Source organism: Juglans microcarpa x Juglans regia, chromosome 4S (genome assembly GCF_004785595.1).
Source record: "Juglans microcarpa x Juglans regia isolate MS1-56 chromosome 4S, Jm3101_v1.0, whole genome shotgun sequence".
NCBI lineage: Eukaryota > Viridiplantae > Streptophyta > Magnoliopsida > Fagales > Juglandaceae > Juglans > Juglans microcarpa x Juglans regia.
The window spans coordinates 15,018,040-15,090,128 of NC_054601.1; the positions used below are offsets into that span (position 1 = coordinate 15,018,040).

The following is a 72,089-nucleotide window of genomic DNA, read 5'->3' on the forward strand; positions in this document are numbered from 1 at the left end:
GGGGTGTTATATCCTCCCCCTTAAAACAAGATTTCGTCCTCGAAATCTGAGTCTTAATAAAACAAGACAGACAAGCATCAAACACAAAGTCAAACAAGACTCATCGACTGCAATAAGACGTGGGGCTGGATGGGGGTCTATAAGGATCCTCATCAGACACCTTATCCTGGGAATGATAACAGTTTTCGTCATCATCCAAATTATAAAAAGCATTGACATCCTCTTCATGAAATCTCCACTACCTAGCTTCATCACTCTCTACCAGGGCTCACCCTCCTCATGGAATCGTATACGATCCACCGAAGAGTCGGAAAGATCAGAAGAGTCATCAACTAGAGGCTCAGGGACAGGTGGCTCCTGTTTAGCCTGAAGCTTCTCAGTAGCACAACTCCACTCTGGCTGATCTAGCACAGCCGGAGGGGAAACTCTAAGATGTATCCTAAACTAGGCTATGGTCAACACATCAATATATCTAATGGGATCGAGGGGCTGATGCTCCTCGTGGGTTAGGGCTCTCCTAGTACGGATGTTGCCTCCCTCGTCATGATCAAGAACATGAGTTCTATGATACTCCAACCTTTCCTATGTCTTTCTCGTGTGCTCCGGTTGTTTATGTTGTCTTTCAGTCATAAACTTTTGGAGTCTACTGGGGTCATATAGGCCAATCGTGCGACTCTGTCTCGTCCAGCCATGGTTAAACTGTAAATGATGAGAGAAATTGTGGGTCAAAGGTTGAAAATAGTATGGATTTCATGCATGCATGAATGGATACGAATGATGATGCAAATGTAATTCACATGCCAAACAAGTAAGGGTATTTGTTTATTATGTCCTCCTCCTTTTCCCACGTAGCTTATTCGATATCGTGATTCCTCCAAAGAACCTTAACTAAAGAAATTTCCCTATTTCGAAGTTCCTTGTCCTTCCAATCGATGATCTAAGTAGGGATTTCTTCATAGGTCAGGTCGGGTTGTAGTGAAATCTCCGTCATATCCACAATTGCAATCGTCGGTTTCTCAAAACTCTTCTTAAGAGAAGATACGTTAAATACGTTATGAATCCTTGGAATTTTGCAGGACCTATAAGCTACAGCTCCTACCCTTTCTAATATTACGTAGGGACCTACATACCTAGGGCTCAGCTTCCATTTCTTACCAAACCGAATAACTCCTCTCATGGGCAATACTTTAAGATACACCTAATCGCTAACTTTGAACTCAAGGCTCCTACGTCTACACTCTGCATCGCTCTTTTGCCTATCCTGGGCAACTTTCATCCTCTCCTTTGTTACTCGCACCTGATCAATTTTAGTAGTTTGGATAGTGAGAATACTTGAAAAGTATTGAGAATGTTTGTGAATAGTAGTAAAAAGGTAATGAAAAAGTAATAATATAATATTGAATAGTAGTGAAAAGTAAGAAATAGTAGTAAAAAGTTGGTGAAAGGTAATAATAAAGTAATGAATAGTAGTAGAGAATGTTGAAAATACTTGAGTTATTGCGAGCCACTTTTGAAAGCTGGTCTATCAAGCATATTAGGAGAGACGTGAATAAAGCAGCACATGCTCGAGCAAAAAATGCATAGTGAAATATCTGACTTCATTGTTGATGTAGAGGATATTCCTCATTTTATTTTCTCTTGTCTAGTGAATCATGAATAAAGTATGTTTTTCCTTCAAAAACAAGTTAAGAATATTTAAATAAAAATTAGTATTTTAATTTATATTGTATGTAACTTATTATGGTTTTGTTCTAATAATAATTTTTTTCTAATTAGTATTTTAAGAATTGAAATTTTTAATCGATCCATGAGTATCTCGTTGAAAAAAATATTTAATTTCATAATCCTATTGTTAATTTTAGAAAATATGTTAATTTTAGAAAATAGAAGTATTTTTCTAAAATTAATATCCAATCGTTTTGGATTTCAAATAAGTAATATAATTCCTTAAAGGGAAAAAAAACAATATAGTAAAACACTAAGTTTATAATTTTTTTTCACAATATTTCAATAAAATGAAATATTAAATTTAGATTGTTTGTAAATTATTAGCAATTAATTCTTATTATTATCTTATTCTAATCAATGTTAGGATAATAGAGAAATTAAATTGAATTCCTAATTACATATATATAATATATTTAATTTAACCCATCAAAATAGAAGTTACTATGCATAATGAGATAGCCATTTATCTATGTAAAATAGATATATCATAGATAGCAAGAGAGAGGTCGTTTTACAACCAAAAATGGTGGCTCAATGGCCTTTGGATTATTCCTTGCTTTGACATATGTTAGATCTTAGATTTCAATTTGAATATTAATTCACCTTAGACTAATGGTATTAACCGTTTTAGAATTCATTAAATTTTTTAGCAAAATTTGGGTCTAAGGTATGACTTAAAACTAGATTACTCTATTCAATTCTTAGCTGTTAGGATGTTACTAAGGAATTAAAATATTTTTTTTTCTTATTTAGAAAAACAAAACAAAAATAAGAGGGAGTTTTGTTACTAAAAATGATATTTGTATTATAGAGTGTGCAAGAGCTGCGTGCTCTTTTTGAAAAAAATGAATAAATATGGAACTCCTGTAAAAAAAAAAAAAAAATTATTAATAGTAGACTATACTCATTTTTTTTTAATGGAAACAGAATTCATTTCATTCAATGAACTGAAATTACAACTGTGACTTATTAATACAGGAAAAATCTAGACTATAATCCAAACAACGTATCTGCTCTGGAGCATCTCCGCACACAAATTTCTTTGTGACGAACATTGTCTTAACTTTTAAAAAACTCTCTCTTAACGAAGAAAGCACTATGTAAAAATAGAACTAAATAGCCCCTCCGTACTCCCAGGGAGGAGTATGAGACACTTCTGCTATGGACACCAAGTCCAAGCCTATTTCTTTTTTATTAATTACTAAAACAAAAAACTGCAATAAAAACACATTAAAAAGTACAGAACCACGAGCATAGGCGTGAGCCCTGATGACACAGGCGTGGGACTATACTCTTTTTTAAAAAAGTGCACCACAATTCGATAACTCATAAGTGTATCTAATATTACTATATAGTGGGTAGTCGCACATGGACGCACCTTATACTTTGTTAACTTTGGATTTTCGAAAGAGTAATGTTACATATAGTCGTAAAATACGTAAGTACTGTGCAATTGTTTTGAAAAAAATGGAGTCTATTATTAAAAAATTATTTTTTTTAATCTTATATTTACTCACATTAAAAAAAAAAAAAAAAGCACCCCAATACTTCGCACTCTATAACTATATATATGATTTCTCTTTTCAAAAAGCGTCAACCGCTTTAACAGACTGGTTGTTTCTATGCGGATTGCACATTTTGTATGAGCAAATGAGTGCGGATCACCTAGCACCCTGCCACCCAAGCCTAACGTACAAGCCACTTTTAAATAACAACAAATAATAAACTATTTAAATCTATCCTTATTGACTATTCTCTTGAAATATTAATTTTAACATTTTTATTTATTTTAATTCTAATAGTAATTAGAATATTTATTTATTATTTAAAAGGTGCACATTAATTTTCTATTAATGTTCATATTATTTCAAGGAATATAACTTTTTAATGATATTTTTTGACAACGATCATATTCTTCTAACGAATATATTTTTCTAACCATCATATTTTTTCAACAATTACGTAGAATTTCTCACCAAAAGCATTAACCAGAAAATACTATATCGATAAAAACATCCACGTCATAGATTCTTAGTAAAAGGACAAAGTCTCACGTAGCAAAATATGAGAGAAACCCATAGAAAAATGGGTTTTCTATGGAGAGAATGCATACAGAGAGAAGGAGACGTTTTGTGTTTTCAGTTTTCACCAGCAGACGTTTTGTGGAGCAGGCTAATTCGCACGAGATGACTCGGGAGAATATCTTATGGCTAAAAAATAATTTGGCTAAGTTAATTCTACTACTAGTGCTCTTAGTAAATGCCATTGTGTGATTAACGTGACAATTTATGAGATCCGATCCGACTGCATGTAGTACTGAATGAAAGTTAATTTCTAGCGGGTTGATTCAAGTATTAAAGGCATTAATGTTGACTGTACCCTCTCTAAATATATAATATTGAATGACAATTTGTGGGATTGAACTGTACCGAATTAAAACTTTTAGTTTAAATAGTAAGTTAAGATAAGATGAATTGAAATAAAAGTTAAAAGTTAAATTAAATATAGTTAGAATATTATTTATTATTATTATTATTATTGTTTTGGAATTTAAAAATTTTGAATTGTTTATTATATTTTGTACGAGAATTTTGAAGAATTGTAATAATTAGATAAAGTAAGATGAAATGAGATAAAATGTTTTTTATATTCAAACCAAGCCTTAACAAGCGAGAACAAGCTATATTTCATGGGTGGAAAATGCAATTAACAGTCATATAAATTGATAAATATAACGTTGTAACTTCCTTTGCAGATCACGTGCAACAATGTATTTTATTTCATACTGTTATCACATTCTACTCTTATTTCATTACGATGAGGAAACATTAGAACAGTAATCGAGTTAGGTTTAACCAAAGTAGCGTTCAGTCAAACTCGACTCAATTACTAAAAATTCATGCTCGAGCTCGACTCAAACTCAAATCGAGCATTTTTTAATGTTTGAACTCGACTTGAATAAGATATTCTCATGCCTAAACTTAACTCAAGACTAGATTAGGCTGCGTTTGGATGTTGAACTAAATTGAGTTGAGAGTTAAAAATTAAATAAAATATTATTTTTTAATATTATTATTTTAAAATTTAAAAAAGTTGAATTGTTTATTATATTTTGTGTGAGAATTTGAGAAAGTTGTAATGATGAGCTGAGATGAGTTTGGGATCCAAACTCAAAAATCAAGCCGGGCACTCAGTTTGACTCTATTCATTTATAATTTTTTAATTTTTTCAAATTTTAAAAATAAAATAGCAGAATATTATTGCTCACAATATAAAATTAGATACAAATTTATTCTCTCTATCACAATTATTCATAATTATTTACAAATATAATTAAATGGCTACAAGACTATGGTTACTTGCCTTTTATCCAATCCTAATCAATTATGCTTCTATATGATATCGGTATATTTTACAATTATTCAAAAAAGTGAATTATATATTCACAAATATTCATCATAACTACTACATATACGGTATATATAGTGAAGTATATACATATATAAGATAATGTGTTTTTATATATTAACATAATTATGTCTATTAATATATGAGCTTATATAGCAACTAACAAGTCAAACAAGTTTTATACAAGTTTATATCATTTAATAGTCGAGTTTAACTTTTATTCACAAGCAACCTATTAAGTAATTGAATCAAGACGAATTCGAGTTTAATCAAGTCGAATTCATGTCACATATTGGAGAATATTGTTTATTTATAGTCCTAGGAAACATTATCTATCGGATCAAAGGGCTTGGTGCTTGCCATGCTAGGATTGGCGACCATGCTTGGAAATGGAGCACGCATGCTAGGATGCCGAGCTCCTGAGTGATTCAGCTCATGGCGACCAAACTCGACCTTTGCTCCTATTGTGAAATTTTAAATTTACTCGCAAGTGCACGAAACATACTAAAATATAGTTTTAGCAAGAGCATGGTCAAACTCACAGGAACTTGTAAAAACGTAGGAAACCAATCAAATATAAAGCAAACAAATTCTAATCTAGTTCAAAAATACAAGTTGTAAAATAAAATAAGAAATTAATAATTAATTTAAAGAACTAATCACAATAAAGAAAACTAAAATAAATTCTGAAGATGCAAACTAATCTAAACAACGAATAAACTATTAATGGAGATTGAACTAAGATTTTGGAATCCATCTCATTAATTCTAATATATTTATCAAAACTTGTTCTTCCCAAACATCTACATGATAATCTATAAATTAATTTTGTTATCATGGAAAATAGTATTGTTGAAACCTTTTTTATGAAAATATCAAAAGTATGTTCATTTTCGCTCAAAAATATAAAATCAAATTATCATTTGTATATGTTAAAATAAATCGCAAAAGGTATAAGATTCAATTTTTGACAAAATTATAAATCAGGCTCTCAATTGACTAATATTATTTTAGATCATGAAAAAAAATATGATTGAGCTCATATCAAGAACTCTATCTCTCTCAATTGATTTGAAGCAAGAACAATATATCGTTGAATACATACATAACTGAAAAAAACAATTAATCTCATAAATAATATTACCAATCTTCAATGAGGTCTCATCCTTAACCTTAGTTAAAAAATTAGCAAGACATGTTCATCAAAATAAATTATAAAATCTGAATGTAAGCAAACATCAATGATATATTGAAAAGAAATTAAAAGAAATAAAAATTATAGTGCTCTCATAACGTAAACATAATCGTAAAACCAGAGGTAGAACTCCAGATTTTTTTTTCTTCTTCTACGTGCTCTTGCGTCGCAGCCTTTTTCTTTTATCTTCTCTAGGGTTCCGTTCGGCGTGCAGAGTGAGTCCCCCTTATGTTGTTTCCTTTTAGAACATTGACAATAGACTAGCCAAATGCCAATGCAAGTCCAGACTTTAGTTATATGTGAGAAAAAACCTCCACATTGAACTATCTAATGGTTCAAAACTTAAGACTTGAGCTACAGTAAATCTTGAGTGCTCTCCAAACATGGCGAGTTACTGTTCACTATGGAAAGTAATATTTTATTATTTCATCTACCTCCCTCTCTCTTTCCCTCGTTCTTTTCTCTTTCTTCATCCTGAAGAGCCCCATTTCCCGAAAGCTCCCAGCACGTTGATCCTTTGACTTAGTCTTCTTCAACCCGTACGGATCCTTCTCTCCGTCGATCGTCCACATTGCCATTGTCTTCCATTTCTTTCTTTTTCTTTTCCTTCTCTCTCACGCCGAATCGCACCCTCTTGTTTATCTCTCCCATTTTCGTCTTCTCTCTGCACTATCACCGAATCGCACCCTCTCCTTTTTCCCTCCCATTTTCTTTTTCTCCCATTTTCGACTCCCTCAGCAAAACCTTTTTTTCCTTTCCGCTCTCGGAACTCATTTGCAGACCAACCCACACCTTTTTCATTCCCTCCCTCCAGATTTTCTTTCCTTTCCATTTGCAGAGAACCCATCGAAGGTATCAGCAACACAGAGTATCTAGACTTCTCTCTAGCCATGATTTTTGCCCTAGACTGTTGGGATCAATAACGCCATATTCCCTCGACGAACTCAGGTATTTCACAAGGGTATTTCATGGTTGCTAAAATGAACTGCTCATGGCTACAGTATCTGTATTCTTGGCGGGTTATTGCTTTCAATTTCTTGAATCTGTCTCTGATTTTACAGCTATCCCAGCTTGTCAAATCTAAATTTTGGGTATTTCTTGGGGAGTTTGTTTTGGATGCATCTGTGTTATTTTATCGGAAATAATTAAAGATACAGATTTATTTAAGAAAGTCGGTGGTCATCATCAAGTATTGTTATCGGGAGCTGTTTCATATGTGGTTATTGTCACCCAATTACCTCACTGGGTTCAATTGGCTGGAGATTGACTTGTCTATGAAGCCGTTAAGAGTCATATATTATCTATTGATCCTTAATTAATATGTTCATCTATACAAATCAAAAAGCAATTTATATGGTCATCTATATATCTCTCTGTACAGTGCTGTTCTTTTTTTTTTTTTTCCTTGTCAGCACTACAATTTCTGCTACTTACAGTGTAACGTCTGCTATGGTATTTTCCCTGTTCATTTCTGAAGAATTGCTAGATTGAAAATCATGATTTAGATAGTTTGTTCCATACGTGTTTTAAATGCTTGTGTTTACAGACACAACAATTTGTCAAAAGCACCTTGATTGGTAATTCTGAACTATGAAGTGTATTTTTATACCCATCTTGTTTTGTGAATAAATTGGCTGTTGGTTCATAATTTTGAGAACTCTGGTGTATGCTAGGAGGATGCTCTATATTTCTTCTTGAAGGTTTCCTTTGAAGCTTGGAATTTTGAAATTTTGTTATTTTGTCCACTGCGTGTGTTAGACTGACGTGTTAACTGATATGCAGGATAGTTGGTTGGCATCATGGCAAGGGTTTTGGTTCAGTCAGCTAATATTTATGGTTTAGGTGCTAGAGCAGATCTTGTTGGGTCTCATTGGTGAAGGAACAGGAATTGCTTCAAAGGTTCTTAAATCTGTGGGAATCAATCTTAAAGATGCATGAGTAGAAGTGGAAAAGATAGTTGGGAGGGGTAGTGGGTTTCTTGGTAAAACCATAGCACACGTTCATTTGCACTGTGTGTTCCTGCTGGACTTGACACGGGTTATCTGTAGGAAGTATGGTTCAAGTTGTTGTCTCATTAACATGAGTTATACCGAATAGATTGGTTGTTGTCTATCAATTTTGGGGTACTAATAGCTAGATTGGTTGTTGTCTATCAACTATGGATGTTCAGAATATTTTTAAAAACTGAAGAAATTTTGTGATTTACAACTATGGATGTTAGTGCTATTTGTAATTGCTATTTCTGGATGTTAGTGCTATGGTGACCATGTAATTGTTAGGTAGAAGAAATATTGGTATGTTTGGATATGTAATTGTTGGGTGAATGGTTGGACAAATATATTTATTGAATAATTAGGTTGAGGGAAAAAATAGTTGAAAAATAATAATTTTATTTTTTAATAAAGTTATTAATTAATTTATAAAGTGTATTTGTAAAATATTAAAAAAAATTATATATTATTAAAATATATAATATTTTATTCTTATTTAAACTTTAAGATAGCTAATTCAATATAGACTAATCTAGCTACAAGTCTATGTTATGACCAAAATATAACATTCTAGCTAAATTTTAGATTCTGGCATTGCCATTGCTCTTATATTCACTACTTTTTTGAAGGGCAAAACTCAAGGCTGATCAGGTGGATTATTTACTTTTACACCGGACAATACAAATTTGCCACATAGGAGGTGCAGGAAAGACACATGTAGACCCACACGCAGATCATTCTCCTTCCCCTCCCTCTCTCCCCCTATTTCTTCTTCCCCCTTCCGTCCTCCTTCAGATCTTCCCCCTCCCTTCCTTCCCCCTCCCTCTCACCAATGAATTTTTCAGCTAGTCCTGACTCCTCAAACTTCACCGGCGGCTTTTCCCTTCCCCACCCCCTCCCGTGCACGCAACACCGATTGCAACGAAGATCTTCTCCACTAGGAAAAATTTCTTCTTCCCCTTCCTTCATCCTTCAGTCTAAGGTAAAGAAACAAAGAAACAATAAATAAAAATAAAAATCTTTAACCTCTATGAATTATCTTATATATACCTAACTCTACTAGGAAAATTTGTTTGCATTAGGAAAGCCAAACTACTCAATAACCTCTTCAGGATATTGCAACAATAGACTTGACATTATTGCATCGCCAAACTTATACTCACTAATTTGTCATACTTGCTTGAGGTATTCTTCCCCAAAATGAAAACTTCAATGTTTATTCATTTTGCAAAGTGTAGAAAACTTTTTAATTGCAGAGAGAGAGAGAGAGAGAGAGAGAGACGGGAATAGGGTAGCATCGTAGCAGGGACGTGGGTGGAAGGGTGAGGGAGAAAGAACTTTCTATTACCTGTATGCAGGTGCAAATTGGATTTTCTTGTGACCCCTATGTGGCAGCTGTTGATTGGCTGGTGTAAAAGTAAATAATCCACTCGACCGGCTGGGAGTGCGACCCTTTTTTGAATCACATAATTTTCGTTCCTTTTTTTTTTTTTTTTTTTTTGCTTCCGCTGAGTTTCCTGTTGTTTTTCTTTTTGTTCTGTGGAGCTCGACATATAACTTGTGCCATCTCATCCTCTCCCAAGCACATTTTTTTTTTTTTTTTTTAAAGAGTGCGAGAGTCCAATTTTATTGATAACCCTCACTTATAATAGAAGAAAACTATGATTTCAGCAAGACACCTTGGAGATACATAATAATGAAGAAAAACTCCAAACCCAAACATCATAATGACTAACACATTCTGAATACAATACATAGTTTTAATAAATTACAATAGGCCAAAAACTATCTAATAAAAACCAACTCTAGCCAAAACAATAAAACCTGCCGATGATAACAAATGCGGAAAAAGGTTAGAGAAACAAATAAAGCAAAGAAAAAAACATAAGGTGTACCAGTAAATGAGAAAAAAAAAATTAAAACTAATAAAAATATAATTTTTAACACTATATAATTGTGGTAATGTTTTATTTAAAGTAATAAAATTATGCACAATTTTGCTATTATCACACTCTCCAACCAGCTTATTGCTATTCTCTAGTAATTAAAGCAACTAAAAACTAAAGATAAAATACTATATAATTACCTTTTTTCCATTTTCCTTTTTTTTTTTCTTAGCAAAGGGTTTAATGGAGAGTCAAAACAGTAAAAATACTAAAGAAATCTCACGTGTCTTCAATACTCATAGTGAGTGAAAGTTTTAGCCAACACAAAGCATACCCTTTGTTTAGGATAAACATGACTCGAATTTCTATCTAACAGTATGCTTCAACTCAAATCTCACTAGAGTGTACACTCAACAAATAAAATCACTCTGAAAGGGGTACAACACTCTTAATAATATAATATGAGCGAAATAATGTAAGCAAACCCAAATATCTCACAAATAAATGATGAGAAGAAACGATTGCATGAAAATAAATAAATAAATAGTCTTGTGAAAGGATGCCGAAAATAGAATTTCTACAATACTTTATTATATAGTCATGTCGATATATAAAATATGCAATCCTCAAGATCAAATAAGGACTTTATTGGCATGTAATGTAGGGCAAAAGAACTTAAACATATAATATGTAGGTAAAGGTAAAAATAAGAAGGTGTTTTCATGAATAATTGGACTTTCACCTCTATTTGACATTTTGATTTCATTCATTTTTTCAACTAATTTTCGATGAAGCGTACACTATGTTTTTTTTTTTCATGGTACACACTTCTTCAATTTGACCATCTTCCTTTCTTTTTTTTTTTATTTATTTATTTTTTTTTTTCATCTTTGTCTACTCTTTTCATCTTTTTTTTTTTCTTTTTTTTTTCTTTTTTTTTTTTTTCAATCCCTACACTTTCACCATACTGATGTAGATTGAACACGTCTATTCTGGAAACACTTTGAAAGAAGGGTTTACGAAAGAAAGGCTAATCAGTAGGCTCAACGGGGTGACTAGCGGCAATGTATCAAGAAAAGAAAGTGGAGGCTCAAAAGAAGCAAAAATGGTCTAATCTCATCTCTCAAAGACTAGCATAATTCTTCAATATCCATGACTTTCTGGGATTAAAATGTGGCATAAAAACTTGGTTTGCATATTCAGCCAAAAGAAGGAATAATGAGACTAAAGCAACAAGTTTTTTTTTTCAAAATGAAATTTAGAGTAGAAGAAAAATAACCCTCTAAAAAAAATGGATTGGCTCAAAACTCACAAGGTTCAACAGTCTCTACATTGTTATCTTCAAGATTTTCTAACCACATTTATCCATCAACTGGAGGCTATGTATGTGTACCTACGTGCTTGTGTAATAAAGTGAGCATGAAAACAGTGAAACTCTTTATATAGAAGTAGTATAATGCACTCCACATAAACTAATGCCAAGGAATTTTTTTATTTATTTTTAGACAAAAATAATGACAACACGAAACAAAGAAAATAAATATAACTAGAAATTGATACTGACTTTAAAATAGAACAACTCCTCCCCCAACCGAAACTGAACATTGTCCTCAATGTGGAAATTATATGCTCAAATAGATATCTTCAATATGTAAAACCAAAATATAGTATGAACATGAGAATTCAGAACGATAGAAGTGGGCGAGGAGATACCTGATCAAGCTGATTATTGAAAATCTATATCCTGCAAAATGTTAGCTACAAAGAAAAAGGAAAAAAGGAAAAAGAAAAGAAAACTAGGTGCTAAAGCAAAGATCAATTGAAAATGAAAAGAGACAAAAATGCAAACTCTTTTTTTTTTAATACACTAATCTATAACAAAACTATAGATTAATCCTGATAAGTAGGATCCTCTAGTGGCACTTCTTCAGCTTTTGGACTCTCAATTTTTAAAAATGTTTTCAAACATTGGCCATTCTTTAAATGTATCACCATTTATAGGATTTTCAATCTCAACTGCCCCATATGGATACACTGTGTGCACTTTGAACGGCCCAGTCCATCTAGATCGTAATTTTCCTGGAAAATGATGTAAACGAGAATTATAAAGAAGAAATTTTTGACACGGTACAAAAGATTTTCTCAATATGTTTCGTTTATGAACCATTTTCATCTGTTCCATGTATAATTTAGCACAATCATATGCATCATTACGAATCTCCAACTCATTCAATTGTAGTTTCCTATGGGCACTTGCCTTATCAAGGTCAAAATTCAACTGCTTAATAGCCCAATAAGGTCTATACTCTAGCTCCATAGGGAGATGACAAGCTTTATCAAAGATGATTCTGTAGGGGATATTCCAATGGGAGTCTAAAATGTTGTACAGTACGCCCATAATGCATCATTGAGTGTAAGTGACCAATCCTTTCGAGTGAGGTTTACCGTTTTCTCTAATATCCTCTTCATTTTCCTATTGGATATCTCTACTTGACTACATGTCTGTGGGTGATAAGGGGTGGCAACTTTATGGGTTATCCCATATTTCTTCATTAACTGCTCAAAAACTCTATTGCAAAAGTGTTTTCCTCCACTGCTAATGACTGCACGTGGTGTACCAAAGCATGAAAAAATATTGTTCCTTAAGAACTTGATAACAATTTTATGATCATTATTTCTGCAAGTAATGTTCTCTACCCACTTAAACGCATACTCCACTCCGACAAGGAGGTAAAGGTTTCCAAATGAATTAGGGAAAGGGTCCATGAAATCAATACCTCAAATATCGAATATTTCAACAATCAGAATAGGGTTCAAGGGCATCATATTTCTTCTTCCAATACTTCCTAACTTTTGACATCTCTCATAAGCTGAAGAATAGGCATAAGAATCACAAAAAGTAGAAGGCCAATAAAAACCACACTATAAAAATTTATCAATCGTCTTCCTTGAACTAAAATGACTTCCACATGCTTGGTCATGACAAAAAGAGATGATATTGTTTTGGACACTCTGGAATACATCTCCTTATTATCTGATTAGGATAGTACTTGAACAAGTATGGATCATCCTAAAAGAAATGCTTAGCCAAAAATTTGAATTTGTCTTGTTTGGTCCAATATGCATTTGATCAATAACAAGGTAGTTCACAATATCAGCATACCAAGGTGTATCGGAGACCTGCATCAATTGCTCATCAGGAAAGCTATTTGTAATGGGCAGGTTTTCCTCATTATATTATACTACCAACCTAGGTAGATGGTTAGCAACCACATTTCTAACCATTTCTTGTCCCGAATCTCAAGATCAAACTCTTGTAGCAATAAAATCCAACTAATCAAATGGGGCTTAGCATCCATTTTGGAGAACAAGTATCTCAATGCAGCTTGATCAGAATAAATCACTACCTTAGAACCTAACAAATATGATTGAAATTTTTCCAATGCAAACACAACAACTAACAATTCTTTCTCTGTCGTTGAACAATTTAGTTGAGCATCGTTGAGGGTACAACTAGCATAGTAAATCACATGGAAAATTTTGTTAATACGCTATCCCAAAACACCACCAATCTTATAGTCAGAGGCATCATACATAATCTCAAAAGGCACACTCCAATCAAGTGGTCGGATGACAGGTGCACATGTTAATTCAATTTTTAGTCTTTCAAAAGCATTCATTCATCATCAAACACAAACGGGGTATCTTTGGCAAGCAATTTGTAAAGAGGTCTAGAAATCTTACTAAAGTCCTTGATAAACCTTCGATAAAATCCTGCACGACCCAAAAATGATCTGATTCCTTTCACATTTCGTGGAGGTGGAAGATTAGAAATTGAATCAATTTTAGCCTTTGCAACCTCAATACCATTTTTGTGATATTATATACCCAAGAACAATTCCCTTATTTACCATGAAATGAAACTTCTCCCAATCAAGCACAAGATTTTTTTCTTTACATCTCACTAAAACCAAGGATAGGTGGTGCAAACACTCTTCAAACATGGACCCAAATATAGAAAAAAATCATCCATAAATACCTCCAAGAACCATCCTACCATGTAAGAAAAAATACTGATCATTCACCTCTAAAAAAATGGCAGGTGCATTGGATAGGCAAAAAGGCATGCGATGATAGGCAAAAGTCCGAAATGGGCACGTAAAAGTGGTCTTCCCTTGATCCTCTGGTGCAATAGAGATTTGGTTATAATCGGAGTACCCATCAAGAAAATAATAATATGCATGCCCAGCTAACCTCTCTAACATTTTATTTGTTAAGGGTAGAGGAAAATGATCTTTCCTCGTCATGGAATTCAACTTACAATAATCAATGCATACTCTCTATCTTGCTTGCACTCAAATAGGAACTAACTCATCAGCTTCATTCTTGACCACTATTATACCTGACTTCTTTGGCACAACTTGTATTGGACTCACCCATTTACTATCAGAAATTGGGTAAAGGAAAATGCTAGTATGCCCCATGAGTTTGCCCCCCTCATTTTGACCGCTTATTTATTTAAATGTCTTTTTACTTTTTTTTTTTTTTGTGCTTAATGGTTAAGGAAGTGACTTTTAATGTATTGATATATATTTTTAAAACTTTTAAAAATATAAAAAAATATAAAAATAAAATGTGAAATTTATACTAGTGAGCATGCCTAGAGGTCAAAGCTAGGCGGCACACTAGCACCTCTCATTGGGTAAATGATACCAACATCCAAAAGTTTTAACACTTCAACTCTCACCATCACTTTCATCACAAGGTTTAGACATCTTTGTGATTCACGAGAAGTTTTAGCATCCTTTTCCAAGTGAATTATATGCATAACATCGATGAATTAATACCCTTCATATCAGAAATTATCCAACCTATAGCTTCCTTATGTTCTTTGAGTAAACTTATCCACTGATGCTCCCTCCTCACAACCCGCTTGTAGAAAAGTGTCTTGGACAAGATTCTCAATCATATTAACCTCACAAATATCTTCATCATCTGGTATTTGCTTGCTTATGGGGAAGATATTAGCTCAACAGTCATATTCCCAAAAGATGTTTTCATCACACCACTTCGACAATTAATTAAAGCATTAGATGGAGCATCGGGACATGCAACACATGGTTATATTCCCTTGTTCATGGCAGTTAATATGCAATAATCACAGCAGAATTTAAGGGTGCTAAAAAAATATTCGGTGTTAGAATGAACTAAACATCCCAACCATAACTAAATACTTCCTCACTTAGGAGGTCCACATAAGTTCAACTTAACGAGATAGAATCTGCATTATACAAAACTACATAGTCAGATTAACTCTCGCATCCGCTCTATGGTATGTAGAGTCAAAGCTATTAATGTCAATATCAAGTCTAGCATCTTCTCTAGATCGGGCCCATCCTCAACCATATGAAGCCAACGGTTCATCCTGCTTGTAGTAAGCTGGTCCTGACACAACTTCTACCATGCCGGAGGGAAGTGAGATTATTTGAAATCTCAGTAAGTTAAACAACCAATTTACAGAGAGATAAGATATGCATGACTAATGATAAACATGAGATGCAATGCATGACTTGCAGAAAAATTTGTATTTGTCTCTCATCGAGATTTCTCAACATTTTTCAAACTTTAAAGCATATTTTCTTACAGAAAACATTTATCACTCCATCTTTTTTTAAAAATGTTACATTTCATCGTTATTAAATCAATCATTAACGATAACATATCGTATGGTATCTTCCTAGCTCCCCTATATGCATTGTGAGTACCTGTCGGTGACTATAATATAACTCATGTTGAAACTACGTTATCTACAAACTCGTTACCCAATGCATTGGTACCATATAATAACATTTCATCAAAACATATCATCACAATGTATGCACCCACCAGTATTAGGTGCTATAAATGATTTCGCTTCGGCATTCTTTAAAAAGAATCCATTATTTGTCAACTCCATTATTACACACTCTAGAGTGGATAGAGAAATTCTACTAGGATAACTCTCCATCCTAACCTCTGGAGTTGTGACTAGGGGTGTAAATTTACACTAGAAAACCAGAAAACCGGTCCGGACCGGACCGGACCGGTTTTTTCGGTTTTGAACCGGTCCGGTTCGGGATCGGGTCTTGTATTAGGGAAACCGGCCGGAATGGGTCCGGTTCCGGTTTTATGCTTTTCTGGACCAGACCGGACCGGTTGGAGAAATATATATATATAAATTAATATTTTATATATAAATTTTATACAAAATTAATATTATACAAAATACTTTTTATATATAATTTTTATATATAATATATAATTATATGTGAAAGTTGTATATATATTAATATAATTATATATAAGATAATGTTATATAATTTATAAAATAAAAGTTTAATCTTAAAGATGAAAATTTAATTGATCATGTGCTTTAAACATAAAAATATATATTAAATTATATTATATATAGTCTAATATATTATATAGTTATATTAATATATAAGTTTATAACTAATACTAATATATAACTATACTAATAGTTATAGTTATACTAAATCACTATAAGTTTATAACTAATACTAATATATAGCTATACTAATAGTCTAATATTAATATAATTATATAGTCTAATATATTATATAGTTATACTAATATATAACTAATACTACTAGTCTAATATTAATACAATTATATAGTCTAATATATTATATAGCCATACTAATATATAACTAATACTAATAGTCTAATATAGACTATAGTTATACTTATACTAATATAGTTATACTAAATCACTACAACTAATACTAATATCATTATAATATATTAGAGTTATAGCATAATATATGTATAATAGACTTATAGCATAATATATGTATAATAGACTAATAGTATTAAGTTCACTATAAGTCTACTATATATAATATGGATGTCAGTATTAATATTGTTATAGTCTATATTTATTTAGTATAAAGCAATTACAATTATTAATGCAATTAACTAAATGCAATCATATACAAAATGTGAAAACTAAAAAGCTTAATATATTGACAATTAACAGAGATTCTTAATATTAATACATTGATATATTCTAACTCTAAGTTAGTAACAAATTAGCAATTAACATCATAAATATAAATATAATTAATTACTTTTTTAATCACTTAATTAAATAATCCACATTGAATAGTTTATTTAATTTTAATTTTAGTAATTTAAATAATTTTTTTAATTAAATTATGTGCTAAAAAGATAAAAGAATAACACTATACCTCATTTGCCAAACACAAAACGGCGTCGTTTAGTATAAAACAGGACCTAAACGGCACCGTTTAAGTCCAGGCGGAGAGTTTTGAAACTGAGTTGCATGAAACGGTGTCGTTTCATGCAGCTCGGTTTTTTTTTTTTAAATAAACCGTCTGTTGAAACGGCACCGTTTGGGTCCAATTTCAATCCAAATGGCGCCGTTTCAACAAGTTTTCGTCACTTCACCCCCTCCCCCCTCAGTTTTCACTTTTCACTTTTCACTTTCACTTCCCCCACTCTCCCGAAAGGCGAAAACCCTAGCCCTCCCTCCCTCGCATCCCCTCTCCCCTCCAGCCCCTCCGACGCCTCCGTGACTTCATCGAAGTTCTCTCTACAGACGACGCCTGTCTCTCAGACTCTCTGTCTCACTCTCTCGTCTCTCTGCCTCACTCTCTCGTCTCTGTCTCTCTATCCCCTCACCGGCCGTTGCACATAACATAGCCGCAGAACCGCAGCCTACCATGCACAGACCCTAGGCCTCACCTCACCCTCTCTTCGATTCCTCACGGACCCACGGTAATTTATTTTTGTGTTTTTTAAATTACTTTAAAATATGCTAGAACCGTAGATGATATTTCTTTTATTAGGATTTTTGAATCTAAAATTTAGGATTTTTGTGTTTATGATTGTGTCTGTGTTATTGGGGTTTTGTGATTGAGTTTGTGTTATTAGGGTTTTATGATTGGGTTTATAACTTTAAGAAAATAGGATAATTGCATCTGGTTTATATATATATTGTCAATATGTAGTAAATTACAATTAAATGGCATCCAATTCACAAATATTTCAAACATGGTACCTGGTCACTTCCTGATTATTCAGCAGTGCCCAGGAAATTATTGTATTGATTGAACAACATTGTAACAATTTTCATCATAATCACTATCTATATAAACAAAATCATCTCTAAGTTTGAATAGGTAACGAGAACTGAAACATCTTTAAATGTGGCTCAAAACTACCAAAATCAATTAAGAATCATATAGTAATTTGCATGCACTGACAGATGACAAATTGTCAAATTTACATTTAAAAAAAACCGAAAAACTGGACCGGACCGGAAACCGGTAAAACCGGAAGTACCGGTTTAGGAGGGTAACCGGTGCGTAATCGGTTTTGGAAAATGCAAAACCGGTACATACCGGTTCGGTCCTAAGGTTTGTCCAAAACTGGACCGAACCAGACTGGTTACACCCCTAGTCGTGACAAATATTATTTTTATGCAATGCTTGAAAAATGTATTTCATGACATGTGCGTATATTGGCTTCATGAAAATGACATTTATAGATGCAATATGATATATAGTGAGAATTTCACATGTCATGTAATCAAATGTTCAATGATATATTATATGATGTTTCGTGCTAAAAACATGACATTTATAAAATGAATGTGGTGCTTATACAAGAATCATAAATAAATTATCTAGGTTAGAAGCTAACTTACAAATTTTCGGGTGCTAGGAAATTGGTGCGGCCGAAATAAGAGTTATTATAAGTTAGGAATTTCACAACTAAGGAAGATGTTCACAATCAAAAAGGTTCAAAATCAGTATTTACAAAACTGCCCTTTTCTAAAATTGCCACTTAAGTCCTAAATTTTCACTAGTTGCAATTTCACCCCAAATTTAACCAAAATTTATAAACCCCATATTTTTCATGTTCTAAAACTATATATGCCTTTAGAATTGTAAGGATCAATCCACAACTATGCCAGAATCCTTTAACCTATGGCATGCATCTTTATGGGCCTATTTGTGTTCTCAACTCTATAACCTCTACGGATGCATGTGTGCTCAAATTTCATCAATTGGCAACCATGAATATGATCTTAGGGACGTGCATATAACTTAGATTCAGATCACACGTGTTAATCCCAACACTTATGCATTGGATAATAACAAGATCAATACAAAATAATCAAACCGAGCATATGCATGATGTTTCTAGCTTTTTCTTGTCAAAGAGAGGTCTAAAACCTAAATGAATCTTGCATGTTTATTATTATTCCAATCACAAGGCTTTTCTAAGTTTTTAGGAAACTTAGCCAAGATTTCACAAAGTAAACTTTATCCAAGTGAAAGTCGAAACATGCTTGATGAGCAACACAAGACATCGATTTATAAAATTATCATGATATGATATTTTCCTCAAATTAAACCTTCAATAAATCTTTCAATACATTAGTAAAATATATAGGATCATATCAAGATAAGTCATGGCTAAAATTTTATCCCAAAACAATTTATTAAAGCCAAACTCCAAATTTAAACTGATATGCATTTTTTTAAGTTAGACCTCATATAACTCAATCAAATCTTCATCCCCAGGCCATAAATCAAAGCATAACATGACATTCTAATACTCATTAAAAGATAGGGTAGGATTACGCAACAAATTGTGGCTTTGATGCTCCAAGAACAAACTCTCAACCCACTCGGTTTCTCACCTTTCTCACACTAAGAGTGTATAGCTCTCAAGAACACCAAGAAAACACTTGAGGGAGTTGTATGAGGAAGTGAGGAGTGAAGGGGATATTTATAGGACTCAATGGAGGGTGAGAGGCAAGGAGGGGCGTTTGTTTTGGTTAAAGGGAAGTATTGTGAGTGGTGGAGGTGGGCGGTGGAGTGTTGAGTCCAAATTTTCCAGATTTTTCAAGCTTGGTCAGTTGAATAGTGGTCTAAAGCTTCATGATTTCATCATGTTTAGGTGCTAGAATGTGTCCATAGGTGCAAGGGGCTGCATTGGTTTAGAAATTTGAAACAAAACTCATAAGGTAAGCAAGCCATGATCGACGGTTTTGGGTTCCACTAAAACTGTCCAATTTTGATTCCCTTCTTGTCCCATTCTCTTGGTCTGGTTTGAGGGTATTATTACTACCATTAAGTGGCTTTATCAGGTGGGTAAAGAGACATAAGTGGTACTCAATTGATCAGGTTTGAGCAAAAAAGGCAGGAGTGTGGTTTGGATGCGTATGTGTTTCGGTCAAGGTGATGAGCTTCACCTATCCATTTGCCAATCGGTTTGAGCTCTATAAAAGTAGATTGGCCAAACATAAAAATAACATCTTTTGAATCATTTCTAAGGGTGAATTGGGCAAAGGTGGTGGCATTTGGAGGTAAGTGAAATAAGTGCAGAAAATCTTTGAAGAGCCAAGGGTATTCGGTTTGAATCTAACTTCACTTCCTAGTGAATAGTGGTGATTTTGGCTTGACTTATGAAATTTGTTTTTGCCAACACTTAGGTATGATTTTAGGTGATATCATGAGGTCTTAATGGTGCAGAAATCACCTTGAAAAACTGGTGGAAGAGGTGTGGCTTTGGTGGCTTGTTGAAGGGTTGCATGGTGATGCACCAAGGGTGCCGATTGGTAAGTTGTGGTGGCATTGACGTGTCTTTGCTTCAAGTGACCTGGGTTGGGTTAATTATAACATTTTGGGGTTGTCTAAGTGTGATGCAAAACAACTATAAAAGCCAAAAATTTTAGGTAAAAAATTATGAAGAAAAGAGCTTTAACAAAACTATGCAAATCATGATGCTTATGTTACTATTGATGGATGAGATGAATAGTGATCTAACTCGAGTTAAAAAGTCTTACCATGGTTGGGAGTGAACCCTAGGGGAGTGTGGTTAAGCTTGGATTAAATGAAAACTAATGGTATGGTGTATGTGGGTCCCATTTGGAAGAATGAAATGAAATACAAGACTTAGGCTTCATGGGTTGGTCTTTTATTGGGACATATGAACAAGCCTTGGTTGTGGGCCTAGGAGTAGGCTTATCTATAGGTATCATGTCCAGATTTATTGGGCTTATCCTTGGCCTCAATAGCCCACTGGGTTGGATCCTAATCTTTGGGTCTTTTCTAGATTGGGCAAATAGCTTTGAATCTTATAAGTTGGGGCCAATAGTCTAATATCCACTAAGTTGGGCCTAATGTCTTATGTCCATATGTAGGCCCTAGAGTCATATATCTCCCAAGTTAGGCCTAAGTTCTTAATGTCTATCCTTAACACATCTCATCTTAGTAAACTAGGGCCCTTATTACTCCACTCTTTGGGCCTTCTTTAAATCCATCCAATATTTAACCCACTTGCCTAGTCCGTTAATATGCCATGTGTCATTCTTCCATTGTCTTCTTAGCATCTTTCCTCAAAATGAATAAAGCATTAATACTTCTAACTAAAACAAAGGTGTGAGCTCTTATGCAAACTCAACTCCAAAAATTTCCTTCTTCTCAATTATCATAACCCTTACTTAACTAGGGTCAAAGCCATTAGGGTTAAGTCCTAAGGCAATTTTTAAGTGGTGTCTTACAGTTTTTGTCGTCTCCTCCACACCGCTACCACGCAGTTGTATCGAGAACCTCCAAGACGAAGCCCAGCCGTGAAACAACCTGTGTGCACCATAAAGAACCATGAGCTCTTCCTCCATGTGTCGACCCCCTACAACAACAACCCTGTTTCATACCACTAACCGTGCATTAGCACCCTGAAGCCAAGCCAACCACTGTTGCACATCTTTTTCACCACGCCAACAACCTCCACGCATCCAACCCCACACAGTAAGCTCTACTTTTACTCCTCAAATTAGAGCACCTGCTCCCCCACTATGACCCACAAAAAATTTCAAGCCTCCACATCTTAGCCGACGGTGGAAGCTGTCACGTTTTGGTCACTGTTGCACAGTAAGCTTCCATCGCCCGAGCACCCTCCTGAGTAGCCTTCAACTCTCTCGGTAATTTCTCTCCCTCACGACATCAATCTCTCGCTCTCTCTCTCTCTCTCTCTCTCTCTCTCTCTGTTTAGCCTCTTGGTATCATATACATCATTCAATATCTTTAAGCCAAATTACTTGCATGCCCCATCTTTTAGTCGCGTATGGTTGAGGCCTCATTTGTTTACGCAATTCAGATGAGATGATATGAAATGTTTTGTTGAAAGTTGAATAAAATATTGTTATAATATAATTTTTTAACATAATTTTTGTTTTGATATTTGAAAAAGTTAAATTTTTTATTATAGTTTGTGTAAGAATTTGAAAAAATTGCAATGATTATATGAGATGAGATGAGATAGTTTGGTTTTGTGTAACCAAACTAGAGTAAATATTTGAGTTATGTAAGTGCAGATTCAAGTCATGTAGTAACTATTACGATCTAGAATAATTAGGTTATGGGTTATACGATGTGAAATGGGCCTGGACTTATGTTTTATAGATTAAAGGGGAATATCGATTTGTGATGAGTCCGGGCTCACAAAAAGTTAGATTATTTTTAAGGTAATTGACATAATGTCAGGAATTAAAGTTGGACACATGAACATTAGACTTATGCCTTTAATGTCAATGTTATGGAGTTAATATGATTTTAGGAATAAATCGTGAAATTATTAGGAGAAATAATTTAAAAATCAAAGTATTTGGGAAGTGACGATATTTTAGGATTTTAAGAATCTTAGGCTTTAGGGAAATATAGATTATTTCAATATCTCAAGTTTTTATTACAAAGTACGTTATAATTTAGAAATTTACGTAGGTTACATGTATTTTATAAGTAATCAGTCGTGCTCCATAAATATTGGATCAACGCTACAAGGTAAGTAGTATGATCATACCCTTATACATATAAACGATAAAAGACATATTTTTATAAAAGTATAATGCATGTATGTCATCCATTGGAAGCCTCTTTTAATGTACCCAAGTCATGATTAATTTATAAATGTCATGATTTATGCATAAGTTTCGTATTTTTTGCATAATATATGTATCAAGATATTTTACGAAAATCTATACATGATTTTGCGTGAAGATATATGCAATAAAATATTTATGAAAAATCATGATTTTATGTGAAGAAATATGTATCACAACATTTTATGAAAGAATGCGATTTTATTTGAAATCTATGATATGACAAGTATGGAGGTATGATTATGATGAAGTATGAATGATAAGATACATAACGGCCTATGTTATGATATGAAGGCGGTACCTTATGTTATGGACATATTGTATTGCCAGGTTGTACATGCTGGTAGCGCACCCAGTGTCTTCCTTATGTATGGATTCCACAACCTGCGACCACAGACAGAATCAAAATCTATTTAGATTCGCTAACCCTAACTCACAGGGTCAACAGTAGGTATCATTCTATGTTCATGTTCATGTTATTTACGTATGTTTTTATGAGTCTGCATATTTTTCAAGAAACCATATGTTTATTATTTTTACTGTATAATGTGTTGTTTATTGAGTATTCGACTCATTTTTATATCTTTTTATATTTTAACCACCCCAAGTGATGGTCTTTATGAGGATGAGACTACAGGATAGGACTTACCCCAGGGTGGCGAGGTAGAGGCATAGACTGTTTATGTTCTGCTCAGTTTTATGATTCTAGTTTAATAAGTTATGCTTGATAAGCACATATGTTACGCCCTCAATCCTCGCTCGGGATATACAATACAAGGTTACATATCCTCGTTCATGACAGCTAATATGCAATGTATCCTATTATGCAACTAGCAGTATGCAATAATGGCAACATAAATAAAAGGTTAAGGTGAAAAATATGCCAGAATAACTAAAAACATCTCAAATTCATTAAATAATAATCATGTTCCAAAATACTAAAGTAACATAGACTTATAAACAAATTTGTATCATTCTCTTCATGCGATTTAAAGTATAAAGGATTTTGGGTTATGAATATGAAAATTTAGTCCAGCTTCCTCTCCAGATCTGGCTCCTCGTCAATTATGTGAATCCAGTGCTCCATCAATCTCGTCCTAGTCAATCCTTGACACAACTTACTTGGAATGATAGTGGTCCCATAAAATGGTGAGATTAACTCGAAATCTCAGTAAGTTAAACAACTAACTGATACAAAGATAAATCAATCATGAAAAATGATAAATATGCAATGCACAAGATGTAAAAAAATCAGTATGCATGTCTCCCATCCAGATTCCTCAACATCTTTTAAAAAAATATGGAGATATGAGTTTTTACTCAATAAGTAATTTCATCATCATTTCTGAAAAGACATAACTTTTTCATAAAAATTTCATCATCATAGACTTACATCATTATCTTAATTAATAACATAACGTGTGGTAATGTCACAGTTCCCTATATACACTGTGAGTACCTACTGCTGACCGTAGTATAATTTACATTGAAACTACGTTGTTTACAGACTCATTCTCAATGTATTGGTAAATAACATAACATCATATAACGTGTACACCCACTAACGTTAGGTGTCATAACATGTTAACTTCACTCTAGTATTCTTTAAAAAGAACCCATTCAAAGTCTGTTAAATGTTCTTCGTCAACCCAGGGGTTACCACTCCATTATTAAACACTCTAGAGTGGACATAAGAGTTCCACCATGATAATTCTCCATCCTAACCTTTGGGGTCTTGATAAAATGATTTCCATTCAATGTTTTGGAAAATATGTTCCATGACATGTGCATATATAGCAAGTCTTATGAAAAATGACATTTATATGTAATATACTAAAAATGGTGAAAATATCATATGTTCTGTAAGTATGCACTCAATGTATCATATAACATGATATTTTATACTCAAAATGATAATTGAAATATGAACGGACATTTATTAATAATTCATAAATAATTTATCAAGGTGTAAGTTAGAGGCTAACTTATAAACTTCTGAGGAAATTAGAAATTAGCGTCGTAACTGTGTAAATCATGTGTATACTAAATTAGGGTTAATAATCTCATGGATAGGTTCAAAATCACAGGGTTCAAAAATTGGGTATTTATAAAATACCCCTAGACTTTCAAAAATTGCCATTTAGGCCCTAAATTTTAACTAATTGCAAACGAACTCTAAATTTAACCAAATTTCATGAACTTTATATTTTTGACATTCTAAAACCAACCATGCCCTTATATTTTCAAAATTAAAAGTGAAACTTGTCCAATTAGTCCCATACCGTGGCATGCATCCTAGTTGATGCCCATGTGTATTTTCAACTATTGATCCCTATGAATGCATGCATATGAGATTTTCTTTAATCACTCATGATCACCAACATATTTAGGGACATTATGAAGTATAATCCTTGAGTAATCAAGTTCATACCAACACTTAATCAAAACTAAGAAATCCTTAATCACCAATATGCTTAAAACCAATTCATGTTTGATAATCAAAACAAGATAGATTTAAAACTTATTATGACATGCTTCTAGCCACAAATTTAACCTTCCATAATTATGTCAGGATAATGATAGATCATATCAAATCATGCTTAGGATATGCCATAGCTAAATTTCCAATTAAAAATTTTCAATCATTCAAACCTTCTTTTAATTGACCCGGTTTTGCATTAAGCATCATAATCTTCTCAAAACTCAACCGAATTTCGTACCAACACTTGGAAAAAAATCTTGACATGCTAGCTAAGATCAAAAGGAAGAAAACATACAAATTTCATGGCCTTCTAAGCAGTACTCTAGACTGCCTTACACAAGAACACTCAAGAACTCACCAAAATTCATTCGGTTTGCACTATTTTGATCTCTAAGAGGGGGAAATGCTCTCAAGGCTCAAGATGATGCTTGGAGTTGTGGTGTGGGTGAAATGAGAAGGGAAGAGAAGTATTTATAGGTGGCCAAGGGGTGAGCGGCGTTGACTTGGGTGCTTGGTGATGGGTGAAGTGGAAGGTGCTCAAATCTGGAAAGTTTCCAGATTTGCTTGCATGAGCTTAGGTCACTTGTGCATAATGAAATAGTGCCCTAAACCACCATCATCTCCACTCCACAGTAGTTTCAAGTGTCCTGTAGATGATTCCAGGTCATGTGGCCTCATTTGGGTGGTAGAAGATCCCTCAAACCACCCTTGAAAACTGGTGGATGGAGGTGGTTTTGTGGTGGCAGAAAATCAGTTCAGTTTTGAATTTTTTGGGCCACAAAAATGAGTCAAAATCATTCATAATGGTCATGGAACTTCCTGTGATAGGGTAGAGAAGGAGGTGGCGTGGGGTGGTGGTGCAAATCATGGCAGGAGGCTAGTTCAAATTCAATCTAAATGATTCCTACACAAACTAGACCAATGTGCACCCAGTTTGGTTCTTTGAGTTGGTTGATGCAACCAATTTCGTCCAAGGCTCAAAATGAGTTTGGGAGGGTCTCATGAGGTGTTTAAGGACCATATTACCCTTGAGTACAAACCACAAAAATGTTTGGACCAAAGGCAAAACAGTCCAAGCATTACAAATGGCAATGCATAAAACCGATTGAAGCATGGTTTGGGCTTGTTATGTCATTTTTCTTAATGACATGTGGGATGGTTTAGTTTGGATATTAACATGGTCTAATCATGGCTTAAGTGAGTATTAATTCAAGAAAAATTGAATTAAAAGTTTTAAGAAAAGATTAAGCATGATTTAGCTTCAAAGCATGGCTTAGAGTGCACTCACCTCAAGTATGATGGTTAATGGCTTTAGCCAATTTTCAAAACATAATTTGAGTACTTTGAGTGTGATTTGAGCTTAAGGAAACTAATGATATGGTGTATTGGACTTTTGATCTTTGAATGGCGAAATGAGTCCAAACATGGCTTTGAGTCATATGGGTTTGAAAAGGACCAAGGGTCCAATCTACACCAAAAGCCTTATGCTTTCCTATACTTGGGCCAAAACTAGCCACCTTGATTTTCTATGGGCTTGGTTCAAGGTTTTCTTGAGCTAGGCCCATGAATGCACTAGGGTCCTAAAAGCTTCACCAAGATTACTAATGGGCTTGCCTTTATAATCCTTAGCTCATTAACACTAAATACCAACATTAATGCTAATCTCACTATCAACCTCAATGAAAGTGATTAACCCATAATTAAGAGTTTAATCTAAGGTACTTAGGGGTTAATTAGGTGGGGTGTTACAATATAACACTTTATTGATTTTAAATAAGTATTTTCATAGATTCTCATTTGGATTTTAAGTATTTAATAAAGATTGACTTTATTTATTTATGATATCTTTTGTATCTAGCGCTTCATTAACAAGAAAAGTTTTTAAGTCTAAGTTTAGTAGCACACCAGTTTCTCCATGATTTTGAAAATTCTAAAAAAGATTTTATTGGGGAGCTGGGTGTTACACTATAGGTGTCTTGCATGTAGTCTCTTACCTAATGCATAAATATATATATATATATATATATATATATATATATATATATAAAGGGCTAAGCTAAAACACTCATCCTATTCTTAAACGTAAATAACATTCGAGACTTCTCTTGCCAAGCATTAGACTGGCCTGTAGGGTTAAGGGGTGAGCTTCTGTCACTAAAATCAATCACCAAATAATAATGTTGACTCTAAAAAAAAAAAAAAAAAGACCTAATCAGTCCCGTTTGGATTTAGATGAGTTAAATAAAATATTATTAATATATTAGATTTAAATGAGATGAGTTGAGATGGTTTTAGATGAATTAAATAAAATATTGTTAGACTATTATTTTTTAATATTATTATTGTTTTGAGATTTGAAAAAATTGAATTGTTTATTATATTTTGTGTGAAAATTTGAGAAAATTTTAATGATGAGATGAGATGAATTGAGATGAGTTTCTAATCCAAACCGAGGCTAAATATTCTCCCATCTACCCTTTGACCTCTGTCCCCACGGTACAAAATAACACTCTCCAATTTCCACCTAATCCAATATCAATATTTAGCCTTTACTTTGAAAATTCCTAAACACATGAACATCATTGTTCGCGAAGTGTCGCACATATGTGACCTCATTACACTTCCATCATTATTGGACTATTGGTCAAGGAATTTTACTTCAAACAGTGGTGATGGAGCTTTAGACCAACGAAGAGCATCTAATTGGTGGTGGAGCTACGACATGACAATGATGAACATATTGAGACAGAACAAATCAACATGTGAGAGAAGACAACATGGAGAGAGAGAGAGAGAGAGAGAGAGAGAGAGAGAGAGAGAGAGAGAGAGACGGGGGAGGGAGAATAGGAGTGGACTTACCGAACTGATAGAGAGCAGAAAGAGGGAAGCCTTGTAGTGCAGTGAGGTTGTTATGATCATGGTGACTAGGTAACCTTGCGGTAGAAAGGAGAGAAAGTCATGAGAGAGAGAGAGAGAGATGGAACATGCGTAGAGAGAGAAATTGACAAGAGAGAGTGTGAGATAGAACTCAGCGAAGGAATCGAGAGATCAAGAGAAATCAAGAGGCTTAACGGTGCTTGTTCATGATTAGACAATGTAGTCGTCTAGAATGGTGCATCTATTTGGTATCGAGTTTGTTGGCTTTTATGTAGATTTGGTTTACTTTTACTATAATTCATTTATACTCAATTTTTTGTTTGGTTAGGATATGGACCATAATTAGGGTTTGCCTTACATTTTTTTATTGTAAAGCTAGAAGAACTGAAAACTACTGACATTAAAACTGTGTACCTTCTTTTCACTAGGCATAAAAGATCCTATAAATAAAGTCCTTGCAAGACATTTTAATAAAAGAAATCTCTCAAACTAAACATCTTGTTCAAAAGCACTTATTTAAAATATAATAGTCTTACTGTGCTAAGCATTTGCGGAAGCATAAATCATTCAATAATAAAGTAAAGTCTAAATCCTCTCTCTTAAGTCACAAGCCTCATTATTAATATCAAGTCCCTGGACAGTATCCTTTCTCATAGCTTCCTCTAACTCGTCCTCACTTGGAGTGGGAAAACATTTAAAAAGGACTAAAATGAGTTGAATACTCAGAAAATAACCACATCATGCAATAAACATAGGATTTTTGGGAAGACTCCAGATTCTGCTTGCGATCAGATGAACTCCGAAATGTCGGGACATGCAACACAAGGTTACAGCCACTGTTCATGACAAATAAAGATGCAGTACACCTAGCATGCATCTAAACAATATGCATTTGTAGCGGAATTATTATTTTTCTTTAAGTAACACTATGCACCAGATTTGATATATCCCAAATATTAAAATATTTTTCATAAACTGAAGATCATAGATGTTCAAGTTACAGTGTACATCCATAAGATCTGTAACCTTAAGAGTATTGGAGACAGGGCCCTTAAGTACATATAGAAACTAAGATAACTACTAGGCTAACCCGTCGAGTAGCTCACCCAACTCGGCCAGGATAGACAATATCCTATCAACAAAATGGAGCATTGAAGCAATGGGCTTCGCATCGCCCCATAGCTGTCTAATCAACCTCCTCCAGTTGATTCTTTGTCTCGTCTCTTGATCTTAGCACAATATCTACTATTTCGGGAGAATGGTAGTTGGGACTATCAAGTGAGATTTGGGTACAAATCTCAGCAAGTTAACAAAAAACTTAAATTGACAGTATAAAGATGCATGCATGATTGTAAGAAATACATGAATGCCAATCGTGAGCATAAGTAAGTTTGACGTGACTTGACAAACAACATGACATGTGTTGACATGATTTGAACTGATATAAAATGAATTGAAGTGACATGGACTTGTACCAAACGTGACATGATTAACTTGAACTGAACGTGAAATAACATAACTTCAAATTGAACATGAAATAAAATGACTTAAACGAAACATGAAACTGATACTTGAAAGTGAACTTGCACATAAACTGAACATGAACATAGAATCTTGTCGATAATAACTTGATTAATTAAAGTGAAATGTGAATGCTACAAAGGTCCCTTTGAGCCATGTTCCCCTGTCGATACTACATCACATCACTGGTATCTGCTCTAGTTGTGGGTACGTTAACATATGCATCACCTCACAAGTATATGCAGTTGTTGTGAGTACATAATGTACGCATCCAGTAGCGGGTATCACAAGTGCGTATAGCATGAAATTTAACATGTGGTTTGGCATTATCAGCATTGGTTCCAAATTCCATTCTGATGACCAATTATTTAGGCTCTATTCGAAACCTGTTGATTTTTACCTTGTCAACTTAAAGAATTTTCCACCAGTATAAACATTCTAGCATGAACAAAAGAATTCCACTAAGATATTACTCTATCCTAGCACTCGGTGTCCTGACAAACATAAAAGACTTGACTGACATGAAATTACTATTTTCAAGACATACTCTATTCTTAAGACTAGACGTGACATGAAATGAAATGATTGATGACATAACTTCACATGATGTAACGTGTACATGAGCCTTGTGAAAAGACATAACATGATGCGCAACAGTTATGCATGCCATAATTGTGGCGTAACGTGAAACTGATAAATATAAAATGAAAGTAAATCATGAAATGAAATAACTTAACATGTACATAAGTTAAAGGAACATGAATAATCTTCTCTTACCGCCATACATACACATTATCCTGAGAGCAAGTTAGAGGCTAACTTATAGTGGTCATAGTGTGACGAATTAATGTGCAAATTAACAAAACTGTAAGGAAATAGCTCTAAACATTAGAAAATCCTTACTAACAAAATTAGAAACATAAAAAAAATATTAAATCAATGTAAAATTACAATTTTACACCTCTACATGTTGAAAAATAACCATTTTACTCCGAAATGCCTGAACAAATCGAAACGTATATTCAAAAAATTGTTGTTGCAAAAAATGAAAATCGTTTCATTGCACCGTAAAATCTAAAATATTCATTTAAAACTACTGACGTAGACTGTTTCTTATTCTCTCTCCTAAGTACCTCAAATAAATAAAATTGCATTTCTGGCATTATAGTGAGAAGCGAAACTAACTATACTGATAGACTAAAACTTATATGATCGCTCTATTTGTGAAACCTTTCCAGGTCTTTAACGAGGCTCCTCAAGCCTAAAAAACAGGCTGTTACATCCTCCCCTCCAAAAAAAGGATTTCAGGAGAAGAACAATTGGTAAGCATGTACTAAAAATAACTACTATAAAACAAAGGAGAAGATGTTGCTCACCAGAACTATTGTTTGTCACTGGACATATTGTCAGTAATCGATGTGGGTGGAAGTGAGTCGATATCCATATACGTGGTATGCTAAGGCAGATAGTAGAACACGTTGTCCTTGGACTCATAAGTGACATTACCAAAATGCACAGAGCGAAAGTTATGCTCGACCTCCACATGACTACTGCGAGGTGCATGAGCCTGAATAGTAGTCATCCTCGATGAGTAGACAACATTGGTGATCCTGAAGTCTAAGGCTTAGGATCGGTGGCTGCGATGCGCTCCTCTGATGCTCAATTGGACTCAGCTCCGTCCCATGACATCCTCGCCTTGAAGCTATCTCGAGCCATCAAGTGGATAACATTTCTCGTGAGGCAAGACCTTCCTCTTATAACATACCCATTTCCTATCTATATCCATCACGTGGGCTTGATGGTGCTCTAGGCACTTCATCTTTTGCCAATAGGCAGTTTTCTACCAATCTAACCCAGCAAGTTGCCTCCTATGGCATTCCTCTCTCATCTCACAAACTCACGTGTGGAAATGGTTGACTTCCCAGCATTCTTCCGTTCGCATGCTATGGAATTGCGAAAAGACATAGTCAAAGATGAAAAATAATTCACAGCACACACAAAAAAAGTCCTCCATATATTTGAGGCGAAAAATATACTTTATTTGATACCCAAACAAATGAAGTACAATGACTGACTGATGCAATGCAATCTCGTACACAAGTGAATACAAAAATCGGCTAGGCCAAGAGCAAAGACAAAAGAAAAACTAGACTAAGATCCACACAGATGAGGGTACTTAGCTTTCATGTCTACTTCTTTTTTCCAAGTTGTTTCATGAACATTATGATTATGCCTAAGTACTTTGACCAATAGAATCTTGCGGTTATGTAATTCCTTTTCCTTTCAATCAATGATTTGCATTGGTCTTTCCTCGTAAGTTAGGTTGGATTGCAAAGGTATGCTTTCATTGTCTACAAGTGCTGGTGTCTATTTTTCAAAGCTTTTTCAGCGAGGATACATGGAATACATTATAGATTCCATGGAACTCAGTTGGTAACTCCAGAGGATACGCAATTGCTCCCACCTTTTCCATTATCTCGTAAGGTCCCACGTATCTTGGACCTAACTTACCCTTAACACCGAATCTGCTTACTCCTCTCATAGTAGATACTTTCACATAAATCTAATTTTTGACTTCATCCTCTATACTCCTTCTTCTATTGCCGGCGTAGCTCTTTTGTCGACTTTGTTCTGTTTTCATCCTTTTTCTAAATGTGAGGACTTGGTCCTTTATTTCCTATAGGACTTCCAACCCAATCACCTTATTCTCCCCAACTTCAACCCAATACAATGGGGATCTGTACTTCTTGTCATACAAAGCCTCATACGGTGCCATCTGAATGGTAGCCTAAAAGCTATTATTGTAAACAAACTCTACCAAAGATAGTTGATTCTTCCATTTTCCAAGCTCTAAGCATGTCTTCTAAAGTCTAAATCATCCTTCCGATTTGCCCATCTGTTTAAGTATGGTAGGCACTATTGAATTTCAAGCCTGTGCCCATCAAATTCTATCTACTTTGATGTTGTAATACAGGGTTCAAACCAAAATTGAGTACTATATGTTTTGGTTTTTTATCAAACCACTAGATCTAAACTTTTCATGCAGTAAATCATCAAGAAACAACATCATATACTTCATATTCAAGTCCTAAAATGGATCTAAGCATTAAACCTAAGATCACATTCTCTACAAGACTGTAATCATGTATAAATTTGTTTTTATCTGTCTTACATCTTTATAAGATGGCTACTAATAAGTTTATACCGACTTCCTATCTTACAGATATTGGAACGGAGAATTATCTTGAAAAAATGTATGACTTTCATTGTTACTTCACTATATAGTCTCTTGGATCTCGACAAATGTAGTAACAATGAGTGGACAATATCTAAAATTCGAGAAGTGATGGCTTGAAAATTTTGGCATATGAGTGTTTAGATCTATTTTAAATTAATTGAGTGGAAATAGAAATATCATTTAATAATAAGCAAAATCCTATTGTACGGAACAAAATTTTCGTCTAGTGTTGAGGAGCTAGTATACCAGGTAATGCATTGTTTCATTATATTAATTCCATTCATTTTTCTTATATGTTATACCGTCAATCTAGTTTTGCTTCTTATTGTAGGAGTCCTATCATACAAATTCAGCAACAAGAGAAGCTGCGGAGGGACTTAGGCGCTTAGTGTGAAGAAATGCTTCACGAGATGTAGATGATAATGTTCCAACATTTTATGTCTCGAGTTCCATTTCGCACATTTTGTATTATTTTTACAGTAATGCTAGATACAGTTGTAGAGTACGCAAATGCTGCATAATCCTTTTTAAAAATAGTGGTATCCACTATTAAAAAGTTAATTTTATTTACTTACTTGTTTTCAAAATCTAGTTGTGGATTCATGGCGCACGGCAAGTGGCTAGGTGGCTTGCATGGAGGAACTGTTCGAAGGAAAACATGCTCTGTTTTTTGCAAGGAAAGCGGAGGCCTCTTAGCGTGCGATGGTGGCTTTGGTTGTGTACATGGGTGACTTGTGATCGAGTTGTGGCGTTGGTTTTATGTGGAGATAAGGGGAAGATTCGGTGTTGTAGTGGTCGACGGTGATGGATTCCGGGCCTCACGCAAAATGCAGTAGCAACGTTGGGGAAGAGAGAATCTAGAAGCTTGAGGTATTGTTCGGTTGAGAGGGAGTTTAAAATGAAAAGCTGAAAGAAGATAAGGCAAAAACTCAACTAGTCTTTTCATACCTACAAGTCCCTTAAAAAATATATATATAGAAACGGGGTTAGGCTAGGTCTGAGATCTCGTTTGCATTCAAAATTTACCTAAACCCATCTCAATTTATCTCATCTTATTGTTACAATTTTTTCAAATTTTCACACAAAATATAATAAACAATTCAATTTTTTCAAATCTCAAAATAACTTTCCCAAATTTCTATATAAAATATAATAAATAATTCAACTTTTATTTTACTATTTACAAATTATCTCAACCTATCTTAACTCATCTCTAAATCCAAATCACTCTTGAGTGTTACAAATCGCCGTCCCATTCGAACGTGTACCTTTTTTATTCAGACAAACTCACTTCTAGTTGAACATAAATATGACCACAATAGTGTTTGAACCATGATATAAATTGTTGGAACCATATACGGTTTCAATATATTCAAACGGATCGCATACATCTTTGAACGCATATTCAAATGAGTATAACAAAGCATTATCACTCGTATTTGAACAACAATAGTGTTACCCTATTATTTTTTATCGAAAAGGTAATACGTCCGAACCATTTAGAGTCACATTGTTCAATGAAACTTTGTATAAGTTCCAACGTTTATTAGTTATGCTCAAATGTATTTCCTTTTTTTGTTTTTTTTTCGCCACATGATTTGGTGACGGTTGAACCTAACTTTGACAAAAATGTGACATCTTGTGAGTCTCTGACGTTTTCGCGTATTATCACAAAAACTCAAATTTGTAGTAGTGTGCCAATGGTCGTGTGTAATATTAATGTTTCTTGCGTGCAGAATGTTGCATATGACTATAATAATATAGATACTAATCATTTTACTCGAATCGAAACTTCGATACAGCTCTGTATGTGAGTCGAATCCAGAAAGATGATTAATAGGCCACAAATACTTTATAGTTAATTGGCTCCCAAAGCACAAATTCCTTTGGAACTATCAACCATTGGTCCATATTAAAAAGCTACAACCAAGCTTTCGACGGATGTTCCCAACGCTTTGGCCTATACCCATTGGATTCTCCATCGAATTTAGCTAATACAGATACACAATTACTTCGAGTTTTTCTAATTTCTGTCACAAAGTAATTCCTAATTAAACTTTCAATTTTGACCCTTGACATTCCAAAATATTCTTACCTCAAAAAGGAAATATATATGTAGGAACGAGGGTGTTCTAGTAACTTTGAAAATAAAATTGTATACAAGAATGACATGATCGAAGCATGTTACAACTGGCACCAAACCATTCTATATAAGCACCAATGCCTTCACTTCCACCATCACAAAACTAACCAAATTTTGGGTGTGCATCAACCCACTTGACCAGAGGATATGGCTGCAGCCCCGCTCCCCGTAAACCTGATACCCGACCAAACGAGCCCCGATTGGTTGAACAAGGGTGACAATGCGTGGCAACTCACGGCGGCCACTTTGGTCGGTATGCAAAGCATTCCAGGCCTTGTCATCCTCTATGGCAGCATAGTGAAAAAGAAATGGGCTGTGAACTCGGCCTTCATGGCCTTTTATGCGTTTGCTGCCGTGCTTGTTTGTTGGGTCGGGTGGGGCTACCAACTATCATTCGGCGACAAATTAACTCATTTCCTAGGCAAGCCCAATGTAGCCTTAGATGAAGTGTTTCTTTTCAAAAAAGCATTTTTGGGGAACTTTCCCAAGGCGACAATGGTGTATTTTCAGTTTGTGTTTGCAGCCATCACACTGATTTTGATTGCTGGGGCATTGCTGGGGAGGATGAATTTTTATGCATGGATGTTGTTTGTACCACTTTGGCTTACCTTCTCTTACACTATTGTTGCGTTTAGTATATGGTGCCCAACTGGTTGGTTGTCTTTGAAGGGGGTCATTGATTACTCTGGAGGGTATGTTATCCATCTCTCCTCTGGGGTGGCTGGCTTCACGGCAGCTTATTGGGTAACTACGATCAACGCATAACTTCAAAGGATTGATCATTTTTTTAGAATAATTTTATTTATCATCTCTACACACTACACATCACACTTATTTTAATATTTTAATATTTTTTTATTTTTTCTATAATAAATATATGATGTATGAATGATAAGTAAAATAATTAATTTAATAAGAAAAAATAAAATAAAAAATAATTTTAATATATATAAAATATATGATGTGTGAGAATCAGAAGCATCTTTTTTTTTTCTATTATTCACGTTAATTTATAAATTTATTCATATATATATATATATATATATATATCACTTCCCTGGTCTAAAAATTAAATTACAGACTTAAAATAGGAAGTATTTGTTTTCTTAAAACACAAAAGACAAGGAGAACAATAAATAAATAAATAAATAAATTAATTAAATAAGATTTATTAATCAAAATAAATGTGCAGGTGGGACCAAGGGCACTGAAGGACAGAGAGAGGTTCCCACCAAACAATATCATTATGATGTTGACAGGAGCAGGCCTACTATGGATGGGATGGACAGGATTCAATGGCGGCGATCCTTACAACGCTGGTATAGACGCATCCCTAGCTGTCATTAACACCCACGTCTGTACGGCCACAAGCTTGCTGACTTGGCTCATTCTGGATATTATATTCTTTAAAAAGCCATCTGTGATTGGAGCCACTCAGGGGATGATCACTGGTTTGGTCTGTATCACCCCAGCAGCAGGTACTTTTCGTTACATCCATTACTTTTAGGATCATGCGGGTGTACGGTAGTTATAATTTTTTTTTAAAATATTTTTTTAATATTTTTAATTATTAAAAAAATATAAAATATAAAATTTTATTAATAATCAATTTCTTAATTATTTAATAAAAAAAATTAAAATATATGCGCGATAAGTTTAAGGTACCCTAACATTTTACTTACTTTTATAGTTACAATTGAGGGCGACACTACAACCACCTCTATTAGGATCTAATTTGGGTTCCAATATTAACACTCATCGGTACACTTTCTTCAGTTAAGTATTGGTCCCAGTAGCACTATCTATTTAAAAAAGTTATTATTAGCATGTTTTTTTAAATGTTTAAAAATGTTAAAATGTTTTTAAAAAATTGAGTACGAACTAGCCATCATACCCAAAGGTAAGAGTTGGGTGGCAAAGTAACATCATCTTTATATTATAAATAGAGAAATGATATTTACAGTCGTAAAACACGTAAATATCGTACAATCTTTTTGAAAAAAGTGAGAAAATATGAGACCCAAATAAAAAAAATTAATTTTTTAAAAATAGATTCTATTCTTTTTCATAACAATTGCACGACGCTTGTACATTCCACGATAATACGTAGCATTACTCTTATGAATAATAATGAAATAGTAGTGAATAGTAATGAAATGACATAAGAATATCTGAGAATAGTTTTGCTCCCAAACGTGCAGACCTACTATATTGATCTAAACATTACCATTCATAAATATTCTCAGTATCAAAACAAACCTTTAATTACATTTGTTTTATTGCTAATAAATATGTTAAATAGATTTATAAAAGAAAATTTCTTTTTATAAGTCGGCGTGAATAACATACTTAATAAAGTGCTTATATGACATAATTTAATTTAAAAGATAAATTGTAAAATTTGATAATTGAGTAAATATTTAAATAAAAAAGGGGCATACACCAAACCTTGTCATACTTATGTGATATTTTATTTTCTCATTCACCTATAAATGTTTTTAGTATCTCTTCAATAACGGCTCGAGTTTCATATATATGTCGTTTTGCTAAAATTTAGAGATAACTGTAGGGGATCCGGCCGTCGTATGTCTCCGTTGAAAATGAATTTAATAGAGCATCATATCGTATAGTACAGTCCAGATATATAATCAAAACATATAAAGAAATCATATTAAAAATGCTGTTTTAAACATAAAATGATCGATCTATGCTTAGATACTAAAATAGTAGGATTGTTTGGAAGAGGTTTCATCCATTTTATTTCATCTCATTTCATTTTTAAATATTATTCAAATATAAAGAATTTTCAATTTTAAATATTCAAGTTTTTTATCTAATTATTATTTAATCATTACAATTTTATCAAATTTTCAAACAAAGTATAAAAACAATTCAACGTTTTCAAATCATAAAACAAATAGAATATTAAAAAATTATGTTCTACTAATACTTTAATTTTATAATATTTTTATTCAATTTTTTCTCTCATTTTTCAAAACCTAATAAAACAAAATAATTCAAACCATTTTAATATTATTCATAGATTTCTCATCCGTATATCATTCTCCAGTATTCCCTTAATCGCTGAATTATTAATAACATTTGAAGAGATTGTTTTGTAAAAAGTGTAACGAAGAGGTTTGTTTACATTTTTCTGAGAAATTGGATATCTTGGAATTAACAGGAGTGGTTCAAGGTTGGGCAGCAATTCTAATGGGACTCATGTCTGGTAGCATTCCATGGTATACCATGATGGTCCTTCACAAAAAAGTCCCCTTCATAAAACACGTAGACGACACTATGGCTGTATTCCACACCCATGCAGTTGCCGGAAGCCTAGGTGGGATCCTCACCGGGTTCTTCGCTGAGCCCAAGCTCTGCCGCATCTTCTATAATATTACAGAGGGTTGGGAGCACTATATAGGTCTTGCCTATGGGCTCAAAGATGGTCGTTACAAGGCAGGGTTCAAACAGATGGGACTTCAAATTCTAGGAATTTTGTTCGTAATAAGCGTCAACATTGTTATGACCAGCATAATTTGTGTGCTGATTAACTTTGTAATTCCACTTCGGTTGCCAGAGGATCAACTGGAGTTTGGGGATGATGCCATTCATGGGGAGGAGGCCTATGCTTTGTGGGGGGATGGGGAGAAGGAGAAGTTTGAGAATTCTAAGAACAGAGGTGAACTTCAGATGGCTTGAAGAATGGGTTCTCATGCTGCTCAAGTTTTATGAGAAAAATGTGGGAATTGAGCACAGGAATATTCCTTCCACCACCTTTTGTTTTCTGCTTTTATGTTTTAATCTATTTGGGGATTATTGACATGGGTTTGACAGTAAAATAATGACCCGTCCATTGTAATAAGAATAAAGCCACCATAATTTCAGTGTTGCAGTTTGGTTTGCCTATGCTTGTATTTTCCAAATATTCATTTGTTGCCCAAAACATGTGGAAGTGACAAATGATTAGGATATGGGAATTGTGGCTGCCTTGAGAAATTCAATAGATTAGAGGGCATGAGTTACAGTATGCCAATTCTGATCCAGAACTGACTCTTGCTTTTGTATTTTTTTACAAAATGAAACGCCTTAAAAACAGAACATTTCAGTGAATGAAGTTAACATTTCACTTTTAACGAAGAAATACCGCATACACCGTAAAATACTTTGAAATTACAAAAATCTGAAAACCAAAGCCTTTGTAAATTTTCATATTTTAGGAACTAATTACAAAGATTGGCCACTAAAAGAAAATCTATGCTTAACTAATCACTAAAGCAAAGGAAGGAAGACCAGATTTATCAAGGACATTATATTAACCATGCACATAAGCTGGAAAGTGAAATGTTGATTCACAGAAGCCTTCTATATATAGCTCCTGCGCCAAGGTTAGCAATCATACATGTTTGAAAGAAAAATTGAGCCAAAGAAAGAGTTTTCTTTTCCCATGCATTCATATGTTGGCATCTGTGGGTCATCCAGGATTGGTAAACCAGAAACACTCTTACACCGTTATTGTCCTTATATTTATCAATAAAATAGATGTGAAGAACAGAAATACTGTCACATCCTATACACTGAAAGAGCCCCTCATTTTGGGCCTAAACTATCAATTGCGTGCTTTTTATGCTTTTTAGATTGCCTCATCTCTCTTTCTCTGCTTTTCCTTCTCCCTCTCTATCTGAAGCATGTGAAAAATGAGAGCCTATGGGAGAAGGGGAGGTATGACATCTGACAAAAACGCAACGGGATGGAATGTGCTAAAATCTAACATGCATGCACCAAAACATCCCTGATGTTTTGAGTTAGAAAGCAACCCAAATTCCTTTAATAAACCTACTTAGTCATCATAAAAGTAACCCAATCGGGTATTGTCAATTCCTTGGTCCAGTAGAGCATTATCAAGATTTTCATCTCTTCCACTAGCATGTGACCGAAACTTGGATATAGCTTTGCATGAAGCCGATTCCTATTCAAGATACCAGAGCAATTGATTTCCAAACCATATTCTTTTTTCATTCATTCCAATATACTCAATGCTCAAAAGATCATGTACAGGTTTTTTTTTTTTTTTAATTTTTTATTGGCACCCATCTAGGAATAGCGTTCAGACTAAACTTGGAGGTGCACAGGTCCTTGATGAAGAGTTTTTCGCAAGTGCACTTTGAATAATTCAATAAAAAAGTCTCTTAATCCGATGAACCCTAAAAATCATGTACCTGTATAAAGATGATACTTGTGACTCCTCATATCCTGAAACCTGAAATATGAGCTCTCTTGTCTGATATTTTTCTTGGTGGCAGAGAGGGGGTGGGGAGACGGTTACTCTTGTGTGACAGGTTATTAACTCAGACTAACAAACTACAAAACGATTATTAACAACCGTAAACATTGTAGTATTACCGATGAGTACTGCTAGAGCTACTGCTAGCTCTAGTATGTGTTTTTTTATGTGTTTTTTTTTCAATTATTTTTTATAGAAATTTTTTAATACTTTTAAATATTTAAAAAAATAAAATAAATTTAGAATATTATTAAAAAATACTTTCTTAATCATAAAGTAAAAACAAATCATTAAAAAATACTTCCTTAATCACGAAGTAAAATAAAAAATTAAAATTAAAATAAAATTAAAATAATTTTTTATTTTACTTCATGATTAAGAAAGTATTTTTTAATAATATTATGAATTTTTCTATTTTTTTAAAATATTAAAAATTGTTAAAAATTCTATATAAAAAAAACTAAAAAAAAACACATAAAAAAATACACAAATACTAAGCGGTAGCTCCCAACAAGAGCTGGGAGCGAGACGCTTAACATTTTCCATTACCAATAGAGCAATGGTAAATGTCATGTTGATTTACTATTCCCAATCAAATCAATTGATGTGGTATATTTTGAATGATTTAATTTGTAAGTCAAAGCCAACTATTTAAATAGAAAGCAACTTAAGATATTTCACATCAACCAATGACAAGGTTGAAGATAAAGAACGACATGATCTATTGTATTGTCAAGAGACTATTTTGTTAGCTCACTTTTGAAATTGTTTGGAGCTCTATAGTTTGGAGCATTTGAGATTAGACTCCAAGCATTCAATGGGACCATAAAACTTGTTAGATCACAAAACAAGGACACGCAGCATCCATGTACATGTCCTTAAAGTAACATGGGAAGGCATCCTCAATGTTGTTATTCCCAATATCCAAGAACTGCAAACTTTCGCTATTGGCCAAAGATTTTGGTAACTTACCATTTAATTCGTTATGTCCAAGATCTTAAACTTGGAAACCACAATCGGTTGCAAACGTATATGTGAGGTTGTTTCTGCTTAGATTTACCACCCCTAGGGTATCACAAGGCATCATCGCGATGTCACTCCTAATGTTAAATAGGTATTGGGGGACCATGCCACTCGAAACATTTCTAGATATATCCAAAACACAAAGCCCTCTAGCATTGCATATTACCTGAGGAATACTCTCAAAAAGTTTATTATTTGAAAGAGAGACAAACCGAGTAAAAATTGTTGGGATTAACTAGTTATCAAAGTTTAAGTTAGAGTGAAATAGTGGAAGCAAACAAAAGAAAAATCAACAATCACACACAGAACACTAAGATTTAAGTGCTTTGGCTCAATGTGAGCCTACATCCACTGACGGGATCGATATTAATGAATTCATTATTAACAAAGGTGTAGTACAATAAATCAATCGTAAAGTCTCAATACACCCAATAAACTCTTGGAATTCTCACAAGAGGACTTCACTCTCTCACTGTAAGTATTTTGCTGCTCAAAATGTGAAAAAGTGAAAATATGATGAAAACAATTTGTATTTATAATGAAACGGCACAATGTCCTTAATATGAACATTCGCTCAAGCTAAGTATCGAGCGAATAGTAGGGCTAGCGCTTGCCCAAGCTAAGTGTCAAGCGAGTGTCGAGCAAACTCTCGCGTTGACATCTTGCTCGAGCTGACTGTCGAGTGAACTCATGGTTTGTGTCCAGCTCGAGCTAATTGTCGAGCAATTGATGAGCGAACTCACTATTTGAAGCTTCGCTCGAGAGGCAAAGACACCGCTCGAGTGAACAATTTGTAGAGACACTTTTTCAACTGGAATCAAGCCACCTTTCAACAAATCTCCACCTTGGCTTGAACTTCATCAAGCCTAACCAAAATCCATCAAACAAAAGACCGAACCCCTCCACCAAATCCCCTAAGGGAATCACAGACCCCGAACACCAATCAAGTCCAAACAGAGTTTGAACTTGTACACTGGAATTGACTTTCTCATCATATCTGTTGGATTCTTAGTAGTAGCAATATTCTAAATTTCTATTACACCCTTTATAACAACCTCCCAAAGAAAATGATACCTGACAACAATGTGCTTGGTTCTCTCATGATACATCTAAGTTTTGGTTAAATGTATTGCACTCTGTCTATCACAAAACACTGAAATTCCATCTTGTTATAATCCCGAATCACTGATCAGACCTTTCAACCAAATGACTTCCTTGACAACCTCTGCTGTTGCCATATATTTTGCTTCCATAGTTGATAAAGCAATAGTGGATCGAAATGTTGCTTTCCAAGTAGTAGCAGAACCACGCAAAGTGAAAACATATCCTACAATGTTCTTCTCTTGTCTAAGTCCTCGGTATAATCAGAATCAACATAACCAACAACCCTGGAACTGGAGTCAGTTTCTCTGTCAAAGACAAAGCCAAAATTCGAAGTCCCTCTCAAATACCTGAGTATCAATTTCACAACCTGCCAACAAATCTTACCCAGATTAGCCATGTACCTGCTAACAACACTCACTACCCATGAAATATTTATACGAGTGTAAACCATTGCATACATAATACTGCCTACTCCACTGGAATATGGAACACTAGTCATGAATTGTTCCTCCTAGTTTGTCTGAGGAGATAGAGATGCCGAGAGTTTAAAATGTGTACTTATTGATTTGGAATTAGATATTCCAAATCTCTCAAGAACTTTCTCAATGTACTTTCTCTGGGACAAGTATAACTTTCCAACTTTCCTATCTATGTAGATCTCCATACCCAAAATCTTCTTTGCAATACCTAAATCTTTCATTTCAAACTCATTATTGAGTTGGATTTTTAACAAGCTAACATCCGACACGCCTTTAGTAGCAATAAGCATATCATCAATATAAAGTAGCAAATAAATGAAAAACCCATCAGATAACTGCCTATAATAAACACAACTATCATAACTACTCCTCAAATAATCATGATCAATCATAAAAGAATCAAAATGCTTATACCATTACTTTGGAGACCGCTTCAAAAAATACAATGATTTCTTCAATCTGCACACATGATCTTCTTTACCTTCAGCAATGAATCTCTTTGACTGCTACATGTAAATGGTTTCTTCAAGCTCATCATGCAGAAAAGCTATTTTAACGTCAAGCCGCTACAGCTCTAGATCATACAAAGCAACCATGGAAAGGAACGAATTGAGCTATGTTTCACTACTGGAAAGAAAACTTCATTGAAGTTAACACCTTCTCTCTGACTGTAGCCATTTGCAACTAAGCGTGCCTTGTACCTTACATTTACAACACCCTGGATTTCTTCTTTTCTCTTGTAGACCCATTTGCAACCTGTCTTCTTCGGCAAGTTAACCAAATCCTAGATTTGGTTATTGTGAATAGACTCAATCTCTTTAGTCATTATTGTGCACCATTGTGTAGACTCCTTACTCTTAACAGCTTTTGAATAAATGGAAGGCTCCTGACTATCAATGTTTTCTGCAATAGTAAGTGCATACATCACCATGTCTGCATGAGCATATCTCTAAGGTGACCTGATCTGCCTTCTTTATCTACTAGTAGCTATATTATAGTCTTGCTCACCCTATACGCCACTATCAGAATCAGAATCATGCTTATCAGCAACAACATGATCTTGGTTGCCACATGGCACTTCTTGTGAAGCTTTAACCTACAGCTCCACCTTCTTGACGTTACCTTGCTTTTCACCTGTAGACAGAGCAAACTCATTTATAGGATCAAGCATGGATTGTTCATCAAATAACACATCCTTGCTAATTCCAAACTTGGGTGATTTAGGATCAATACACCATTACCTGAATCTTTTCACCCCATTGGCATATCCAATAAATATGCCCTTCTTTGCCCTTGGCTTAAGCTTTCCTTCATTAACATGAAATATGCAGGACAAATAAAAAACCTTCAAATTTGAATAATCAGCAGGAATACAAGACCATACCTCATTTGGAGTTTTCAAACCAATGGCTGTGGCTGGAGAGCGGTTTACCAAATAGTAAATTGTGTTGACTACTTCAGTTCAGAAATTTTTAAACAAGTTGGCATTCAAAACTATACTGCAGGCTCTCTCCAAGCGAGTCCTACTCATCCGTTCAGCTACTTTATTTTGATGTGGAGTCTGTCTAACTGTGCGATGCATGACAATACCTTCATCTTTGCAGAATTCATCAAACTCACCTCCACGAAATTCCATACCATTGTCAGTTTGAAATCACCTTATCTTCTTGCCTGTCTGATTTTCAATCAAAGCCTTCCACTATTTAAAGTTAGCAAATACATCGCTTTTTTATTTCAGAAAATAAACCCAAACTGTTCTTGAGTAATCATCAATAAAAGTGAGCAAATACTGAGCTCCACCTTTCGATGAATCAGAAGATCGAGCTTAAAGATTAGAATGAATATAATCTACAGTATTTTTAATTTTGTGAACCCTTGTAGTAAATTGAACCCTGAACTGTTTTCCAAACATACAATGTTCACAAAATTCAAGTTTCCCTATCTTCTGATCCCACAACAAGCCCTTCTTACTCAAAATAAACATCCCCTTCTCACTTATATGACCCAAACTCATGTGCCACAAACAGGTAATGTCTAAGTCTAAATCATTTAAAACAGACATTGTAGCTGCATCTGTACTATACTGCCCTGAAGGAAATAAAAACCATCTATCTTATCTCATTTTATTAAAATCATTGAGCCCTTACTGATTATAATAGCTCCACCTTCACCAATGTACCGAAAATCCAGAAAATCAAGGGTGCTCAAAGAAATAAGACTTTTCTTCAAATTTGAGATGTGTCGGACGTTAGAAAATCCAATCAAACATCTTAATACTAACAAAATCAATCCCAACAATTTTGCAAGCCATATCATTCTCCATCATATTGGAACCACCGTTGACTGGCTCATAGGAAGTGAACCACTCCCTCTTGGGACAATCATTCTTGTAATGACCAAACTTATGACAATAATGATATTTAACATTTTTCTAGTTAAACTTTGATTGTGAACTGCCCCTAGATTTACCCTTGTTCTTCTCTAAACCTCTCTCACTGTATCTAGCCTTACTAGGGGAACCCTTAACAAGCAAACCACTAGCTTGATTATACGTCTCCCTCAAATTCAATTTGGTTCTCAATCCTTTAGAATTCAAAGTAGATTTCATAACTGTCAAGGAAATAGTATTTCTAACATTCAATATTGTATTCACAAAATTATCAAATGACATGGACAACAAACACAAAACAATTAAGGCTTGATCCTCATCTTCAAGTTTAATGTCAATATCCCTCATATCCATAATAATGTTATTAAATTCATCTAAGTGTTCAGAGATAGGATTATCTTCCTCCATTTTGAGCGTATATATTCGTTACTTTAGATACAAATAGCTGGTGAGAGATTTCTTCATATACAGGCTCTCAAGTTTAGTCCAAAGACCAGAAGCGGTCTCCTCATCAGCAACCTCTCTCAAAACTCCATTTGATAATGATAACAGAATAGTATTGTATGCCTTATCTTCTTATTCTATTGACAATGTAGGGGAATCATCGGACACCTTCTCATCCAAATACATTTGACAAACCTTGTTGTCGCAATAAAGCCTTTATCTTGACACACCATAAATTAAAGTTGTTCTGACCGTCAAATTTCTCCATTTCAAACTTTGTCATAGCCATCCCTTAAGATCTCGTATAGAGCCTGGCTTGCTTTGATACTAGTTTGTTTGGATTAACTGGTTATCAAAGGCTAAGTTAAAGTGAAATAGCAGAAGCAAAAGAAAAAAAAAAAAAAATCAACAATCACACAAAGAATACCAAAATTTAAGTGATTTGGCTCAATGTGAGCATACGTCCACTAATGGGGTCAATCTCAATGAATTCACTATCAACAAAGGTGGAGTACAAGAGATCAATAACAAAATCCCCAACCCCAAAGCCCTGATACATCCAATAGACTCTTGTGATTCTCATAAGAGGACCTCACTCTCTCACTGTAAGTATTCTGCTGCTCAAAAGGTGAAAAATTGAAAATACAATGAAAACAATTTGTATTTATATTGAAACGACATGGAGCCTTTAATACAAACATTTGCTCAAGCGAACATTAGGGCTGGAGCTCGCTCGAGCTGAGTGTGGAGCGAACTCTTGGGTTGACATCCCGCTTGAGTTGACTGTCAAGAGGGTGTTGAGCGAACTCTCAGTTTAGTATCCCACTTGAGTTGACTGTCGAGTAACTGATAAGCGAACTCATTGTCTGATGCTTCGTTCAAGGGGCAGAGACACTGCTTGAGAGAATAATCTGTAGAGGTAATTTTTCCACAGGAATTAAGCTACCTCTCAACAAAAACACTTGAAAAAATGCTAGCTAGTATGATCGAGTGGAGGTTATTGTTCAATAAATTCAAGTATTGGAGCGCCACTGGAAGAATCATGGGTTGCCCTTCAAGCTGGTTAGAGCTTAGATCTTGAAGCTAGATTAAAAGGAAGATTGAGAAAAAGTCATTCTAGAGTCACCAAGTAGTTGTTGTAGAGATTTAAGAATTGAAGTCCTACAAATTTGCTCATCCAGTAGGGGTATGTCTCCATGACTTTTGTTAGTTTAAAAGGTCTAGAGTGCTTATTTGTGTTTCATTCATCAGGCAATCAGTAAATCTTTTCAACTTGTTAGATGCCAATTTCAATTCATAGAGGTTGCCAGAGGTCAATAAAGAATTAGTTCTACTACATTCGATTGACAAATTGCTGTGTGAGAGAACAATAACTTGAAGTTTGCTTGATTTTGGAATGGCAATAAGCTCCAAAGAACCGTTCAAGTTCTTGAAAGAAAGATCGCGCACCTCTAGCATTGGTAGGTGAGAAGGATCTTTTAAAAGTTCATCAAGTCGTCCAGAAAAGTGATTGTTGTGAAGTTGGAGTTTTTGCAATTAATGATGGAAGGGAAATAATGGAAACTGGAATACTCCCTTCTAGTGAATTGTTACTCAATTCAAGAACCTTCAAATCTAAAAGTTCTTCCCATCAGGTGTTTGTAACTCTATTCATGTATAGAGGTGTGAAAGTATTGTTTAGACTCTTGCTCATGCTGAATGATGGAGTTGGCTAAACAAATTTGTTGAATGACAGGTCCAAATAAAGCAATTCAGTGAGATTTTACAGTTGAATTCAGAATTTCTCCAATAAAATTGCAAAACCCAAAATTGACTTCAGAAGGCATTTTGAGATTGCCAATAGAATATCGTAATGTCCTTGCAAATTTTGTTCAACTAAGATCCTGAGTTTGAAGAGATCCAATTGAAGTAAATTGTGGCAAGAAACCTCCAAGCTCGTACTTGAATGACAAGTCAAACTATTTGCAATGTCGGAATCTGGAAGATTCTTTTGGGTAAAGTTCCTGTTTCCACTCATATGAATATATAATACAGAGAGATTCAAGATTAGATTCAAGATTCGCTAAGGAAGAATCAAGAGGTCCTGAAAGATCACAGTTCGACAAGCTCGGTACTATAAGATTTGGTAGTGAAAATGATAATGTTGAGCCCCACTCATATCCTTGCATTGATATATGCAGGCAAGTTGAACAAGCTCCGAAAGGTTACGATCGAACAAGCCTAAAGATGCTGCTCGAATTGTTGAGTCGACCCCAGATGGGCTCATTGCTTAGGTTGAGACCGGCAACATGTCCCTTTTCGCGAGTTACACCTTCCCGTGAGCAACAATCAATACTATGGTTCCAATTCACCAATTTTGTAGATAAAGCATTGCCGAATACGAGGCTATTCTTCAGTTGGAGCAGCAAGCATTGTTGATTGCCAAGACATTGGAAAGTGAGCACATGAAAAGAGTGGAATTCTCATTAGAGGCTGTAATAAGAGAACACCCACGTAAGAATGAGTTAGAGAAATTAAAAATAATACTGATGGACTCGAGAGAGCAAGATGGAAGAACGTTAATTTTTTTTATGAGCATAAGAAAAAAGAACATTACATTTTAGTCCTTTTGCTTTCGATTTGGCGCAATAGGGCAACGAATGATGGTTCGCGCTTGACTTTGTTTAGACTTGATTACACTTGTTTAGATCAATGAATAATGATGGTAATTTACTACTACTTGACTTTGACGGTCTTCCAAAAGCCCACGTGGAACAATAAGAATTGATCCTTGAGGCGGTTGCATTTGGATACTGAAGTATTTTCAAGTATTTTATGAATAGTAATGAAAAAATAAGGATAGAATATTGAATAGTAATAAAAAGTAGATAAAAAATAATAATCAAATAATAAATACATCACTACCCTGATTTGGGCCCAAACTAGGCCATAAGCGTTGCAATTAAAATACAACAACATAACTATAAAATTAGCTCCTTGAGGCATAATCTTCTTTTTTTTTTAGCCATAGATCTAAGAATTTATATTGGTTTCAGTTAATATTAAAATAATATATTTTATTTTTATAAATTTTCCATAAAAAAGAAAATATATTATATAAATGAATAGAGATGCTTAAAAGTTATTAATTATCATATTTATTGATATAGGGATTTACGGCTCACATTTATTCTATAGCAAAAAACTTATATGCTGAACTTTGATTACAAGGAAAAATGTAAAAGGAATCTTGGAAAAAAGTGAACAAAAGCCATGCGTAAAAAAGATTAAATAAAATTGAAAAAGAAAACTCTTGAAGAGGTCTTAACAAAATTTACACATGATTATAAGTCTTTTAATCTATAATTTAATTTGTTAACTTTAGAAAACATTTAAAGCCAAAATCTTAAATTTTTAAGAAAAAAATAATCTTTTTGTTAGATTTGAGGTTAGATTGCAACAAAAACCTAAATGCATAAATATATGTATTAATATTTTTCTAAAGAGTTCTTCTATATAACATCCACTGTAGCAGTGCACACAATGCAGCCACTACGTGGTTGCTTTTGTTTTTTTTTTTTTGCTTTTTTTTTTTTTTTTTTTTTTTCGAATCAAAACAAGCGTTTTGACTCCATTTGAAAATCAGTTCCAGTTTTCATCCCTATTTGAAATCATCCCGCAAGACCACCCTTCTCCCTCGACACCAACCCGCTTTAGCATTCTCTACCCAGCGCCTCTCGACGACGTTGTCTCTCTCATCAATGCAATCGAGCGGCGCTCCTCCGCCTGCCCAGCCCAGCCCAACGTTGCCAGCTCGTTGAACGAAGGAAACCAGTCTTGAATCCTGCAAAACCACCCTCCTTCCTCGCCACCAACCCGCGTCGGAAAGGTCTTCTCACTGCCACCTGAAGACGGCTTCCTCGCGGCGAACCCCGTGACGCTCCTATGTCCGCCGAGCGCCACCATTCCACGCGAGCTGATTCAACGGATCAAACCGGCGAGAAGTTCCAACAACGTGCTCTGTTTTTTTGCTCAGCTTCTTAGGTACATATTGTACCATTTTCCCTTCCATACTATTATGTTCTTCATGTGTACATAAAGATTTCATTTTTGTGTTTTCTGAGATGGGTATTGTGGCTTAGGGCATGGAGAAAATAAGTGTTATTTCCAGAAAAATAGGGTTTGTAAACTATTGTTTTTTACCAACTTGGGTTTTGAAGACATGATTGGAACTTGTTTGTTTTAGTAGAGATTTGTAAATAAATATGTTAATGATATAAACAATACTGCAAATCAATCATGTGTTTTTTAAATAGAATGCTCAACTATGCTTGACTAGGGACCTGTAGATGATTTCATTTAGGTTTTTCTAATGTAGTTTGTTGTAATTCTTTTTGTGTACCTATAAAAATCAGTTGTGTTGCTTTTTATTGCTTTTGAAATCCATTAACAACTACAGGTAACAAATAGATATTTTATAGATTTTTTTTATGGTAATTCTTTGTCCTTTTAAGTGCTTATATTTTCAGATTTTGCATTACGTATGAATGTGTTTAATCTCCCATTTTCTTCTTTTGCCATCATTTTCTTTGCCTATAAAGTTTCGGAAGACATTCTTAGTCTTAGTGTGATGGGGGAAGAGGAAGATGGAATGCCACATAGGCCTTCGACGTCGACTTCACAGTCATTAATGATGCCTCAAAATAGAGGTGGAAATCCAAATGTCTACTATATGAGTAGACAGGTTGATGTCTTTTTTTTTTCTTTTTTTTTTTTTTTTTTTTTAATAAAGTTTGTTTGACGTGCTCATGAATCTAACTAATTGCATAATTGCAGCCTCCTTTTGATGTCAATATGCCCTACCCTCTGCCGAGTGTGCCGTGTAATCCGGTAGACTTTAGCCCATTTGATGATTCATTTCAGGTCTATTTATTTGAATTTTTAAAGTCCAGAAATTAAGATGTTAATTTGTTTAGAGTCATTCCATTTTTCCTAACAACGTGCCTATTTGAGCAGATGCCACATTATATGCCTTACCATTCGTCGAGTAATCTGGAAGACCTGAGGCAAGAAGCGCCCCCACCGTCAACTATGCCAGTTGCTGTAGAATTTGAACAAAATCTTAGAAGTACATCACGAATAACTGATGAAAGTTTTCCTAACTCCGATGGTATTACTATTTTGTTTTGCCTTGATTATAATGACTATAATTGTTTTGATGCTAATCCATCTATATGTTTTCATTTTTAGATATGTTCTTCGACATAAATGAAGATTTAGAGGGTACCACTGTTGTCCACGATGATGAGGCACGAGTTAAAGCACCAAGATCCGTTATGGAATTTGATAGTGTTAAGGAGCTTACAGCCTACTATAAGCAATATACGAAGCAAGAAGGTTTTGGTGTACGGACACAGAGGACTAGGAGAGATGATGATGGGAGGCCTGTGTATGTGACCGTTGGTTGTGCCCGTGGTAGAAAGTACCAACCTAAGAATAGTAATATCTCGAAGCCAAGGCCAACAACTTGGATGCAAAACCGGATAAAGTAGAATCAAACACTAGATGTGCCGATCTTGCCATCAGCATGGTCCATATAGCATTATGAACAAATATTTGTTGCTTATGGTATGCACTAGAGTTGCTGATTTAGTGCAGGCAATTTTGTCACTGTTTTATTTGATACCAATGAGAATGGATGGTATATATCTAGATACACCTATAGGGGAGTCAATTCATATGAAAGCTCTGTTTAGTGAAAGCTTTGTATAATTTGCTTGTTCTTCTTGCCGAATTGTATGTATACATAAGTGCAAGAATTGAATATATTTACTCAGTTTTTTTTTTTGGGATTGTTGGAATCAGATATTCCCTTTGGCAAATAACTATGGTAGCATACGGCATCCCATAGTTTATTTATGTGCGCCCAAGTGGGTCATATTTTATACAGGTTGAGCAATGTCAATACGAGAGGGAATACAACCTATTTCTTTCTCAAAATTTCGGCCACTGTATAAAGGCATCTAATAAATGCATAATCTCAATGATCACCAATAATCTCCACGTGTATTGGCTTCACGTCGGTGGATTGAGGACTTCAATCTGAGTGTGTCGAACTCGCAGAGAAGAAGAAGAAACTTTAGAGAAGAAGAAAAAATCTTAGAGAATAAGAAGAAGAAATCTCAGAGAAGAAGAAGAAGAAGAGGAAGAAGAAGAAGAAGAAATCGTTAGGATCACTTGCAAACTCGAAATTGCAGTGTAGAGGAGCTCGGGGCTTCGAGGGAGAAACTCAAAATCTCAGTTCTGTGCAGAGGAACTCGGGAAATCACAGCGCCGTCTCTCTCGGGTGCTCGGGGGGGGGGGTGGGGGGAGAAAAAGGCAAGAAACGAGAAGAGAGAAGAGGAAGAAAGAAACAGGAAGGGAGGAAGAAAGGTAAACGCGGGGAGATGGAGGGAGAGGAACGAAAGGGACGAAATGAACATTCAAAATGTGTGCAAAATGGTGGGAGCCTCCCGTTTTGACACGTAATGTGTGTAGTTTTGATGCAGCAAACAGTGGCTGCTCTCAAGCATTTTTCTTTTCTAAATAAAATACTTCTCTTTAGGAGAATTTAAAAAAATTATTTTTTTTGGTAAATTAGTCAAAACGGGAAGTAAACATGCCACGTGACCATCACACATCTACGCATACCGAGTCCATCGTTGACTAGGTCGCCTACGCAAGTAATGTTCTGGTTTTTCACATGGCCTAAAATAAATCAAAATTTTGATTTTTAGACTTCTTTTATGTTTCATTATTCCCTATGTTAGCTTTTGATTGGCTAACAGAAGATGTATTTATTGATTTATTTTCGAGTTTTTACTATGGTTAGAGTAACTCAACCTATCATTCTTTTTTAAAGAACCAAACATTACACCATACTTATTGTGAGGTCTCTAAATTTCGCTTTGAATTTAACTAGAGTTTGAAACATCGGGACATGCAACATAAAGTTATATACTCTCGTTTATAATTAAAGATGCAGTTCATCTAACATGTATTTAGCAATTCATGTAGCTTTTCAACTTTTGTTCCAATCATTTGCTTAGAATTTTGTGAAAAAGTCAAATAAAAACTAAAAAAATTATTTAAACAAATTCTCAACTCTTTTCATCCACTTTTGCAAATATATATACAAAGCATGTTTTTTTGTTTAAAAATAATTGTTCGGATTTTCTTATCTCTTTTTACAAAACCAAATGAAAAACACATTTAAATTTTTTCAAGAAAGGCCTCAAAATTCCTCAAAATTCTACTAACCAAACATGCGCAAAGATTACCGGAAATGAGGAAAAGTACTTTCTCCGGAGAATTCAGAATTTGGGTAAATTAGAAATAATAGCAATATGTTTGTGCAAAACAAACCCGAAGTGTCTAAATACTAATCATAATCAAATCATAAGTAAAACTCTATTGAAAGTCAGAATATAGAAAAAATTGAATCATCATGAGGAATGTTTGCTCGGACGAGATGTAAATATCGTGTGTCTAGCAAACCTAAATCTTAATTCTTGCCGGATCAAGTCTTGAGCGAGTATCGAGTGAATCCTCTCTAGCCTTTGACATAGAGATCGAGCCCTAAATCTAATAGACGTCTCGCGAGTGTGTGGCGAACTCTATGTCAAGTATCTTGGCTGGCCGGACATCAAGCAACATTACAGGGAACTCTATGTCAAGCCCAGCTTCCTTCTTGTGCTTTTTGTTCCTCCTCAAGCCCTTTAATCTTGCTACTTTCAAGCCCTCGATATACTTTATAGCAATTAAATATACATATCAACAACTAAAATATTGAATGGCTATTGCATCTTAAATTTGCCATCTCCAATCAAAATAACTAATTAAAATTCACTTAAAATATTGCACAGTAGATAGTATGATTGAAAATGAAATGATCTATATGATGAAGAAATATTTATTCATAGCACTCCACGAAATGTTACTTAAGCTATTACAGCTCAAATTGGATATTACATATTTATATCCCTTAGATAACATCTATTGCATAAACCTTACTACTGTTAATTTTTTATAAAATAAACTGTATTCATTAATAATGAACTTTACAACTTTGACCTGAAACATTTATTATAAACCAACTACAACATTAATGGCTCCGCAATACATAACTGTGACTGGCATGGTGTAGTCCATGTTGCAAACCACTTTCATACTACCTGAGAGACAGCACAACTCTGTCCCAGACAGAATTAAAACATACCCCATATTCCGTCTAAGACGGAGTAGAGGACACATTCTATGGACAAAAGTCCAATAGACAATGTATGTTTTTTTTGTTTTTATTTTCCTAAAACAAAAGACGTAACAGAAATTAAAACTTAAAGCTAGTTATATATTAAAGCATATCCATTTATTGCCAATCATATTGTAAAAAAGTGGAGCGCTAAAATACAATAGCGACAACATTAGTTACTTATGCTAGCTTCCAAATCCCGTTGCTCACCTTCCGTAAATCACCTGCAAATCTACCATCAAAAGTATTTTAATAACATAATTAGCTTGACAACAACAGCAAATATCATTTAAAGCAATATTCATATACAATTGCATGAGTAATTGATTTCTTTTTTCTGTTTTCCTTGTGTTGAAACATAAAAAAGACATACCTGACAACATTACTCCTCATGGCTCATATATATCAAGCGATAAATCACTCATGCCTCCGTCCTTGATTTCTGTGAGCTCTTCGTCTATGGTTCATGCGTGCTTGTCTTTGATGGTTTTCTATTGTAATATACAACCGAGGGAAGATCTTAAAAAATATTTCATCAGCATGTTTGTAGTAGCACATCCTCCACCTTTTCCAAAACATAAGAGGCCCAATAGCAATCCCAAAACCAAAAACAAATCCCAATTCAACACTTAAGAAGTTCCAGTCAATTTCAATCCCAGAATTCGAGTCAAATTCTTCAGATGGTGGAGTTGACGATCCCGGTCCTTCACCTGTGCATTGTTCTTCTAAAGGAAAGCCACATAATCCTATGTTTCCTTTATAGGAAGATTTTGGGAATGTAGCAAATTGCTTGATTTGTGGAATTTTTCCCGACAATTGATTGAATGAAAGATTGAGGAATGATAGGAAAATTAGACCATCTGCGAGTTCAACAGGAATGTCACCAGTAAGCTCATTGCCTGACAAGTCTAGTGACTCGAGGTTACTTAATTTTCCCAAAAGTTTTGGAATATTTCCGGTGAAAACGTTATGAGACAAGTTGAGGACGTATAGTGATTTGAAGTTTCCAATTTCCTTTGGTAGAGGCCCGTTAAAGTTGTTGCATGAAAGGTCAAGGATGGTGAAAATAGTTAGGATCTTCACCAAATTCAAGGATAGACCTTTGGCAATAATTCTCAGCTTATCTTGATAATCAAAACCATACTCTAGGGAAAAGATCAGAAACTCTTGATGAATGAGCTCTAATTCCGCCTTATCTCTATCTGCCATGAATGCCTTCAAGATGCCAAAGGACCTTTCTGTCAGCTTACCACTAAAATTGTTTGAAGCTAAGTTTATAATTTGAAGCATTGGCCAAGTGGCATTAGACTCTAGACAATCAATGGGTCCATGGAACTTGTTAGATTTGAAAACAAGGACACGCAACATGGATATATTCCTCAAGTAACATGGGAAAGCATCCTCAATGTTGTTATTCTCGATGTCCAAGAACTCCAAATACTTGCACTTGGCCAAAGATTTTGGAAACTTTCCTTCTAATTGGTTTTCACTAAGATCTAAAGTTTGCAAACCACAATTGGTTTGAAACGCATCAGGAATTTTGCCCGAGAGGTTGTTTTTTCTTAGATTCAGCACCCCTAAAATTGCCTCAGATAACACCGGTCCAGTCTCGCTCATCTCAAATATGCAATGGGGCACCTTGCCACTCAAGAAATTGTTAGATAAATCCAGAACACGAAGACCTGTAGCATTGCATAATGATTTGGGGATATTCCCATAAAGTTTATTGCTCGAAAGGGAAAGGAAATGAATATTTACCATGGAGTTAATGATGCTAGTTGGTATGCTCGAGTGGAAATTATTCGCGGATAAATCCAAGTATTCAACAAAAAATGGGAGAATCGGGAGTGGCCCTTGGAGTTTGTTGGAGCTTAGATCCACCACCCTCGTGAAAGAAACATTAAGAAAAGGTCTTTCTAGAGTCACCAAGTAGTTACTGGAGAGATTTAAGTGGTTCAGTGTAGTAAATTCCCAAATCCAGTGTGGTATTTGTCCATGAATTTGGCAATTTGAAAGGTCCAGAATGTTTAAGGCAGATTGGTTTTGCAAGAAATCTGGAAATCTTTTCAACTTGTTAGAAGCCAATCTCAAAGTTGAAAACTGGGGAAAAGAGAATAGTGAAAAATTAATTCCACTATATTCAATTGAGAGATCATTGTATGAAAGATCAAGAAAGGTAAGATCCTTTAATTTTTGAGTCATGCTAAACTGCCAAGAGCCATTGAAGTGATTCGAAGAAAGATCAAGCTGCCCAAGAGAAGGTAGTTTGAACACAGATATGGGAATTTGCCCTTCCAAGTTGTTGTGACTTAAATCAAGATGACTCAATAGGTGAGGAGAAGTTGAAAATTCATCAAGTTGGCCAGAAAATCGATTGTTTTGAAGGTGTAATTCTTGCAATGAAGGAAGGGAAAAAAGAGAAACTGGAATACTCCCTTCTAGTGAATTGTAACTCAAATCAAGTGTCTCCAAATTCAATAGATCTACCCATCGAGTGGAAGCAATCTGACCTGTTAAATCATTGTTGTCAAGGTTTATTGTTTTCAGATTCTTGCTCATGCTTAATGATGGAATTGGTCCAATGAATCTATTCATCGACAAGTCCAAATGAAACAATTTGGTAAGATTTGCCATTGACTTCGGGATTTCTCCACTGAAATTGCAAAAAGAAAGATCAACTTCAGACAATAGTTTGAGGTTTCCAATCGAATATGGCAATGACCTTGAAAAAAATGCTCTGCTAAGGACTAGGGTTTGAAGAGATCCATTCGACGGAAATTCTGGCAAGAAACCTTCAAGTTGATCATTATCTGACAGGTCAACCATTTGCAATGTTGGAATTTGAAAGATCCTTTCTGGAAATTTTCCATTCAACGAAGAGCCACTGAAGATCAAGTTTGTCAAATTTCTGAAGTCTGCAAAAAAATCAGGAATCGGAGCAGATAATTCATTATAGCTCATATCAATAACAGAGAGGGATTCAAGATTCGCCAAGGACGGATCAAAAGGCCCTGACAGATTACAATTTGACAAGCTCAACACTCTTAGATTTGGTAGTGAAAATGATAATGTTGGGCCCCACTCATACCCTTGCATTGATATATCCACACCATCGAGATAAAGTTCCGTAAGCTTCGAAAGGTTTTGAACAAGCATAGTTACATTTGGATTCTCAAGCTTCAACAAAAAGTCATCACCGTAGTACCCATCCGCACTTAAATCGAGACGAACCAATCCTTTTAAATGCGAAATTGTAATTGGAATTTGTCCTTGAAAGCCGGCATTTGAAAGGTTTAAACAAACCAAATTCGACAACTTACTAAATTCTGAAGGAATCTCAGAACTGTTGAAGTCGTTGCCAGCTAAATTCAAATTTTGAAGATATCGAAGCTTGAACAGGCTGCTTGAATTGTCAAGTGGACATGAGATAGAGTCATAGCTGAGGTCGAGACCAATAACACATCCCTTGTTGCAGGTCACGCCTTCCCATGAGCAACAATCGATGCTTTTGTTCCAGTGCACCAGTTTTGTAGATGAAGCACTGTCAAAAATGAGGGTATTCTTCAATTGGAGCAACAAGGCTTTCTGATTGGTAAGACATTTGCCGCAAACCATAGGAACATAGAAGCTGATAGAAAGTAAGCATATGGGCATGAAGAAAAGCCATGAAAGGAGTGGAATTCTCATTGATTGCTATAATGAGCTGAGACACCCACACAATAATGATCGAGTTGAACAGCGGATAACACAAATCTGATACATGTAGCAACAAAAACGGGAAAAAAAAAAAGACAAAAAATGTAAGCGAAGTTCGGTGAATTTTTGCTGCCAAAAATGAATGCCGGTACATCAATTGATTGAGCAAAATATAGGAGTACTTACAATAGCAGGAAGATATGTTGGAGTACTTACAATTGCAGGAAGATACACTATTTAGTACACAACAGAAGCACTGCCCGAAGAGGTGTCGAGTATAGCGTTCGTCACAGGGTTTGAGCCACTCTCTTCTTTCACTCTACATGTATATTAATAATGGTACGTATATATGCTTAACTTTGAAGTTTCCCACTTAAGCAATTGCATTGATATTTCCATAAGCATAATTACAAGTATTACAACAGTGGTATGCTAGCTTGACCTTGAAAGTCTTCCAATTTTGTTCCATGTTTGTGTCATTAACATGTGAAATTATATATATTTTTTTAATGAGAAAATAGAAATGCTTTAGCCATAAAGAGATTTCACAAAAGTAAAATTATAAATTAAAATGATGTACTGGCTTAACATTGATTAATCTCCGTCAAGCAAAAATTGAAAGCAACAATAACAAGCTAAATGAACCGGGCTTGCCTCTCTCAAAACTCACTTTTTGAATTTTGTTTCTCACTTGAGATTGAGCACCAACTGTGGGTGGCCGTCGAGTGCTTGCTCAGGTACATCGTACCTTTATTGTCACCAAGGTAGGGCCAACCTCAAGCCTCACTTAGCCACCTCTAGCCCTTGCCGGCAATGGAGTACTCAAGCCACACTTGAGCACAATATAATGCCACTTGGTTCAGGTTTGCACTTCACACACAAGTGGTTTGGTCCATTTACACTAACTAGTTTGGTTTTTAGTGAAAACTTCTTAGGAGAACAGAGCATAAAGAGTCGAGTATTCGGGGTCCCTGCTGGGCTGCTAAGAAATCAAGCACATACGCACTAGAAAAATAGGCAACCAAGGTTAACACATACGTAAGCGATAGAAGTTATAACATTTGCACGTCAACAAAGTTGTCTCAGCGATAATGTTAGTGCCTGCGCTTGCAACCAGGACTACCACTAACACAAGGTAGTCGGGCCGCCCAAAAGTCAAGCAGTTGGGCGCCCTCAAAACAGATGATTGAAGCTAACGCATTGCACATATGATCGGGACTCGCACTAAAAGTAGGGCCGCGTAAGAGTCAAGCACTTGGGGCCTTGCTAAACATGCAACCATGGTTAACACTTGCACCTCAACAAAGAGGTTGAGAATTCCTATTGCTGTCACAGGAAGAATATTAACGCACGCGCATGTGACCAGGGGTAACACATAAATTGGATGTAGGCTTTTATGCGGAACCACATAAATTTATGTCTCTCATTTTATTTATATTTTATACGTTTTATTTATTATTTACTTCATAGATGAGCCTCTGAATATCATATCAATACTTATGCCATTATCGTGTGCTTGGAAGCTCCAAACAGTATGTCTTTAGATGTTTTACAAGATTTCTTGCTTTCACAAACAACAAGTCTAGAATAAAAGTATATCAACAATAATTGCATTCGTGCTTGCAGAAATAATGTTACCTTATATGTAAAAATGAAATGCGTTTAATTTTTGCTGGTGGACTTAATTGGAAGACTTTCAAAGTCAAGCAGACAATTATTGAAAATAACACAACTACTATGCCATGAGCACTAGTTTTTCAAATACATTGCACCGTCTGATACGCTTTCTTTTGATTTTAGGAATTCTCTTTTCAAGTGCATTCCGCGTACGTGCGATTCTCTACTAGTCTTTTTCATGTCATTGAATTATATTCTATTTATTAATAATAATTGTTTAAAGTTTAATCTAAAAGGTTCACGGGGAGAGAATGAAAGAAGTTAGAGATAAGAGATCAGCTGGAAGAGTAACTAAAAATTTACTTAGATTGAAGAGAAAGATGGATTACAGAGGGGCTTTATCAAGATTTGGTGGACGTCCAAACACTACAAGAAATTTGATTTTCAGGGACAAAATTTGTTAGGGATGAATTTAATTTCGTCTCTAAAAGGTATTTTTGGAGACGAAATTTACTACAAGAAATTTGACTTTTAGGGACAAAATTTGTTAGGGATGAATTTAATTTCGTCTCTAAAAGTTATTTTTGGAGACGAAATTTACATTTTGTCTCCAAAAATGCCTGAGCTACGAAATTCGTTCGAATGGAAAACTATCCATTCGAACAAGATATTTTGTGACGAACAAAATCGTCTCAAAAAAAGAAAACCGTTCGAACGGAACAAAATAGATTCGAATATGGAATTATTGTTCGTTTGAATAGTATATAATCTGTTCGAATAATAATATTGGCTGAGAAATTAATTTATTTTTCCCGCGGAAAGTTAATAACTGTTCGAGCTTAAATTTATTTGTTCGAACAGAAATTTTTTCAATTAATTTTTTTATTAGTATGGATTTATGCATATATTTTTCCCATTAATTTGTTATCATTTTCAAAATATAAAAATATGTATATATTATATATTATGATTTGCAGTGAGTTAAAATATTTATAAATTCATAAATTAATTTTATGTAATTAACTTCAAAACTTTATAGTGATTTCTTTTATGTTAAATTTATATAAATATAACTTTAAAGATAGTATCATTTTTTATATTATCATGAACGACAAGTAAAATGAAAAAAATAAACCAAGTAGTAAACAGGAAAAATAAAAACCATGCATTAATTACATCTCAAATATATAGTGTTTAATACAACATAAAAAAGAAAAATAATAACTAAAACGATCATTGAGTCCTTAGTAGATCACATCCTCTTGCAACATTTTAATAGATCCTTCCAGAGCCCTAAGCTTCTCCATGATGGGCTCAACTAACTCCACAAACAGAGCTCGTACCTAATCCAAAGTAGCTCCAGGAGGCTGTCTCTCAACAGCAGCATCACTACTAGAAGCTGGATCTGTGGGAGGATCACTAGGTTGTTCTGGTGCAGCCTTCCGCAAGTGACCATTGCTCTTGCCGAATGTGATCTTGCTAAGGGGCTCCATCTGTGGCGACTTCCGCTTAGTGGCGGACACTGTAACCCCCGATCGGATTAGGAGGTTAGATATCAGCAGTGCAAATGGTACACTACCTCCACTGGAAAATCGTGACTCCAATTGAATGCGGAGGAATAAATACAATGCCAGATCAATGGGATCCCCCTGTGCTATCCGCAACAAAAATATTGTTCGATCGATCCCGAAATCAGTCTTGTATTTTTTCGGATCGATGTTATAGCCAACAATCAAATTAAGCATTCTAAAAAATACTATACGATCGTTCTGTCGAATGACCTTGCTCCCAACATATGGAGGAGCCGATGGGTCTCGCACTAGCTGACGCACCTGATCATTTGTGAGACCATCATCAGGTAGATCCTCATTCTCACTTCCATCCGAACTAGTATCCAAATCTACATTCGGGGCTAGCGTAGAGGATGTGGCCGGTGTGTCGGAATCAGATGGTACAGCCGCTGGTCCCCATGTAGCTGCTGCAAGATATGCGTCGGTCACGTGCAGGATGTCAAGGAACTTAGCAATAATACGGGGAGAGAAATTAATACTCACTCCCCAAACCGATAGGGTGTAGAACAGAGCATCAGTACTAAGTTCTCCCATGATGGTAGAACTCACCTACCACCTCTAGATATGCAGTCCCCAGCTGCTCACAGATCGGTATCTATCTCCGTTCGGTGAAGATGGACTGTATGCTCCGTCCTCCCATGAAAGATCGGAGAAGTCAGACAAAATGACTGGATGCTCGACAAGTATCGGCCTAGTCTCCTGAGCATCAGCTGCTCCACTACTTTGGCTGGGCTGATATCTCGCACGTTTTCTTCTGCTGGATGCCATTGATATACTGTTTAACCATAAGGAATGTAAGAATATAATTAAACATAATATTTAAATTATATTATTGAACAATTATAGTATTATGAAATGAATTGAAATAATTCGTTCGAACGTGACATATTCTATTCGAACTAGTCAAATCTATTCGAATGGATTGTTCTGTTCATTCGAACCGATAAAATTTGTTCATTCGAACGAATTTATGTTGTTCGAACAGAAATAATTCTGTTTGGCAATAAGCGTTCGAACAGACTATAGTTAGTTCGAATGGAAAGAAGCCAAACAGCCATGGCTGAGTTGACTGAGCCCCGAACTGAAAAACTTCCTATCTAGATGTTATCATTTGTTTTAATCGGTATAAATGATTAAGGAGTAAAGCCCAATCATTTCTACCTATTATTTTGATGTTATTTCTACGGGATACACCAAAATGGGTGGATTTCAGATTCAAAATCCATACCCACAAACACAACCCATTTGTGCAAAAAATTAAACAATAGAGGTGGAGAGTTGACACATACCTCTTACAAGTTTAAATGTGGGGTTGCTACGGCGGTTGAGTGGCGGTTTTCGCGGCGGAAATAAGGGGCAAACTCGGAGGCTCTTGGCGGTTGCTGGTTCGAATGAGAGAGTTTTGTGGAATTGTATTCGAACTACGTCTATAATGGCAGTGGCGTCTCGTTCGAACTGGATAAATATCTGTTTGAACGGTTATTATATTAATATATTTATAATTAAATATATTTATTTTATTATACTAATAATGGACAAAAATGTATTTATTTTATTATTCTATTAAATATATCTTATTATTAATAGAATAATAATGTATTAATAAGAATTAAAGGCGGTAAGACCGGCCATATGCATGATAGCAAAGTAGGCAGGTGGTATAACCGACCATATGCATGAGGAAATAAAAATTAAAGAAAAGAGATATGAAATAAACTTCTTCATTAAAAATATAATACTTACAAGGAGATTAATTCTCAAAGGAGTTGGGAGCTGTAACTATGTGCAATGATTTAATATTAAAAAAGCAAATGGAGAAAGAAAATAAGTTTGCTAGAAAAGAATTAGATACTTTTTGTGAACAATTTGGTTACACTCCTTTATTAGCCCCTCAAGAAGACACAAAAAGGGAAAAAGAGTTTATAACAATTATTCCAATAAAAAACGAAAATACATTATTATTCTATTAATACCTTATTATATTACACCTGGGATATACGCCTTTGGTATCAGAGCCATTGGTGATAGTATTGTTATTACTATTTTATTTTATTGCTATTGATATTTCTATCTTATTTTTCTGATATTTACGATGGATTTTTATTATGCTCATAGTACTGGATTTCGCGATTTGTATGAGTTAAAATATACAGAATATAATTTAAGAATGGATCTACAAATCTTGATGGATAATATAAAAGATCTTAAAAGACAACAACAATTAATGAGGCAAAATTATACATTAATGATGACTAAATATCATGTATATCAAAGTAGGCAGTCTGCAATAGAATACTATGAAGCTGACTGCACTTTCCTTAGAAAAGAAATTAATGCCATAAGAAACCATCTAAAAATACTTGCTCTATAAAAAAAAAAAAAAAAAAAAAAAAAAAAAAAAAGTAAAGGAATCATTGATACAAATTTTACAAAGATGACCCATAACTAGAGAGAAAAATGTATATTGGGAAGCTTGTGTTGGTAAGCCAAGAAAAACCGATGGTCAGCCCATTTAAGCCAGAGGGCTCTAAGGGTAGTCCCGGTGGTGTTCCCTCAAGTTCTTAATCTACTTATTTCTCTTTGGAAATAGGAAATTTTTGTTGAAAATCTGAATCAATGAATTCTTTATTCAAACCTAATGAATCTACCACTAGCATCCCTATAGAATCTGATAATATTAATCAAGAAGACTATAGTATATTAGATATAGAAAGAAATCTACATGATTGGACAATTCCCGATGTTCCAAAAAATCAAATATATAAAATTTCAACTTTTTCTTCTAAATTTTCATTCCTTACAAATTATACAATTAAAACAGTAGAGAAAACTATTAGTTTAAATAATGATTATGAATCATTACATCTCTTAACAAAAAAGGCTATTGATCAACACAAAAAGTAAAATTATTCTTTTATTCATATTGGATTAGTACAAGTAGCTATAAAGCCACTCACTCGAAACGGCTTAAATACCTCAGTATTGCTTTGTTTAAGAGACGGAAGACATTATAACTTTCATGATTCATTACTTGGAATGGTAGAATCCAGCTTGTTCCAATGACCGGTCTATTTTAACTGTTATCCCAATTATTCTTTATCATTATTTGATGGTAACATTTTACACGCCTTAATACTAAATATTAAAACAAATGGCTATCAAATGATGAAATGGTCACATATTTTAACAGTAGTTTACAGGATTCATTATAAATTAATGAAAACAACATTAGAACCACAAGCTCTAATTACTAGCCCTAAAGGATATACATTATTATTACAATCTAGCACACAAAATTCTAGTATACAAATTCCTAAACAAATCAATTGGAATCAAGTCACACTTCTTAATGAATGGCAATTAGAAAATATCACTCCAACACCAAAGATAGAAAATAATTCTAAAGATAATCTCGAATATATAGATAAAAAAACGGATGAGACGGTTCAAATAGCTTTTCAGCCTTTCAGAAGATCTTTCTCACATTATTCCTCTCCAGCACCTTCCAGTTATCATACACCCAGATCTATTCTTACATCAATTTCTAGAAATAGATCTCAAAATTTTGACACCAGATCTTTTGATACTAGATCCCAAAATCTTGACACCCAGATTCGAGGGATCATTCCTGGAAACATTATTGATACACCAGTATATGCTATTAGTCATCCTGATAGAGCATCTACCTTCCATAATCCTGAAAAAAAACCCTCTTCTCCAACGTATTCTCAAGTAGTTGGAGATGATGCCCAAATATATACCCTGAATAAAGAAGAATTTAAAATTAAGAAAGAATATCTCAAACAAGATTATATGAAAAAAGAAAATAGTCACAAAAGAATAACATTTTTCTCAACCTTTACAAAAATAGAAAGAGATTATATTCAAGAAAAATATTACGAAGATTTAGAGAAAATACAGATCAATATTCCTTTCTTTACATGGTTTGAGATATATAAATCAAACCAATTATCTACCATAAACAGGACTACTAATCAATGGATTAGAGGAGAAAATAACCAAATTATTTATGAAGAATATCCCCCTTTTGAAGCCATCAAGTACAATCAAAGGAATACTCAAATTCTGGCTACACCAATAAAAAAACATAATATTGCAAATACTAAAAAAACCTTGATAATATAATACAACAAAATAATTATACTAATTTATATTTAAAAATCATGGGTAAGCAATTAGAAAGGATTGAAACCCAAATATCTCCTATAAAACCCACTATTAAAGAAATAGAAGAAACTCCCTTATTTGTTCCCCACGAAATTCCATCCCATTTAAAATCGATATTTTCCAAAAACAAAAATGATTTATTGGAACAGATCTATAGTAAATTAGAAAAATTAACTATTAGTAACACTGCCACCACCTCAAAACAACCATATATTAATGTATTAAGCAAAATAGACTCACCCGTAATATCTGACTCTGAAATTAGTAATATTGAAAACCAATTTAAAAATCTAGATTTAAAGATAAACAAGATTAGAGGAGATCATGTTAATAACTTTTCGGCTAGAGATTCAAAACATCATGTCTCTATTACTCGTAATTGGTATCCCAGACCTACTCCACCGGATATGCAATTCGAGGAAAGAGAACATATAGTAAGATCAGCCTTCGCACCAGATGTATTATACGAATGGAATATAGACGGATTATCTGAATACGAAATACTAAATCATTTTCAAGAAATGATTATGGTAGCCAACGTCTATAAAAGTAACAGAAAAACTGATCATCAGGTAGCACACATTATTGTTACAGGATTTACTGGCCAACTAAAGGGTTGGTGGGATCATTATCTTTCATATGACGAAAGGTCACGTATATTAACAGCCTATAAATATGATGAAAATATGCAAATAATTAAAACGGAAAATGATTTACCCCTAGAAGATGCTGTCAATACATTAATATATGCATTAACTAAACACTTTGTAGGTGATCCCGTTCAATTTAAAGAAAGAACTAGTGATTTATTGATTAATCTTAAATGCCCTCAATTATCTGATTTCCGTTGGTATAAAGATGTATTTCTAACTAAAGTTATGATCAGAAATGATTGTCAACAGCCATATTGGAAGAAAAAGTTCATAGCCGGACTTCCATATTACTTCGCCCAAAAGGTACGAGAATCGTTATTAAGATCAGACGGTACTATTGATTTTCATAATCTTACATATGGTGATATAATAAGTAAGATTAATAGAACTGGATTAACTATGTGCAATGATTTAAGATTAAAAAAGCAAATGGAGAAAGAAAAGAAGTTTGCTAGAAAAGAATTAGGTACTTTTTGTGAACAATTTGGTTACACTCCTTTATTAGCCCCCTCAAGAAGACACAAAAAGGGAAAAAGAGTTTATAACAATTATTCCAATAAAAAACGAAAATACAGAAAACCTTATAAAAAGACAAAAGATAAACATATATATAATAAGCCACTAAAAAATCCTAAAAAGACTAATAAAAAGAAAAAGCAGATTGTTTGTTATAAATGCGGAAAAATAGGACATTACAAATCAAACTGTAAAGTCAAACAACAAATTAATGAATTAGATATACCCGAAACACTAAAAGATAAATTAATGGACATTTTTATAATAAATTCAAGTGAAGATAAGGTTAGTTCTTTAGAAGAAGAAGAAATTTATCAATTAAAAGAATCAAGCTTTTCAGACCAATCTTCCGATAGTGAATTAGAAGAAGATGAAGTACATATCTGTAATTGTCTAAATAAGGATAATTGTATTTGTAACAAAATCATTAATGTACTTTCAAAACAAGAAGACATTATATTAGAATTAATAGACAAAATCAATAACCCTCAAGAAAGAAAAGATTATTTAGAAAAATTAAAAAATACATTTAATAATCAAAATACTACAATAACTTCATCCTCAACACCTTACAATTTTTCAGAAATAATAAGTAGATTTAAAACTGACAAACAGAAAATTACGATTCAAGATATACAACAGGAAATCAATGAGATAAAACAGGAAATTAGAAATTTAAAAACATCCAATCTTAAATTAGAAGTTTCAAACGAACAACTATTACAAGAAATTATATTATTAAAAATAGAGAAAAATGGAAAAAACCTCCATGAAGAAAACCATAATATTGAACAGGGAGAATGTTCAACATTAGATGAAACAGACAATTTCATTAATATTCTTAATAAGATAAATTTTCAAAAATGGTATGTTGAAGTAACAGTTTCAATTAATCAAGAATTCTCTTTTACTACAATTGCCCTATTAGATACAGGAGCAGACTTAAATTGTATACAAGAGGGATTAATACCTTCTAAATATTTTGAAAAAACAAGAGAAACATTATCCCAAGCCAATGGAACAAAATTAAATATAAATTATAAATTATCCAATGCACATATATGTAATAATGGACTTTGCTTTAAAACAACGTTCATCTTAGTAAAAAATATTAATACCAAAGTAATCTTAGGAAATCCCTTTCTTGCACTACTTTACCCTTTCTCTGTAACAGAAAAATGAATCTCTACTAAAATACTTGGACAAGAGATACAATTTAAGTTCATATTTCCCCCAATACCAAAAGAAATTAACTCTTTAAAGAAAATTTCATTAACCAGAGAAATTAATTTCTTAACAAAAAATAAAATTAGAAGAAAGGAAAACCAAATAAACTTCTTAAAACAAGAATTAAAATATAAAAGAATTTGAGAACAGTTAAAAGACCCATTATTAACCCAAAAAATTGATAATTTCAAAATTATAATTGAAAATGAAATATGTGCTAACCTACCCAATGCCTTCTGGAATAGAAAACAACACATAGTAGAATTACCCTATGAAAAAGAATTTTCTGAGAAAAACATTCCAACTAAGGCTAGACCTATCCAAATGAATAACGAATTACTAGAATATTGTAAAAAAGAAATTAATGATTTAAAAACAAAAGGATTACTAAGGAAAAGTAAATCACCATGGAGTTGTGCTGCCTTTTACGTCCAAAAACAGGCAGAATTAGGAAGAGGAGTTCCTCGTTTAGTAATAAATTATAAACCTTTAAATAAGGTATTACAATGGATTAGATACTCAATTCCTAATAAAAAAGATTTATTATCCCGATTACATAATGCTACAATATTTTCAAAATTCGACATGAAAAGTGGGTTTTGGCAAATCCAAATCGCTGAAAAAGATCGATATAAAACAGCTTTCACAGTCCCCTTTGGACATTTTGAATGGAATGTTATGCCCTTTGGATTAAAAAATGCCCCTAGTGAATTTCAAAATATTATGAACGAAATCTTTACTCCATTCACTTATTTTTCAATAGTGTATATAGATGATGTATTAATATTTTCTTCATCTATTGAACAACATTGGAAACATTTAAATATTTTTGTTCAAGTTATCAAACAAAATGGATTAGTTGTCTCCTCATCAAAAATAAAAATATTCCAAGAGAAAATTAGATTCCTTGGACATGAAATTTATCAAGGAACTATTACACCAATTAGTAGAGCAATAGAATTTGCTGATAAATTTCCAGATGAAATAAAAGATAAAAATCAATTACAGAGATTTCTAGGAAGTCTTAACTATGTTGCAGATTTTTACCAATCTCTCAGACCATTATGTAAACCATTATTTAAAAGATTAAAAAAGAATCCACCTCCTTGGACAGAAAAACATACTAGTATTATAAAACAGATTAAAGCTCATATTAAGAAATTACCATGCTTAGGGCTTCCATCTCCTCATACTTTTAAAATTGTTGAAACAGATGCCTCTAATATAGGATACGGAGGAATTATGAAACAAAAATTATCATCCAACTCAGAACAAATAGTTCGATTCCATTCAGGATGTTGGAATCCTACTCAAAAGAATTATAGTACTATTAGAAAAGAAATTTTAGCTATTGTATTATTTATTTCTAAATTTCAAGATGATTTGTTGAATCAAAAGTTTTTGCTTAGAATAGATTGCAAATCAGCCAAGGAAGTTTTAATTAAAGATGTAAAAAACCTGGCTGCCAAACAAATATTTGCCAGATGGCAAGCTATATTAAGTATTTTTTATTTTGATATTGAGCATATTAAAGGAGAATCTAATTCTCTTCCTGATTTTCTATCCCGAGAATTCCTACAAGAAAAATCATGTCATCTTCAAAGTTCAAAATAAAGTCCAAATCTTCATACGCACGGCCGCCATCTCCTCCCTATCCTTCACCTTGTCCTTCTGCAACTCCAAGACCTTATACGGTATTGGGATCATTACCACAAAATATTAGACCCTCTTACAATCCATTTTCACCATTAGCCTCTCCAAAATTACCAACCTATTCCAAAGTTGTTTCTCCTCCTTCTCCTTCCCAAATTATTAATCCTCCATTATTATCTCAACCTTCTTCATCTCCTATTATTATCAAATCTCATTGGCATCCGGTCTTTCCTATTGAATCTGAAATACAACATCTGTCTGACCCTCAGAAATTACTTGATGCCTTTCTCCTACCAGACTGGCATTATGTTCCACAAAACATTAAGAAAACCCAGCATTTTTATGAATTTATATTAGTAGATACTGACTCAATTATTCTCTCAGAAATTCCTTGTTCCCTTCAAACTCAACCTTCTCCACCAGCGTCTCCAATTATTGCTTTTCATAAAGTCACTATTAAGCAAGTTCTCACCCTGGAACAATGGGAAAAAAATCCCTACTTGACAAGAAAATTCTCTCATCCCTATGATCCTCCTTATTATGATTATTACGATTACCAGCAAGCATGGACAAAAATATTTTTAAAACAAAACAAAAATTTGCGTCATTCATAGTTCCTTCATTTTGATAAACTACAGGAAATTAAAACACTCCCGAAATGGTTCTCACTATGGTGGGAATATTATGGACCTGAACCTCTTCTCCTTCCTCTTCCCCTTCAGGAAAGTCTCCAAAATTTCATCTCACAAAATGACAGCCCACCAGCATTAAACCATTGCTCACCCCTCTTGCTCTTCTTTCTCAAAACAAAATTAAATTAGATTATGAAATGGGAATACGTTATCAAACCTCATCCCTCTCTCAAAACCATTATGTTCCTAGCCCGTCAAGTTTCCATCAAATGGTGGGAAAAATACAATTATGATCATGTACTGAAGATGTTTTCAAAAGTTACCAAAGCTCCGGAAGTCCTAGTCCAGCGAAACAGATTTCAAGCATAATTGGCATCCATTACAAACAAAAAGGATTTGAAAAAATTAGCTGAAGTAATGTCACAAATATCAGACAGTGACGATGAAGAAGAAGAGCAACCCAGATTAACTCCACCACAGCAACCCGCATTATCACCAGCCCATCAGGCCTCTCCTTCTCAACAGGCCTCTCAATTTCAAGGCAACCAAGCTGCATCTCCTTCTCAAAATTATTCACCTTACCATCCGGTACAACTGATGGATTCTCAAGACCCGTTTGAACTGGAATTAGCAAATTATGATCCTCAGAATTTGTGACTCCAAAAAATTATTATCTGACTAACCAGCATGACATGCAGATATTATCCCTCTAAAACGTTATTCGCGACAGATTATTGCCCAGCAAAGCGACAAATAATTCTGTATTAGATTACGTGTTCTGTACTATGTTTGTTTTTAGCGTCGGCTGACACTGTTCTTGTCTTTAATGTCGGCCGGTACTGTGTTTGTCTTTAGCGTCGGCTAATACTGTTCTTATAACGGCCGGTACTGTTCATGTATTATTAAAGTTACTGTTTTAGTGTCTATATAAAGGGGTTCACGAGGCAAGAAGGGCATTCAGAATTCTAATCTGATATCCCTTCCTCTCTCGCCCAAACCTCTCCAGTCCAAGTCCTGTCCTCCTCTCTTTGTAAATCTTCAATCGTCCTTCCCTCATGTCTTCAGCTCCCAACTCCTTTGAGAATTAATCTCCTTGTAAGTATTATATTTTTAATGAAGAAGTTTATTTCATATCTCTTTTCTTTAATTTTTATTTCCTCATGCATATGGTCGGTTATACCGCCTGCCTACTTTGCTACCATGCATATGGCCGGTCTTACCACCTTTAATTCTTTTTAATACATTATTATTCTATTAATACCTTATTATATTACACCTGGGATATACGCCTTTGGTATCAGAGCCATTGGTGATAGTATTATTATTACTATTTTATTTTATTGCTATTGATATTTCTATCTTAATAAATATATTTATTTTATTATACTAAATATATACTAAGTACTTAGTATATATAACTACAATAGCTTAATGTATAATATATATAACTATATATATATATAGTTACTATATAGCTATATTTATTATAAGTTATGATAACTATACAAGTTAATATAATTAATATAAATATAGATATAGTAGTTATTAGTTATATAGCTACTATATATAGTGTAGTAAGTTATATACTATAACTACACTTATTATATATTACAAGGTAGTAAGTTATATAATATATAGTGCAAAATCAGAAGACCAAAAGTATGTATATATATATATATATTAATAAGTACTATATATTAATAGTTAGTATATAATATAAGTATTATATTAACTATTAGACTTGTAGTACATTATATATTATCAATTATAATAAAAAATAGTTGCTATAATATATAGTTAATATAGTTAATATATTATTAAAATATTTTGTGATTGGTTCGAACCCAATAACATCCCGTTCGAAAGGTTTTATCTCGTGGAATGTGTTTGGAGGGAAAC

The 72,089-nt window shown here is 34.1% G+C and overlaps 2 protein-coding genes across 5 annotated transcripts; one reads left to right on the forward strand and one right to left on the reverse strand.

Annotated features, from left to right (window-relative positions):
- Positions 1-35,540: 35,540 nt before the first annotated feature.
- LOC121263281 (ammonium transporter 2 member 5-like) lies at positions 35,541-39,471 on the forward strand. Its single transcript, XM_041166081.1, has 3 exons — positions 35,541-36,189; positions 36,638-36,923; positions 38,630-39,471. Exons 1-3 carry the CDS (start codon positions 35,593-35,595, stop codon positions 39,145-39,147), a joined length of 1,401 nt encoding a protein of 466 aa, XP_041022015.1. The 5' UTR covers positions 35,541-35,592; the 3' UTR covers positions 39,148-39,471.
- Positions 39,472-53,807: 14,336 nt separating this feature from the next.
- On the reverse strand, positions 53,808-58,469 carry LOC121261841 (receptor-like protein 7). 4 transcript variants are annotated; one of them, XM_041164241.1, is made up of 4 exons: positions 58,388-58,469; positions 58,320-58,334; positions 54,811-58,190; positions 53,808-54,661 (listed from the first exon to the last, which is right to left on the reverse strand). In XM_041164241.1, exon 3 carries the CDS (start codon positions 58,122-58,124, stop codon positions 54,855-54,857), a length of 3,270 nt encoding a protein of 1,089 aa, XP_041020175.1. In that variant the 5' UTR covers positions 58,125-58,190; positions 58,320-58,334; positions 58,388-58,469; the 3' UTR covers positions 53,808-54,661; positions 54,811-54,854. The 4 variants fall into 4 exon arrangements, with proteins under 4 accessions (XP_041020175.1, XP_041020172.1, XP_041020173.1 ...); XM_041164238.1 differs by having other exon boundaries at positions 53,808-54,669; XM_041164239.1 differs by having other exon boundaries at positions 53,808-54,669; positions 58,320-58,452.
- Between the last annotated feature and the right edge of the window lie 13,620 nt (positions 58,470-72,089).

Excerpts from the sequence above, each read along its gene's own strand:
- LOC121261841 (XM_041164241.1), bottom strand. The coding sequence starts at position 58,124 with ATGAGAATTCCACTCCTTTCATGGCTTTTCTTCATGCCCATATGCTTA.
- LOC121263281 (XM_041166081.1), top strand. The coding sequence starts at position 35,593 with ATGGCTGCAGCCCCGCTCCCCGTAAACCTGATACCCGACCAAACGAGC. Across the intron at positions 36,190-36,637 it reads GCTTCACGGCAGCTTATTGG|GTGGGACCAAGGGCACTGAA; the intron begins GTAACTACGATC and ends ATAAATGTGCAG. Across the intron at positions 36,924-38,629 it reads CTGTATCACCCCAGCAGCAG|GAGTGGTTCAAGGTTGGGCA; the intron begins GTACTTTTCGTT and ends TGGAATTAACAG.